At 36.1% G+C, this 55610-nt stretch overlaps 2 protein-coding genes across 4 annotated transcripts; one reads left to right on the top strand and one right to left on the bottom strand.

Annotated features, from left to right (window-relative positions):
• The first annotated feature begins 25326 nt into the window (after positions 1–25326).
• On the top strand, positions 25327–43131 carry LOC121247500. 3 transcript variants are annotated; one of them, XM_041145834.1, is made up of 13 exons: positions 25327–25474; positions 25561–25672; positions 25782–25845; positions 26316–26417; positions 26501–26565; positions 29239–29337; positions 29686–29765; positions 29856–30069; positions 40127–40182; positions 41179–41274; positions 41425–41605; positions 42327–42486; positions 42974–43131. In XM_041145834.1, the coding sequence occupies exons 1-12, from the start codon at positions 25413–25415 to the stop codon at positions 42450–42452; spliced, it is 1257 nt and encodes a 418-aa protein (XP_041001768.1). In that variant the 5' UTR covers positions 25327–25412; the 3' UTR covers positions 42453–42486; positions 42974–43131. The 3 variants fall into 3 exon arrangements, with proteins under 3 accessions (XP_041001768.1, XP_041001770.1, XP_041001767.1); XM_041145836.1 differs by lacking the exon at positions 42974–43131 and having other exon boundaries at positions 29239–29319; positions 42327–42639; XM_041145833.1 differs by lacking the exon at positions 42974–43131 and having other exon boundaries at positions 42327–42639.
• A 2415-nt stretch (positions 43132–45546) lies between these two features.
• Positions 45547–52447, bottom strand: LOC121245777 (probable magnesium transporter NIPA2). The gene is made up of 9 exons (XM_041143635.1): positions 52071–52447; positions 51670–51871; positions 51345–51401; positions 50947–51037; positions 50614–50774; positions 50095–50222; positions 49864–50001; positions 48100–48192; positions 45547–45883 (listed from the first exon to the last, which is right to left on the bottom strand). The coding sequence occupies exons 2-9, from the start codon at positions 51794–51796 to the stop codon at positions 45713–45715; spliced, it is 966 nt and encodes a 321-aa protein (XP_040999569.1). The 5' UTR covers positions 51797–51871; positions 52071–52447; the 3' UTR covers positions 45547–45712.
• Positions 52448–55610: the final 3163 nt, after the last annotated feature.

Below are 55610 nucleotides of genomic sequence, written 5' to 3'. Positions count from 1 at the left end.
ACAATCATCTATTTAAAACAATGCAAATTCTGATGTCATAGTGGCTGCCCAGCTACTAATGCTGGAAATTTTTTGCTTGACTACCAACAGTTACACATCTCCATGAGGTGGGGATGGAAATGTGTCGAATGTACTTTCAGAATTATTCAAAGAGTCCTCATAAATCTTCTTCTAAATATTAAGGAAATAGTCTCGTTGCATGACAGTCATGTTAGAAAGATCCTTACTCATCATCTCCGCCTCAAACTTTCTCTTATCAAGTTCTAGTTATGCAACTCTAACTTCATCAGCCTTCATCACCCATGCTCTCCTCTATGCCATGAACTGTCGTCTATCATCGGTCATTTTGGCTAACGCATCGTTGAACTCAACATCACATGATTCCTGGGCCTTCCGCTTCCTCAAGTTATCTTCCTCAACTTTTTTGCCTGGAGGCCTCTCAACATTCTCCTCAACAACGTCGTCGGCAACTTCACTTGACTACTCATTGGCTGGACGTTTATCGTGTGGTTTTCTCTTTGTATTCAGATTGCTCATGTGTTGCTGCCATTTGGGTTGAATTGACACCAACAATGCTCCAGTGTGAAATTCCCCTTCTCTATCTCTTTGTACATTATTTTTACTTTTTCAATCTGAAAAATTGAAAGAATATTGTCAAAAAATAAATAATAGTTAAATAAATACATTATTAAAACGAAATGGTACATACCTTATCTTGCTCGGTTGCACCATTTGGGTGCAATGATTCTACTTGTTTGTGCATTTCTAGATCATGGACCAACGATTGATCAATGACCTTATCGAACGATTTGCAGTATTTGGTTTTTTATGCTCATAAAAAATTCAGAAATTATGTCCCACATTTGAGTGGATTTTTGATCGGTACCCCGTATGGCATCAATGCTAATGTTGAGCCAACCGGAGACAAGTAAGTTATCCTCCTCAACAGTGAAAGATGCACCTCTTTGAACTTTTTTTGCCGGAGGTCTCTTTTCACCGTGAAGGGGAGTTGTTTGGATCATAACATTAGAATATTGCTCATACGTTGGAGTGCAACATTCTCCTCCACTTTGTAAGAAAGTGGTGAAGAAGGGGTCCTCCTCAGATGGAGTGCCCATCCTTTAAGAATCAGACAGTAGATAAAAGGCAGCACAATAAGCACAAGAAAATAGATACAAGACAGTAAACTCGGAAATAGATACCAAGCAGCACAAGGCAGCACATTTTAAAAAAATATCAAACCACGCTGCATGTTGGTTTCCCAAAGTTCATTTTGATTAAATTATTAAGTGCTACTAGTAACACAGCAAGTTCAATCACACAGCATTACAATTAGCAGTACCAAAAAAAAAAAATCAGCATTGAATAGAGCACTATACATTAATTCAGATTCCAGCAAAATCAGAGTTCATCAATTCCAGCATTGAATAGAGCAGTATACATTATCAAAAAAAATGTCCAAAGCAACTTCATGACAATAGGATAATACTTTGAATATGTTTCAACCACAACAGCCCACAAAAAGTCAGAATTAATATTACATTATCAGACTCAGAGCACATCAGAGTCTGATTATCAGCGCATCAGCTCACAATTCTTGCCATTTCCAGTCACAATCATGGTTTTAGGCAACTACACTCTCTAATGTAAGGGGAAACTAAAATTAAACACTCCAAACAACAAGGCTTATATACATTTGTCTGCATGTATAAGCCTTCCAAAGCCAAAACTTCAGAAATTTACCTTGGAGAGAATATTGTACTGATTTCAACACCTGGAATTATCTTGATTCCAAATTTTCGAGCAACTTCTAGAGACTTGGCGATGCCCGAGATTGTGTCATGATCTGTCAGAGCAAGAACATTTACTTGTTATAAGCAAATTTATTAATTAAATTTCAAACATCTTATGATTATTCAAGGCAAATATAATAACAGTTCACCAAAACAGTTTGGACTTCAATCACACAACGCAAGGGCCCCATAACATTAACAGTTCTTGTGTGGCATCTCCAAATTGATTCAAGTCTCAAATTTTGTTATAAAGAAATTGAATTAAATCTTCCTTTAATATTATTGTTGTTATTCGTAGCTGTAAACTAGTGGTATTCAAAATCATTTTGCTGACTATAAGCAAGTAGACAATCATATAAATGTAGTTCAATACCATTGATTCGATGGTATTATAAAGAACTAAAAATAAAAAAGGCCTACAAAACAAAATATCTAAGAAGTTCAAATTAAACCAGACCTATATGATTGGAATTCAACTAAAATCGAAGCTATTTCAGGTTTCATCAAACCGAAAATGAAATTTAAATTTGTGTCATATTAATAGCTCTGTTAATCATTATTTTCATAAATATTTTTTTATATTGATTTTGTTATGATATTCTAGGCTTGATAGAATGAATCAAAACTTCATGTAATTTGATTTCCTAAAGACTAATAAAACTTGAGGTTTATCCCAAAAATCATTAAAGTTGCTTTCAAATTTGTTCATAACCTTCTCCAATACACAATGGATGACGGAGAGAGAGAGAGAGAAAGAGAGAGAGAGAGATGGGGGATCAAGAGGAAAAAAGATAGGAAAAAATTCAAAAATTTTTAACAAATAACTATACAAGGCTCATATATAGTGGTAGGTGACCTTGGCTTCGTGCAAGTTTGGGCTATGTCCTTTATCATTGATGGTGTGAAGTTTAACATAGTTTTGACCATGAGTGTTTCTTCAAATTAGAGCTTTCCCATGTCAAAGTAATTATAACACTACTACTAATAATGATAACAACAGCAGCAGCAGGCTAATAATAAATAGATTATTAGCGAGCATAAAGGCACTACCCAAGTATACAGGGAGTATAAACTTAAAACACCAAACCAAAAGATCAAGAAAATCACGAAAACTGAAGCCGAGAAACATGTGTTTGCAGCCATTCAATGATACTGAGATCTGGTGAGGTGAATTTACTCTCTTCGTAATCATGCCTTTGTGAGTTTATTCTATCATCAGTGTTAGTATTCATCTCTAAAACTAAATTCATAGATAATTATAATGACTAAAACACAAGAAAAGACCAAGGATATGATAGAATTCACCTCAATAGTTAGTGAATCTTCGAAGGTATCAACAATTTTTGCCCTGAAGACGTCTATCAACCACATGATCTGGAGATTACAGCACAAAGAAGAGATCAGGTACTTCAATGCACTAAATAAAATGAAAGCCAACAAAAAGCCATTGCTCCCTTATCTTCAAATAAGAGAGCCACTCCAATTATCTTAAAACAAAATTAAACTCCATACACAAAGAAGAATATAGTAGACCTTACTGGTTAATTCCTGCTTGAACCAAATGAAATTCATGACAACACTATATAGTACAAAGACGCATGGCATACATGTAGGGCATGAACTCATTTTTAGTAGAGACTTCGTTCTCATTCCCCCCTCTATGAAAAAAACACTTACGTAAGTCTCCAAAGAGATGGTACTTTAAAACTATCATCAGCAGTACTAGTACCAAACGGTAAAATACAGAGAGCTTTATATCCAGCATATATCATGAATACTTAGGCATGGACGGCAGGTTCATCACAGCCCTTTTATCAGTAGTTCTGGGCAAGTAGAGAACATTGATAGCCCCCAAGAAAATGGGGCCGAATCCCCTCCCACCATCTTTGATGATTTGAAGATCATATAAAATCATTTCGTCCCCAAGAAAAAGGTCATATAAAATCATATAAATATAGTGTAAAATTTTTCATACATGCATATATGATTAATATATATATGAGAGAGTGAACTCACGGAGATGGAGAACGTTCGGAGCAAAGGGAGAAAGGATCGGCAACGGTGCACCTATGGAGGTGATGGAGGTCCTCTTTCACCTGAAACACCTCGTACGAACTTCAACATCTGCTTCACGAAGATGAACGGGTCACTTTCTCGGCAAAGTTTATGAGACAAGCTTTGGGAAAAACAGGAGGAAACGGAGGGAAGAAATGGAGGGAAGAAACGAAGAGGAAGAAAGGGAGCGGAAGAAAGAAAGGGAGAGGAAGAATCGAAACGGGAAGTCGGGATTTGGGGGTTTCGGGGTGGAGAAGAAAGTAGAGAAGAGAGGGAAGAAAGAATGAAATCCCAGATTCGGGAAGAAAGAAAGGGAGAGGAAGAATCGAAAATAAATTTGAGGATTTCGGGATTTCGGGGTAGAGGAAGAAAGAAGAGAAGAGAGGGAAGAAAGAACTGGTTTGCCAGATTCGGGAAGAAAGAAAGGGAGAGGAGAGGAAGAAAGAAAGGAGAGGAATCGAAAAGGGATTGGGGATTTGGGGATTTCGAGGTAGAGGAAGAAAGCAGAATAGAGAGAGAAGAAAGCGTGCGAAAGACTTTTTTCGTAATAAAATAACCGAATAGATGTTGAATAGTAGATCATCAAGTTTGAAGATAAAGGAGCTTTTACTATAGCTGAAAGCTTCAGATTTAAGTGAAAGATGAATCCAATGCCGTGTATTTTAAGTGAAATTCATCAAATTATAAACATTAGACTCATTTGATGAGTCCAATGCCAGTGCTCTTATTAGTAGTCTATGGTGCCATGTGAATATATACAGTAGCATCAGTTTGGGCCGTAGGAAGTCAAGTCTTCGTTTGGGCTTGAGCCCGTGGGCTTTGGTCATATCGTGTCATATTACAAGATTGGCCCCCCAGTAGCTTTTTATTTTAATTTTTGATGAAAGAGTACACGAAGAGTAGCTTTAAACTTAGAAGGTGAAGGAAAGCATAAAATTAACAGAACTGCTATGTAGAGGCAAAATTGTGCCTATATGCGCTCGACGCTGACATGTCAACCATAATTATTAAAAAAAGAAGAAGAAGAGGATGGACGCTCGAAGAAAAAAGGGACCAGTGGTTTTGTTTCGAGTGATCTCTCCCGATCTTTCATCTCTCTTAGAATAGTTTCGTTGGTTGGTTGTCTCTCTTAGTTGGTTAATCTCTGTTTCAAATCGGTGTCTCCGTCGTCATTGAAGTTGCAACAACCCATGTCGTCTCTCTCACATTTGGGCATCGAATCAGGTAAGACTGGTTCTTTTCTTTGATTTTGGGATTGTGAGAGTTTTTAAATTCATCAAATTAAGGGGTGGGGAACCATGGGTAGAGATTTAAGACTCATCTCGTACTTTTTGTATTTTTGATATATTTGTTCTTCTGCAAATGATTATACCCCATCTTTATATATTTGTTCGATTTTTATTTCATTTATAATTTGAAGTTTTTGGGAAACTATAGATTTTAAATGAAAAAGGAAAAGAAAAGCTGGGAGCATTGGTATTTTGTTTAGAATAGAAAAAGCATTGTGGGTACATATCAAGTATTGAAATACTAATTGTTGCATGTATTAGATCAAGGAGATGCTCAAACTATGCGTTCTTGAATTTAAACGCAAGCCCTAGGTCCGCATCATTCTTGAAAGTGAAAGGGTGAGACCTTTTTGCATCAGATAAAGTATCATCTCTTTTAAATGATAATATGATGCATCGACATGCCATTCAAATGATAAAAAGGCAGGGAAAAAAATGAGGGCAAGATCATAGTGAGTTTCTCTTTAGTTTCACAAACCCAAAATCTGTTATTAGTAGTTGAGCTTCATTTATTGTGTTGTAAAATACAGGTGGAAATCGATTAGGCGTAGAAGTTGGTTGTATTGATTCTAGTTTAGACCAAACCTAACATGATGATAAGATTTGATATACTCAAAAATTAAAATCATATTGAGTCCATTATTATAAAAATAAATTTGTGACTGACGTACTCCAAGCACTTGATCGTGTGTGCCTACTGCTTGCCCACATTAACTACGAATTACATTCACAATTTTGCAAATCACTATTTTCGTTCTTGTTGTGTGTTACCACTTCCTTTCATTTTTGAGTCTTCAAATATGTGTATTTGTTTGCTGAGATAGTCCTATTTGGAATTGTCTAGATGAGGAAAGAGTAAGACGATGCATCTCGCATAATACCTTCTGTTACAAATCCATCAACCCAGGTATTGTAATATTCTTTCAACAGTGTTGTGTGTTTATTCTATGTGTAGTCACTGCCAACTTGGATTGATTAACATTATTGTGCTATATGTTAGGACATATTAAGACCACCATATCCAGGCTTTTCAAACTACATGCAAGGTTACTACAGTTCATGCTTCCTTATGCTTGGTTACCACCTTTTGTGCCTCCTCGAAGAGCCAACTCATATCCATAGAGTAACCAGGTGATGCATTAGATGGTAAAATAGTCTGTATGCTTTAATTTTATGAGCTTGAACATTTGTTTTAATTATTTCTGTTTTTGTCATTTTTTGTGGTAAAATTGCAGCAACACCCATGGAACTCTACTTTTGTTGCCTTGTCAAGTTCCGATGCTTTGAGTAGTTTCGCTGTCTTGTATAGTTCCACCGTACCAATGATGGGACCTCCTCCAATTGCCCGCCCATATCTATGGAGCAAACAGGTGATGCTTTCGAGTTTTATTGTGCTTTAACGATACAGAACTTGAACATTTGTTTGAATTATTTCTGTTTTTATTATTTTTGTGGTGAAATTGCAGCAATACCCATAGAACTCTACTTCTGCTGCCACCTCAAGTTCCGCTGCTTTGAGTAGTTCCACTACCTTGTATAATTTTGCTACAACAGTGATAGGACCTCCTCTAACTGCCTACCCATATCCATGGAGCAACCAGGTGATGATTTGGAGTTTTCATGTACTTAGTGTTGTTCAACATTTTTATCTTTTTTTGGTAAATTGCAACAACATCCATGGAACTCTACTTCTCCTGCAATGGATACTTTCGTTGTCATGTCTACTTCCGCTCCAATGTCAAGTTCCAACTCCCATGCAGTGCCAGCTGTAGTGTAGCTGCTAGCTCTTGTTATGCTTTACTGATTGAGTAGAGTTATTGTATATTTTATACATTTCAAACTAATATATTTTATTTATTTTATTACATTATTATTGGTTTCAGATAGAAAGATGGTTAAGATGAATAAATCTGAGTTGTGATTTAAATTGGTTAATAGCATAATTTATACTTAATTTTATAACTTGTAATTTAATTGGACAATATTCATTCACACATACAACATATTTTTGATGTTCTATTATTCTTTTTTTATTTTATTTCTAATTTGTATTGTTTTTATAGGTCAAGAAATGAAAAGCATAAAAAAAAAAGAGAGAGAAAAGTCACATTTGCACATGGGACCTATTATTTTTATTTTTGGACGGAAGTTGGTTTCTCTCAACTCACACACATGGCTCCTTAAGGAAAAGGCATGCCCTAAAGACCAAAAACACATGGACGTGAGAGGCTTGGGAGCCTTTTGGGAGTTTTGACGGAAGGGCATTCTGGGACGTTAGGGTCTAATGCGCACGAGGAATTCACATTAATTTTTGATGGGGGGTTTTCATTCATGCGACAAAGGAATTCAGGCTGCATGGGATAGAAAGGAAAGGAAAGAACGCTCCAGCGTCGCGCATTGAAGAACTCTTTTGTGGTCCAACTGCCGCTCCAGCCTTCTCCTCAACTGCTTGCCACCTTCATCTCCATTCATTTGGCTTGCTATTTTTATTTCCTACTTTTTATTTAATTTCATTTTAAAGTTTATGGAGTATTTGTGAGATTTTTTGCTTAGAAGCTTGGGCAATTTATTTGCTATTTATTTTAATTAATGTCGTTATCTTTTTTAAGCTTTCATTTAACAGTGATTACAATTGCTATGGATTGATTTTGAGAATTTGTGATTTGAATACAAAGATGAACCCTAGAATCTTAATTTTGGGACTTTTTAATTTTCAGCTCGTATTTTGTCAATTATTTTCTAATCTAATTTAATTCTTAGCTTAGTTTTATTAATCTCTTAGTTCCATTGCATATTAGATTAATTAAAGCTTAATTAAGACTTAAATAATCAATTTTATTATTTAATTTTCAGATTAATTAAAATTGTTTAGTTTAGTTGATTTATTGATTGTTAATTTCAATTTGTTAGTCTTTTACATTTCATTTTGACACTCAAAAATCTAAAAATATGAATATAATTCATGACTAATAGCCTTTTCATTTCCGTTGCACTCTACCACTCATTGTACATATCACCATTTTTAGTTTCTCTTTGTGAATATTTTTACTTTTTACATGAGTTTGATTTTAAACAACTTTTTCAGAGGAGACGATATAGGAATTTTGTTCCTAATTATTACACGACATCTTCCTGCACTTGGGATAGCCTTTGTGCTACTCATTGTTCAGTGAGTCAAATTTTTGGTGTCGCTGCCTGGGAATAGTTGCTTAACGTAAATTTAAACTCGTTTTTTTTTTATCATTATTTTTATCTCAAATGTTTCTTTGAGTATTTATTTTTTATTACACATTTCACTTGTCACCTACTACATAGTCGCTTGAACCATATTTATGCTATTTGGAATAATGTTTCATGTCATGGGTGAGAGACAATTCAAATAGGCTGCTTAGAGTTACATCAAACACTAAGAGTGGTACACACAGCTCAGAGATAGATTGCTCTTCTGTTTTTTCTAAAGACGAGGATATTGAAATTGAACAAACCATGGTTGCACCTGCATCACATACTCTTAGGAATTATTTGCAGCTCACTTGCACCACTACACCATCATGCATTGTTTTACCTGATGATACACCTGATTTTTCTATTAAGCATGGCATGATGTCAGTGATACCTCAGTTCCCAGGATGGATTCTGAGAGTCCTTATCAGCACCTAACAGATTTTGAGTTGGCCTGCACTACTTTTATTAATAAATCTACTATTGATGAATTTATTAGACTTCATTTATTTCCTTTCTCTTTAAAGGATAAAGCGAAAATTTGGTTTAATTCTTTGAGACCTAATTCTATCTCTAATTGGTCTGATATGCAGCGTGAATTCTTTCAAAAAAAATTTCCTTTTCAGAGAACTCAGTTTTTGCAAGAGCAAATCAGCCAGTTCAATTAGAGATCTGATGAGACTTTTTAGGCCACTTGGGAAAAATTTAAAGATTTGGTGAACATTTGTCCACATCACGGTTTTGAATCCTGGAGGCTGGTGGGCTATTTTTACACCGGTTTCACTCCAGGATGCAAGCAGTTCGTTCAGACGATGTGCAATGGAGCATTTTTTAGCAATGAACTTGATGAAGTACTATCATTATTTGACTATCTTGCCGAGAGCGCACAACAATGGAACACTCAGACTAATCGAGTTTCTTTGACAGCATAGCCACTGAGGGTTATTTCTGGTGGGGGCAGATATGAGCTTAAGAATGACATTTACATTAAAGCTCGAATAGCTGCATTAACTAGAAGACTGGAGGTTATGGAGATGGAAAATGTGAAGGTTGTGAAAACAGTAGAGGCATGCTCTATATGCACTAATTCAAACTACAAGACCCAAGATTGTTAGATTATGCCAGTATTTCAGGAGAATAGCTCTGAGCAGATGCAATCAACGAATTAAGTTAACAGAGCACAAACTCAGCCTTTCTCCAATACATATAATCCGAGGTGGAGGAATCACTCAAATTTCTCATGGAGGAATGATTAGCCTGGCCGGTCTCCGCCACCTTCTCAGTAGCCATTTCATCAAGCTGCTCCTCAGCACCAGTATCAGTCATATCAGAGTTCTCAGAGTTATCCTTTTGTAGCACCTCTAAGATTTCAGCCTCATGTAGCTACACAGAGTTCTCTACCTCAATCATCTGCGAATAAGTCTCTAAATGACAGTATGACACATATGGCCAATACACTTCAGCAAATCATGCAGATTCAGGCCACCACAAACAATCAGAACACTCAGGTCATAAATGACTTGCGAGACACCATCAATATGCCGACAACAATAACAACAAGTACATAATTTCTCAGGGGAGGTTATTGAGATAGCGAAGATCGTTCTTACTTTGAGAAGTGGAAAAGAAGTTCCTTAACCAGAGATGACTATGGACAGACAGGTAGTTACTCCTACACCTGAACATGTAATAGAGGCTGATGAAGCTGAAAAAGAACCAGAGGTAATGAGACTAAAGTCGAAGAAGCCTGTAAGTGCAGAGTCTGAAACTAGTAAGGGGTACCAACCTGTGGTTCCCTATCCTCAAAGATTGGCAGCTGGTCAAAAGAATAAATACCACACTGAGATTCAATAGATCTTCAAGCAAGTAAAGATTAATATTCCACTCTTGGATGCCATACAACAAGTTTCTTCATATGCAAAATTTCTGAAGGACTTGTCACAGTGAAGAGGAAGTTGAATGTAAAGAAGAAATTTTTCCTAACGGAGCAAGTCAGTGCATTGATATTGAGCGAGACTCCTTACAAGTTTGGAGATCCTGACTCTCCCAACATTTCCATTATGATCGGTGAGTCATGCATTAGGAGAGTTTTACTTGATTGGGGGAGTAGTGTGAACTTGCTACCGTTCTCAGTGTATGAGCAGTTGGGATTGAGTGAGCTGAAAAAGACCTTCATCATGTTACAGTTGGCTGATAGATCAGTTAAGGTGCCGCGGGGTACTGTTGAGGATGTGCTGGTCTAGGTGGACAAATTCTACTACCCAGTGGATTTTGTAGTTCTTGATATGCAACAACCAGCCTCCACTATTTATCAAGCTCCTGTCATCCTTGGAAGACCATTTCTAGCTACATCAAATGCTTTGATTAATTGCAAAAGTGGAGTTTTGAAGCTTTCTTTTGGGAACATGGCACTTGAGTTGAACGTTTTCAATACTTGCAAGATGCCAGCACATTTTGATGACATAAGTTATTTGAATGTTGTAGAGAGTTTGACACCAACAGAATTTATATGCTCGACTTTTCCTTTCTCTGATGATGATTCCATTTTTCAGACACCTAAATTTTTACTTGATGAAAAAACTGACCATGTTGATAAAAATGTCCTTAAAGTTTTGGACTATTTTGCATATTCTTCTTTACTACTTGAAGTACAATTTGCAAACGCAAGAGGGAAACCCCAGTTTGAAACTCTACCACCACCAGACATATTTAAATCTTTAGAGGAAGAAGTTCCACAGTTGGAACTGAAACCACTTCCTCAATATTTAAAGTATGTTTTTTCTTGGTTCTAAAGAAGGCACTTTTCCTATGGTGATTTCCTCAAAATTAAATCAGAAAGATGAAGTCCAGTTGATTGATATCCTAAGAAAGCATTGAGGCGGTTGGACAATAGCTGACATCAAAGGTATTGATGCTGCTATTTGTACCCACAGAATCCATCTTGAAGATGATGCTAGATCGGTTTGTGATGCTCAACGTAGGCTCAATCCTACCATGAAGGAAGTTGTCAAAGAGGAAGTGCTCAAGCTGCTCGCAGGGAATATCATTTATCCCATTTCAGACAATAAGTGGGTAAGCCCAACTCAACTGGTATAAGAAAAAAAAAATTGGTTTAACTGTTGTTCAAAATGATAAAAATGAGTTGATTCCAATTAGAATGATTACTGGCTGGAGAATGTGCATTAATTATAGAAAATTTAATTCAGTCAGTAGGAATGATCATTTTCCTTTACCATTCTTGGATCAAATTTCAGAAAGAGTGGCTGATAATGCATTTTATTGCTTCCTGAATGGATACTTTGGTTATTATCATATTGTTATAGTGCCTGAGGACTAGGAGAAAACCACATTCACCTGTCCTTTTGGCATTTTTGCTTATACCAGAGTGCCTTTTGGTTTATATAATGCCCCAGCCTCCTTTCAGAGGTGCATGATGAGTATTTTTTCTGACATGATTGAAGATATTTGTGAAATATTCATAGATGACTTCTCTGTTTTTGGAAAATATTTTGATAGTTGTTTGCATAATTTAGCACATATTCTTCAGAGATATGAGGAAAAAAATCTTTTACTTAATTGGGAGAAATGCCAATTTATGATTACTCAGGCCATTGCCTTGGGACATATTGTTTATTCTAAAGATATAAAGGTCGACAAGGCAAAAATTGAATTAATATCTAAACTTCCTATCCCTAGGACGATTAAAGATATTCACTCTTTTTTTTTACCATGCTGACTTTTATAGGCAATTTATTCAAGGGTTCAGTTCTATTGCAAAACCTTTGTACACTCTTTTACAAAATGATATTGAATTTGTTTGGACTGATGAGTGCCAAAAAGCTTTTGATACCCTTAAAGAATCGCTTACCACCGCCCCCATTATGCAATCCCCACGGTGGGACATTCCCTTTGAAATTATGACTGATGCAAGTGATTATGCGTTGGGTGCTGTTTTAGGGCAACGTGTGGATAATAGACCTTTTGTGATTTATTATGCCAATAAAATCTTGAATGATGTCCAGAAAAATTACACCACTACTGAAAAAGAATTGATTGTAGTGATTTTTACACTTAATAAATTTCGAGCTTACATTGTTGGTTCTCCTGTTACCATTTTCATTGACCACACTGCTTTGAAGTATTTGTTGACTAAGAAAGATGCCAAACCACGTTTAATCCGCTAGATTTTATTATTTTAAGAGTTCAACATCAACATAAAGACAAGAAAAGAGTTAAAAACGTAGTAGTTGACCACCTCTCTAGATTGTCATCATCATTCTATTCAAATGTCAACCTTATCTTGATTATAGTTTCCTAGATGAGCAGCTCTTTGTGATTCATAGAGCTCCTTGGTATGCTGACATAGTTAACTATCTGGAGACTGAGCGAATACCTTCTGAATGGTCCACCCAAGATAAGCGTAAGCGTTGATTTCTCTCTGAGATCAAGGAATTGGATGAAGCTCGTCGGGATGCATATGACAGCGCTCAGCTGGTAAAGGAACGTATGAAAATTCTACATGATCAGGAAATTCATCCCAAGCATTTCACACTTGGCCAGGAAGTTTTTCTTTACAACTTTCACTTACATATTTTTCCTAGTAAATTGAAATTCCAATAGAGTGAGTCGTACATTGTAAAGAACGTTCATTCTCACGGGATGGTAAACATTGTTAATCCGAAGAATGACAATAGCTTCACTATCAATGGACAACATTTAAAGCCTTTTATGACTACTATTGATCCAAACGAAGAGATCTTGCTTGTGCAATACCCTAGGGAAGTATCTTAATTTTGATTTTGATTTTGATTTTTTTTCTTCCCTTCACAGCTTTCTTTAATTGTTTTGCTTGATTTTATATCACATGCTAGGTTGTCTATTTTGCTTATTTATTCCTTGCACTTTGGTTTCTTTCGTTCGATTCGTTGAGGACCATGTCTCTTACTAGTTGAGGGTAGCGTGTGTGCACCGGTTGCATTAATGTGATATGCATTGATACACAAATGATTGACACACACTATTTCTAGCATTTTATGAAATTTGAGCATCTTGGTGGAGTAGTTGAGCGGAATTATTTTGTAAAGATTTATTTTTAAGTTTGAGTACAAAGCATATTTTTGATGCATCATATTTTGCTGATGTGTAGCTTGAAACACTGGGATTCTATACTCATTGAGATGAGACTTGGTGAGATTTTTGTAGAACGAATGCCAAGTTTTGAAGGACATTTTGCACATACTTACACTAGTAGTATTCCTTATTTACTGTTCATTGATTTAACATAGGAGAAGTAAACTGCATGACTATCGAGCCATGTTTAAAAAAAAAAAAGGAAAAAAAAAAGATTTGAAAATAATAGAAAAAAAATGGATAAAGGCGGCCTAGTGAGTTTTACTAAACAAAAGGCTAGAAACAGTTACCCAAGACTCTAGGGATTGAGTGTTCAACCTTTAAAAATAGAGCTGATGTGAAAACTACTAGTCCCTTGAGCTTTGAGGTAGTTAGAATCAGCAATGATTAATCTTATAGTTGAAAAATCCTATGACAAATCATGGCTAGTAATGAGGAACACGCAGCCAGTTTAACTCCACACACACATTTGAGTTCTGAGATATTTGCCTCAATTTTATATGAAAGATTGTTAAGATAGTCTTGGTGGTTATAGCTCATGGGGGTTCAGTAGTAACGTGTTACTTTTGTGAGAATTCAGAATTGTGTTTGATTGTTTCTGTTTGGATTTCTATCTTTATGCAATATTCATCTTAATTAATTTTCATTATTTTGCTCAAGGATTAGCAAAACGCTAGTTAGGGGTGTGATTGAGCTGAGTTGTTGCATATTTTATACAGATTTAAATTGGTTAATAGCATGATTTATGCTTAATTTGTTAACTTGTGATTTAATTGGACAATGTTCATTCACATGCACAACATATTTTTGATATTCTATTATTTTATTTTATTTTATTTTATTTCTAATTTCTATTGTTTTTATAGGTCAAGAAATGAAAAGCATAACAAAAAGAGAAAAGTCACATTTGCACGTGGGACCCATTACTTTTGATTTTTGGATAGAAGTTGGTTTCTCTGAACTCACACACATGGCTCCTTAAGGAAAAGACATGCCCTAAAGACCAAAAACACATGGATGTGAGAGTCTTGGGGGCCTTTTGGGAGTTTTGATAGAAGGCCATTCTGGGACGTTAGGGTTTAATGCGCACGGAGAATTCACATTAATTTCTGTTGGGGGTCTTCATTCATACGACGAAGGAATTCACGCCGCACGGGATAGAAAGGAAAGGAAAGAACGCTCCAGCGCCCCAGTAATTTACCGGATAAATTGATAAGCCGGGCATTCCCGGCCCACCAAGCGAAACCGGTGGTTTCTTGGTCACGACCGGATAAGGCTAAAGTTCCATTAAAGAGCGTTTCCACGGAGGTAGGATGGGCAGTTGGTCAGATCTAGTATGGATCGTACATGGACGGTAGTTGGAGTCGGTGGCTCTCCTAGGGATCCCTCATCTGGGATCCCTGGGGAAGAGGATCAAGTTGGCCCTTGCGAACAGCTTGATTAGAAGTTTGGGCAATTTATTAGCTATTTATTTTGTTTAATATCGTTATTTTTCTTACTCTTTTAAGTTTTCATTTAATAGTGATTACAATTGTTATGGATTGATTTTGAGAATTTGTTATTTGAATACAATGATGAATCATAGAATCTTAATTTGGAGGCTTTTCAATTTTCAGCTCGTATTTTGTCAATTATTTTCTAATCTAATTTAATTCTTAATTTAGTTTTATTAATATCTTAGTTTTATTGCATATTAGATTAATTAAAGCTTAATTAGGACTTAAATAATCAGTTTTATTATTTAATTTTTAGATTAATTAATATTATTTAGTTTAGTTGATTCCTTGATTGTTAATTTCAATTTGATAGTCTTTTACATTTCATTTCGACACTCAAAAATCCAAAAATATGAATATAGTCCATGACTAGTACCCTTTTCATTTCCGTTGCACTCTACCACTCATTGCACATATCACCACTTTTATTTTCTCTTTGTGAATATTTTTACTTTTTACATGTGTTTGATTTTAAACAACTTTTCTCGATGAGACGATTTAGGAATTTTGTTCCTAATTATTACATGACATCCTTCTGCACTTGGGATAGCTTTTGTGCTACTCATTGTTGAGTGAGTCAAGTTTTTGACGCTGTTGCCAAGAAATAGTTGCTTGAAGTAAATTTAAACTCGTTTTTTTTTTTTATCTTTATTTTTATCTCAAATGTTTCTTTTAATATTTTATCTTTGATTACACATTTCACTTGTCATCTACTACACAGTCACTTGAACCATATTTATGCTATTTGGACTAACGTTTCATGTCATGGGTGAGAGACAATTCAAATAGGTTGCTTAGAGTTACATCGAGCACTGAGAGTAGTACACACAACTCAGAGATAGATAACTCTTCTGTTTTTTCTAAAGACGAGGATATTGAAATTGAACAAACTATGGCTGCACCTGCACCACGCACTCTTAAGGATTATTTGCAGCTCACTCACACAATTATACCATCATGCATTATTTTATCTGATAATGGACTTGATTTTTCTATTAAGCATAACATGATGTCAGTGATACCTCAGTTCCACGAGATGGATTTTGAGAGTCTTTATTAGCACCTAACAGATTTTGAGTTGGCTTGCACTACTTTTATTAATAGAGCCACTACTGATGAACTTATTAGACTTCGTTTATTTCCTTTCTCTTTAAAGGATAAAGCGAAGATTTAGTTTAATTCTTTGAGACCTAATTCTATCTCTAGTTGGTCTGATATGTAACGTGAATTCTTACAAAAAAAAATTTCCTTTTCAGATAAGTCAGTTTTTGTAAGAGCAAATCAGCCAGTTTAATCAGAGACCTGATGAGACTTTTCAGGCCAGTTGGAAAAAATTTAAAAGATTTGATAAACATTTGTCCACATCATAGTTTTGAATCTTGGAGGCTGGTGAGCTATTTTTACACTGGTCTCACTCCAAAATGCAGTTCGTTCAAACGATGTGCAATGGAGAATTTTTTAGCAAGGAACCTGATGAAGCGCTATCATTCTTTGACTATCTTGTTGAGAGTGCACAACAATGAAACACTTGGACTAATCGAGTTTCTTTGACAACACAACTACTGAGGGTTATTTCTGGTAGAGCTTAAGGAGGACATTAACATTCAAGCCCTAATAGTTGCATTAACTAGAAGACTGAAGGCTATGGAGACGGAAAAGGTGAAGGTTGTGAAAACAGTAAACGCATGCTCTATATGCGTTTATTCGAACTAGAAGACTCAAGATTGTCCGACTATGCCAGTATGAGGGTGATATCACTGAGGAGTCAAAGGCAGAGATGCGTTTTGAATTAGAGCTAGAGTTGATGTCTTACTATAAACAGTATGGAAAAACGATATGGTTTTGGGATAATGAAATAGAGTAGTAGAAGGAAGAAGGATGAAACTGTCTAATATGTCACTCTGGGATGTGCTCGTGGTGGCAAGGCATGGAATCAGACGTCAACTGTTTCTGAACCTCGGCCAACAATCAAGACAGACTGCAAGACAATGATGAATGTGATGTTGAAGGAGGGAAAGTTGTGTGTCACATTGGTCTTTAACACACAATCATGTGCTAAGTCCAAGAAAATCCAAGTTCTTCAGATGCAATAGAGAAGTTAATGAGTCCGCTACGAAGGTGCTGGATACTCATGATCAAGTTGGCATACGAATGAATAAGAGTTTCCAAGCTCTTGTGACTGATGCAAGTGGGTTTGAAAATGTACAATTTGGAGAAAAAGATTGTCATAACTATATTGATAAGGCATGACACCTACGCCTTTATAAAGGTGGTGCTCATGCGCTACCTGAGTATTTTAGAAGACTGAGGAGCAGGAATGATGACTTTTTCACCCTCATGAATTTGGACGATGATGATAGGATGAGGAATGTGTTTTGGGCAGACGCCCGTAGTAGAGGGACATACAACTACTTTGGAGATGTGGTAACATTCGATACCACATATTTGATGAATATATATGGAATGTCATTTGCACATTTCGTGAGTGTAAACCACCATGGACAATCAATCATTTTGGGTCCAGGCCTTATTTCAAGCGAGGATATAGAATCTTTTGTATGGTTATTTAAAACTTAGGTTGAACGTATGGATGGAAAAACGCCAAATACTATTATTACAGACTAAGATCGCACAATGAAAATGCGTCATCGTGTTCCCTAACATGCATCATAAATATTACTTATGACACGTACTGCGAAGGGTCATTGAGAAACTTGGTGCCCCATAGTCAATACAAAAGTGGCCCGAAGAGTAAGTTACTATTTTCTGTCTATGACTCCCTTACTATCAAGGAGTTTGAGAATTCTTGGAACGTTCTCATTTTAATGTTCAACTTGCATGAAAATGCATGGTTGCAAAACTTATATGCAGAGCGAGAGTTTTGGGTGCTGGTATATTTGAAGAACTTGTTTTCGGCTAGAATGAGTACAACTCAGCGTAGTGAGAGCATGAACGCTTTCTTCGACGGCTATATTCATGCTAGGATAAGCCTAAAAGAATTTGTTGATCAGTTCAACAATGCATTGAAGAAAAAATTAATAATGAAAACCAAACAAACTTTCATTCCTTTAACTTCACCATTCTTGCTCTTGTTGAACCTCCCTAAATTTGGCGTTTGTGTACACCTCTTGTCATTGTCATTTCTAGAAACAAGATGGAGTAATCGCAATTTATTCTGTCGATGATGAAGTTACCACTAAAGATTTTATCAAAGAGGTTACTTATATTGTATACTTTAATGAGCCTGAGTGCGAGGTGAAGTGTGTATGTAGGTTGTTTGAGATGCGAGGGATAATGTGTAGACATATCCTTGCCAACTTTTCAGCTAGAAAATTTTGTGGGTAGGGGTATAAATTTAAACCGGGAAACCGAAAAATTGGACCGGACCGGACCTGTTGGTCCGGTTTTGAACTGGTCTGGTCCGGAACCGGTTCCTATATTATGAAAACCGGCCAGAACCAGTCCGGTTTCGGTTCTGTAGTTTCCGGAACCGGACCGGACCGGTTGGAAAATATATATATATATATAAATCAATTTTATATATTATACAAAATATTTATATATATATATAAGTTTTATATATAATATATAATTACATATTAAATTTTTATATATAATATATAATAATATATCATATATGAAATAATTTCATATTATAATTTATAAATTATAACATAAAATGTTAATCTTAAATATGAATATTTGTAATTTTTTTGATCATATGTTATTAGTATAATTATATATAAGATAATTTTATTATAATTTATAAAATAAAAGTTTAATCTTAAAAATGAAAATTTAATTGATCATATGCTTTAAACATAATATATATATTAAATTATTAATAACATTTTATTATATATTTTTTACATCTTAAAAAAATCAGAAAACCGGACCTGATCGGACCGGAAACTGATAAAACCGGATGTACCGGTTTAGGAGGGTAACTAGGGCGTAATCGGTTTTGAAAAATGAAAAACCGGTACATACCGGTTCGGTCCTAGATTTTGTCCAAAATCGGACCGGACCGGACCGGACCGGTTACACCCCTATTTGTAGATTACCAAAAAAGTACATATTAGACCGATGGAGGAAGGACATAAACGTAAGTATACTATTATTTCAAACATTTATGACGTTGTTGATCAGAGGCCTGAAACTATTAGATATAAACGTCTGTTGAAAATTTATTATGAGGTAATAATAAATGCAACGTCGTGCGATGGGTATACTGAGGATATGGTTGAAAAGTTGTATGCGATAAACGAGGTATACCGCACCTCGAAGCCTTACCCCATAGTTTTTAATGTTGGAGTAAGTAATGTGAATGCAATCATGGAAGGAAGTTATGAAAAAGTACTAAGTTTTCATATTGTTAGAGGCAAGGGAAGACCCTTGTTTAAGACGATGATGTCGACGATGGAGGAACAAGTGAAGAAAGTAAAAACTAAGGCTGCTAAAAAGGGCAATGATAAGGGAAAAAACAGACTACTGAGAGTATCTGATAATATACTATATATGAGTATTTGATAATATACTATATTTCCACTTATTTGTGAACAAATTTTTTTGAATTGTCAGCGGCATGGATCGAACACTAAACTATTGGAAAGCAATGGAAACCAATTCGGCTCATCTATAATGGGGACATAAGAAAATATACAAGCTATGTGATGGGCAACTAAAGAAAGTGTACAACAACCAATAATCGAGACACAAGACAGTGTGCAAATCTCGGTAATGGGCACACAAGAAAGTATACAATTACCATATTTAAGTTTTATTGTACTTGTATGTTTTTATGCTGCAAATCTTACTTTTTTTGCTGTTACATTCATAAATCTAACTATGAATGAATGGAACATAGCTAGAGACGGCAGATGGAACACAACCAGATAGATTTTTGTAGCAAGAGTTTAAGCTGAAGATATTGGAGTATGTAGTGTGTTGGTGGTGGTTTTAAATGTTGTGTGTTGTTGGTAGTTTGAGATGCGTGTTGGTGGTTTGGGATTGAGAATTTGTGTTTGGTGGTTTTGGATGTTGTGTGTTGGTGGTGGTTTTAAATGTTATGTGTTAGTGATGCTTTAGATGTGTGTTGGTGGTTTGGGATTGAGAATTTGTGTTAGGTGGTTTGGATATTGTGTGTTGGTGGTTTGGGATTGAGAATTTGTGTTTATTGGTTTTGGATGTTGTGTTGATAGTTTTGAATGTTGTGTGTTGATGATGATTTGAGATGTGTGTTGGTGGTGATTTGGGATATTTCTTTTTCTTTACTTTTCTAATTTACTTTTTTTTATTAATCTCGTAAATTAATGTTATACAAAATGTTCACAAAGGCTGTGTAATCAATACAATAAAAATTATTAATCAAGGTTTAACACTTGAGATGCTAATTTAAAACCCAACTAAAGTACTCTGGCAAATAGGGTTTTTCTAGTGTTAGTTTGTGTTTTGAAGACATTCCCTTCTGATCTAACTTTTGGTAAAAGGTTCTACCAGCTTAATCACTCCTGCCAGATTCAATACATGTTGTGATTGTGATTTGTACTACTTCACTACTCTTCAAGTACTATTAAATTTGGCAGAGAGAGAGTTAAGCTTTTATCATTCTTAATTGTTTCCAGTGGCTCCATCTCCATCTGGCAGAACAAGAACAAGGCCAACCAGAAAATAAAGAAGAAAGCTTTTCAAGAAGCGGCATTTTGTATAGTACTCTAATATTAATCAAGAAGAAGCTATAATAATTCTATAAACACCTAGCGAAGATATGGCAAACAAATAAAGTAGCATCGAGAAGTTTGCCTTCAAACGTTTCCACCCCAGGCTGCAATGATTTTTCAAAGATTAGTGACATAGATTTTGAGGGTGTTGAAGTCCCCTCAAGCGGCTGCTCCACTCCAAAAGTAACACATTTAGGTGATGATCTTAACCCCCCCCCCCCCTTCCCCTCCCCCCAAACTTTGATACTGTTTTAGTTGGATTTTAAATTAATTTCAATCTGGAGAGATCTCAAATTATTAATTTCAAATTAGAAGGAAAGGGGAACAAAAGAGATCTCAACACACAAACTCCATCTCAAATGTGAGTCACAACGGTAAAATCCAAACTTCATTCTCAAACCTTAGTCCTAACACCCATGGAAATATGAGATACTCTTCATCACCAACATCCCACATCCATATTTAAATTTTTAGCTTGCAATCATTTTGCAAGAGCTACAAACAATTAAAAAAAAAAAAAAAAAAAGCTCAAAACCCAGTTCATTCTTAAATCTGAGTTCTAACACATTATTGTGAGATGGTCTGAGCCTTATGGACAAGCTGGAAAAAATAAGGTGACCCTTCATACAGAGATGATGAATACTTAAAGATGACAAGAAACTACATCCTTTGTATTTCAAAATAACTTCTTCAAATTCTTATGAAAACCTAAAGGACAATACTGAGGTGAAATTATTCCAAAAGAACTATCTCTAATGCTCCATACATTTCTAAAGAAAGTTACTAAATAGACAAAAGGTTTAAGCAAAATATTGTGAAATATGAGTTATTTGGGACCCAACTAACAAAACCCTACATCTATAGAGTCTTAGCTGACCTGGGTTCTCATTTTCTTACAAAACCAAACCAAACCTACAAACATCGTAAAGGATAAAAATGACTTCTTATAATTTTGCCTGATTTATGTTCTTTTCAGCCAACCAATGCACAATAAAGATAAATAAACTAGAATATCCCGCAACAAGTCACTAATAACGAGGAAAAGCCAGAAAAAATTCTAAGGCATCACAACTAATCTATATTTAACCATAGACGTAGACAAGAATACATAGGTTCAAAAAGGGATTGAAACGAAGGGGAAAATGTTCCAAAAATGGATTGATTGGAGTAGTGAGTTACCTAGACCAAATCGAACTGAAAGCGAAATCCTCAAACACAGAGACTGGTGGGTCACGTTAGGGACATCGTTCTATAATGGGAAGGAGAAGGGGCATCTCTCTCAGTTGATGCTTTCGAGCAAACTAGGAGGAGAAGAAAAGAATTAGAAACACACCGTTTAGATTGTTGAAGGAGGGGTTCATATTCCTGCATTTGTATTCAGCTCGAAACACAATGTTTTATTTAATTCAAATGATGCATCTCAACTCCACGTAAGACGTCGTCCACGGGGCTTTCTTTCTGTACACCTGCATTTAGAGTTTTTCTAAAACTAATTTCATGATTATTAGGAGTCGACGGTACATGCCATGTGAATATATACAGTAGCAATCAGTTTGGGCATTGGGAAGTTAAGTCTTCGTTCGGCTCGAGCCCATGAGCTTTGGTCATATCATGTCGAGAAATTCTACTCCTAGACTGGTCTGATATCACACACCACACACTGATGATCTGGCAAACCCGGTCCATTACAAAATGATCTAATGTTTTTCTCCTCTCCCCCCTCCCTCTGTTGAATCCCTCTTCCTATCCTTTAGCCGAATCCCTCTCCCCCGTCGACACTCCTTGAGAAAAGCCCTAAGAGTGAGAAATCCCCCTCGAAATCCATCCCTCCCTACTCTACCGAATCCATCTCCCCCCTATTTGTGCTGAATCCCTCTCCCCCGTCAACACTCCTCGAGAAAAGTCCTAAGAGATCTGAGAAATCCCCCTCGAGATCCATCCCTCCCTCCCTCTGCCCAATCCCTCTCCCCCGCCGACACCATCCCTCCCTACCTCCCTTTGTCGAAATCCACTTCACGAAGTAGCCCTAACACTGGAGAAATTCTTGTGGGTGGTCGCGCATCCATCTGCAAAATCCCTCTCCCCCCGTGATGTTTGTTTGATCCAATAAGATTTGAGAGGTATGCTTTTTGAGTTGAGTTTTGATTTCTGATTATGATTTCTAAGATATGCATTATTTAGGAAGTAGTTAATTAGTTATGGATAATTACTAATTGCTTCTTATGATTGCTCTCCTATATTTTAGGTATTATTTTCTCAAAATATCTTTATTATTATACATTCATCATGAATTGGCTTTGTTACTGTAAGCTGACCACCTATATGGGTCTTAATGCTTCATTACTCGATAGACATATGAACTGCTCACTCATTGTTGGTGTATGATGTTTGTTTCACTATATTGGGAGAAGAGAGCCTTGTTAGGAAAACAGAGTTTTGGAATTTCTAATGTATCTTTCATTGAGCATTTTGCATGTATTTATGCACAGTAAGAATGAATAAAAGAATCTTGTTTCTGTTACAATACTTGAGAGAAAGTAATAACTAATTTCTCTAATGTGAGCTTCTAGAATACATTGTGTCTGCTGTTTGTACATTGTGATTTCCTTGCTGTTGATTGCCTTTGACTGGTGTAATGCTGTGCATGCCCTCCTTGTGTTTGTGAAAATGCACCATAGGTTCACTTATACTTGAGCATTGCTTTGTTCCGTTGTTTGGTTCTTTTCAGCTAGATATATCAATTTATCTGCGGCACTTTAGCTAGATAGAAAGTCTAGCCATGTCAAAATAGTGTCATTTTTTCTCCTAGCACTGTAATGGTAATACTGATTTTGAAACATATGCATGTAAAAGCACTTGAGCATGTGGATCTTGATTGGCTTAGTTTTTGGGTTGCAAAGAATGAATTAGTCAATTGCATATATTCTCACAATTCATTTACATTTCCCAACCTTACAGTTGGAGGAACGTATAAGATACTGACCTAGTCCTCCAATATATGCCACTAATAATGTTGATGCCTGCATATAGACAAACCTTGTAATGAGTCGCACTATATCTGTATATCAATGCCCCAGGCTTTGTCAGCATCAACACCACAGTAATATGGTCCCTGTTGAGCAACAACTAAAACTTCATATCACACGGTTATGATTAGTTTAAAAAAATAATCATTTATTTAATAATGGGGCAGAAAAGGAGACCAAATTACTAGTTACCTTGGAAGTCTGTATTTCCTCTCTACTTCTAGTTACTTGTGGTCTAATTTAGAGCTTGAGTGATATGAACATTTTTGTATGAGGACCCCATTGATTGATCATTATGATATCTATGGCATCAAATCAATCATCATATATAGTTGATGCGTTTTAAATGGAATCACCAACCTGTTGGTGTGGCCTGAAAGCATATCTTTTTGTCATATTTTTGTATTACTTTTTAACTTGTCATATTTAACGTTTGAAGTTTTGAAATTATATGCATGGAGAAGCCAGATGCCAATTCTAGATAGGAAAATCCAAACATGTCCACCTTCAGAAAAAAAACCCAATCATTCTATATCATACAACTCAGCTTTGTACAGACAAATAAATTACATTACTTTGTATTTAAAGAAAAACAAACATGTCCAGCTTCTAGATTCCAAAAAAAATAACTCAATCCTTCTGTATAGAGCTACGATTCAGCCATATACAAATAAATAAATTACATTACTTGAGACTACTTGAGAAAAACCCAAACAAAGAGAATAAAGTTGAGCCATATAAAATCTGTCATGTTCAATAAGAACTCAGCCATATATAAAGAAACACAATTCAGAGCGAGTGTGAGTTTACAAGGTTTGAACCAATGTTTTGAATACCGTACCGGACAGCGTATCGGTCAAGGCACTGGAACGAAATATTTCGATACCGGTACCGTTTCGGGATAGCGTTTCGGGATAACGTTTCGGGATAGTCGATCTATAAATAAATTATATATATAAATATATATAAAAATTATATTCTAAAATAATAATCTATATATAAATAAATTATATACAAATACATATATATATAAATTATAAATAGTCTAGTCTGAATTGAGGGTTAAAAAATAAGTTTGTAGTTTGAAAAAACGAAAAAAAAAAAAAAAAAACACAGGCCGAAATATCGTCCGGTACCGGCCGAAATATAGGCCGGTACAGGCCGAAATTGAGGTACCGGCCGGTATTTTGGCCGGTACGGAACAGGTATAGTACCGGTACCGGCCGGACGGCCGAAACGAAAAATTTCGGCCGTACCGGCCGGTACGGTACGAAATTTAAATCTTTGGTTTGAACTCAAAAAGCAAGTAACTAACATTCATTTTATTGAAATGTTTTAGAGAGAGGGATTTCCATATAGAGAGAACTTGGGTGTACTTTTTTTCGTCGATCAGAGTCCTCCGCAGCGCCGGACTGTGCAAGGAGGGCGGAGGGGCGAAGTCCCATTGGAAATCTCTCCCGGTGTGGGGGTAAACGTAAAATCGTGTGTTTTACTGAGGTAAAAAATAAAAAAAAAAAAAGCCACATCATTCGGTGTGTGGTGTTGAACCAATGTCATATTACGAGATTAGGTCGGCCCGCCGCCACCCCCCCCCCCTCCCCCCCGCCATTCCAATTTGAAATCCGTCTTCTCGAAATAAAACGCTGCGAATGCATGTACGATTAGGGCGGGAGCGAGCAAAATGGAAACAATGGAAACAATTCCCTCTTCAGAAGAAACCCTCGACCTCCTCACCATACGCAGGTCCTTCCCTCTCCTCTCTCTCTTTGTATTTCGTATTAATTTCCCTGCATTTTCAAAGATTTATCTATATTTGCTTTGCGTTTTAGTCGGATAAGAGAGCTCGCAGACCTTCGCCTCAGTAGTGGCGGCGAAGATGCTACGGAACTAACCCCTTCAGATTCAGAAGAATTACTCAAAGATTGTGCTCTCCATCTCGAGGTACTGCCGAAAGTACTCGTACAGTTTCGTCCGTTCCTAAGCAAAAAAGAAAATCCTTGAGTTGTTATTTATTTATTTATTTATTTTGAAAATGACGGATATTCTTCAGAGCAGAGTGAAGCAAATTGTGTCAGAGTGCTCAGCCGTTGGTTCCTTAGACGTTGCAGATTTGGGTAAGTCTTTCTATACAATGTTTAAGTATAAGAGATTACCGCGCAATGTAAAGACTAAAACACTTAAGAAAGAATGGTTCTGTAGTTTATATGTTTTTATGTTCTTCTTTTTTTAAAGTTATTGCCTAGTGGTATTTGACGTTTAATTATCTTTATCATTCACTAATTAAAAAAAAACTAATATATGGAATTCATTAGGTTGATATGTCCTGAATAAAGAGGATGTAGATACTATGTTTTATAAGGTTTTACTTCAGCCCACAAAAGTGAATGATTTAGGTTAATCCAAGATTGCAAGCTTAAAGAGCAGTTGAATCGGATTGAGTGTATGGCTTGGTTGATGTCTCTATAAAAATAGGAAAAAAGATATAGAATCTCGCTTCATATATACATATATTCCTCTCAAATACAACCTGTGGTGGATCCCAGTGGATAAAGTCAAAGAAGTTGATTTTTTTTTTTGTGTATAGATGCATACTTGGAACATCTGAAGGAGGAGCTTAACATGGTGGAGGCCGAAAGTGCCAAGATCTCCAATGAGATTGATGGTCTTGCTAGAACCAATTTGGAAAGTAAGAGCAGAATTGAATCTTTTACACACAGGTGGGGTACACTACCCTGTATCCTTATTAAATTTTTTTTCTTCTGGTTTCAGATTCTAGTCGATTGGAGACAGATCTTCAAAGTTTGGAATGCGCTTTAGATTTTATCTCCTCACAGGTCAGTACTTTATTATAAGAAATTTTTTAAAAATTTTAATTTAGACATTTTTGGTGGTAAGAAACAGTCATGCTTGGTCCATGATGTTAACATAAGGTATGTTCCTGGATGAGTGACATTTGAACAAGAACCAACCAACATTGTTTGGGGTTAAGGCTTTGTTAAGCTGATTCAAGTTGAATTTGTTGGGAATTCTTAAAATTGTTGATGATCACAGACACATAGCTTCTGCTCCTTTTATAAACTGCATTTTATCTTATCAAGAAATTCTTTACTGATATTAACTATAAAAAAAAAGTAGAAAAGAAAGTGCTCACCGATGTTGATTTCAAATAGTGGGCCAAACTTCATCAACTAACACTTACCGATGTCATTGCATATGATTATTATCATAAATGTCTGGGGAATATATGCATATTGAAAAACCGGTTAAATCCAGACAATATGATTATTTGTTTTTGTTGATGGGCATATATTTGCTGGAGCAATGTTATTGGATTTTTAGTAGGATTGTTAAATATCCCCTTTTTAGTACTAACATTGACAATGTGATGAATCAATATCAATGGATATGCCGAAAATGCTAACTCTAGCCAGCCTATAATACTTGTATTAAGCTCTGCTATTTGAATTATGAGCTATAACGCTCCAATAGAAAACCCAAACCACATGGCTTATACTCTAATAGGACTAGTCAATGATATAATTAGAGCCCCATTGGAACCTTATAAAGAGCAAGAACTTTTCATTCCTAAGCAATATGGGATCTTATTCACCACCTACCCTTATCATTATCATATGGGGTATCACAATCTTCTCCCCCCTTAAATTCCCAACGTCCTCGTCATCGGGTCTATTTGTTGTAGGTGGCACGACTCAAGTTCTATATTTCTGATTGGGTTAGGCTCTAATACCATTTATAATGCCACAATAGAAGACCCAAACCACATGATCTATATTCCAAAAGGGCTAGTTAATGATACAATTGGAGTCCCATTAGAACCTTATAAAGAGCAAAAACTTCTCATTCCCAAGCAATGTTAGATCTTATTCACCACCTACCCTTATCCTTATTATATGAGGTATCACATGAGCATCTTAAAAGCTTTATACATCTAAACAAGGCTCCTTCGTGGGTGCCAATTTTTGTATGGGCGGTTGTAGAGAATATTTTAACTTTGGATGATTTTAGAAAGCGCAATAGTGATGAATTGGTGTTGTTTGTGTAAGAAGAGCGGGGAAACTACTAATCATTATTGGTTTTCTGCAACATGGCTCTAGAGTATTACAAGCCTCGATTTATGCTTTTTTAGAATCTATTACTCCAATCTCCTTTGGTAGGTTGGGTATTAGAAATCAAAGACTTTTTAATTGAGCGTTACTTGGAAAATGGTTATGGAGATATAATCTGGAACCGGACGCCCTATGGAAGGTGGTGATTGAGTGCAAATATGGAGGCTTGTTGGGGGGTAGGTGTACTAGAGAGGTGAGTGGGGCTTACGAAGTGGGAGTCTGGAAGCATATTAGACGAGGTTGGGGGTTTTTACTCGAAACACAAGATTAGTTCTGGGTGAGGGCTCTAGGATTAAATTCTGGAGCAACTTATGGTGTGGAAATGGTGCTCTAAAGGACCTATTCACTTTAGTTTTCTGGGTTGCATGTGAAAAAGCAGCTTCAGTTGCTGGTCTCATGGTGATATTGGGGGAGCAAGTTCAATGGAACATAATTTTAGTAGGGCGGCCCAAGATTGGGAAGTGGGTAGCTTTGAGGACTTTTATAGTCTATTGTATTCCACAAAACAGAGCAACCAGCTGATATGTTGTGGTGGATACCCGCATGCAAAGGTACATTCTTGGTTTGCTCTTTCTATAAGTCCGTTACACACTTGCTGAATAATCAGTTTCCGCGGAGAAGGATTTGGCGACATAAGATGCCTTTCAAAGCGGCATTTTTCACGTGGACAACTTCCTTGGGTAAGAACCTGACAATAGATAACTTGAGGAAACTCAGGGTGATCATAGTGGATTGGTGCTGCATGTGTAAGAAATCCGGTGAGACAGTGGATCATCTCTTACTAAACTACGAGATGGCTAGAGTATTATGGAATGAAATGTTCAGCAGGTTAGACTTGGCTTGGGTCATGCCCACTATGGTGGATGCACTTTTGGCCAGTTGGACAGACTTACGAGGCATTCGACAAGTCAAAATTGTGTGGAAAATGGTCCCTGTCTGTATTCTATGGTGTCTGTGGCAGGAATGCAATGAACGGACGTTTGAAGACAATGAGCACTCAATAGAGGAATTAAGAGCTTTTTTTTTGTTAGAACTTTATGTACATGGGCCATAGCTATTGACTTTCATGGCCTCAATTTGCATGACTTCCTTGTCTCTATAGATTCCACATAGATAGAGCGTACCTTTGTATATCTTCTTGTATACTTGGGCTATGCCTATCATTATTTAATAAAATCGTTTACTTATAAAAAAAAGAATTTATGAATTTTTGTTATTCTACTCTTGTTATTCTAGTTTTTTAGAATTTATGACTGTTTGTTTCTCATCTTCCTGCTAAGCGGGTTCTTTCTCTAATATACTTCTTGTGTACTTAGGTTGCATCCCTTTGGGTGCATTCAATAAATTGACTAACTTATAAATTTTTTTGCCATTTGGTAGGGTCTGAAGAATGCTAAAGCAGGTGCACCTGTTCCTTGCTCTACATATGGAGAAGATCGATCAAATTTGATGAATAAGCATGTAGACAACAAATTGGAGGTTTTACTTATTATATAATTTTTTTATACAGCTTGCTTTCTAGGAATTTTATTGATTTAGATTTGTCTCTTTTAGTTGAGAGTATGCGATCCAATTTACAAGAATTTCAAACTTCGTGGTTTCTATATGATGTGTAATGCCATTTCAATTTGATGTATCTTTTGTTAATCTTTGTGTATGCAATACAGTCAAAGTGTTTATGTTCATACACTAAATAATGGAGCATATGCTTATCCTATATTATATTCACTAATTATAATGCTTTGTACTTACAAATGCATTTAAATTTAAGCTACTGACCTTGTGATCGTTTATATTTTATAAAGAAAATTTCCATTTACCTTGTAGCTTTTGGAACTTGAAGATCAGATTGAAAGGAAGAAAACAGATTTGAAGTCTTTGCAGGATCTTGATCATATGTACAGATGGTAATTCAGCCACTGTGATTTACATTTTACTCATTTGTGTTTTGTCTTGCGCTTATGCCTGGTATATGTTTGTTCTGTCAATTGTTTTAGGTTTGATGCCACAGAACAGATTGAGGATTTGATGACATGTCTAAAAGTCATTGCATTCACTGAAAACTGCATTAGAATTTCATTGCGGACATACATCCCAAAATTGGAAGGCTTGTACCAACAGAAGATTGAAGACTGCATTGAACCATCTGAAGTGAATCACGAGTTATTAGTAGAGGTTATGGAGGGGACTATGGAGCTAAAGAGTGTTGAGGTATTGAGATATGAATTAATTCCATGATTTCTTCATGAGTATATTTGCCTATTAGAATAAAGAATTAGATAATATACTATAGTGTTTAATGCTTTGCATCAATTACAATGATTTAGCAAATGGTATGTGATGAGCCAAGAATTTGTTACTAAGATCTAGGTGAAGCAACCAGCATTCCCAACAAGAAGCCCCAAGCATGAATTACAAAAAAAAAAAAAAAAAAAAAGAGAAGAAGAAGAAGTCCGATAACCATGAAAAAAATCTTGATGTTAATATTTTTAATAATAAAAACCTAAATATGGGGTGTTACCATAAATGGCTTAAGTTGTTAGGGAAATTTTTGCTTCAAATACTTAAATATACAAATGGTAAAAATTCACCTATATTAATAATAATTGACGTGTCTTGAAAATAAAATTCACATATTGGCAACCTTACAGCTGAATAGATTAAACTCATAAACTCAAAGCAAATACCATTTGATCATAAATGGGTAAAGGTTTAGACATGCTAAAATATCAAAAATTAGAATGACTTTTTTATTTTTTTGAAATAATTAAAGCGTATAAAACAAAAAACAAGAAGTAATCTAAAATTAAAAAATGAACTAAATTTGATAAAGCCTTAACAATAGGCTGTGTGCTGCCACCCGGCAGTGGGCTGCAGATTAGACTGCAGCCACCCTTTGGTTGGTGGTGCGGTAGTCTGCGACCCTCCTTGTGGAGGTTGATGGGAACCGGGATCCATCAAGGAGGTTGTTGTGCATTTTTAGAAGTTAAAACAATTATTAAGCGCAAGAAGTGGAACCGTGGCACACAAGAACTATACAAGAAACAGCGTGCAATCATGATCAAGATATCTTAAAAGAGTACCCAAGTCTTCAAAATTATTAAACACCAATGATGACATTGACGGAACACCTCTAGAATAGTAACTTAAGAAAATGTTGTTTTAAGTCAATAGTGACTTAAGAAAATGTTGTTTTAAAGTCAAACTCATTTTCTTGCAACCCTTTTAACTCCAAGCATTTTGTTCCCTCAAAATGCATTACACTAAACAAGAAAGGATCACGTTCCAAACAGGATCAAGATCGTCGGACAAAACCTTCTTTTGCACACACCAGAAGCTCCACTCTTTGTCTTAAGGATGATTGTTTATTTTTAGTTTTTAAATGCTGATTGTGCATTATTGACGTGTGTCATCACACTAAGTGACTCATCATCAATTTTCCGCTAATAATAGCAAAGGTGGACAAAGGGACCAATTTGTTATGGGATGATTAGCCCAAGGATTAGTTAAGATTTGTCTTCCTTTTAATTTGCTCTTCTGGTACTATTCTATGCATCATTAGTCTAATCCTTTGTAGGAACTTCACATAATAATGAATTTACAAAATGAATTGAATTGATTCAATTCAGAATGGGCTGGCTGGCCGGGGGAACTAGGTAAATAGGCCTGTTTCTGGCTGGCTCCATACCGAAATGACCCAATGGAGTAATCCCTTATCTCAGATTGGAGAACTTGCTAGTAGTCTAGTAGATAACTATTTTGTTGTATTAGAAATTCTTGTCAGTTCACATGCCTACAAGCATGCACAATCTAAATGCTTGAATATGTAATTTTGTTTATATGGTTACATCGAATTGGGCTTAAGTTTTTCAACTGGGACAGATTTGTAATTAGGCCCCAATGACATGAATTTACCCATTTTTAAACCACTTGTTGGCCAAGCAAACTTGACCAAAACAACAAATGGTTAAAGTATAATTAACCCCTTTTTTGTTATTAAGAGAAAAACATGTCACTAGCTCTTATGGTCTCCTTTGGGAGCTAGTTCATGTTTGGTCCATATCTTTTTAGAACAAGAGACGGTTCACCTGCTTTTAGTAAAAGAATTTAGTTTGCACTCTGTCTTGAAATCTTGTTTCATTCAGTCCCATGGAGTTCAATTATGCTGTTTGAAATACTACAATGTTTGCCGAGAAAAAATAAATACTAGTGTTATCTTGAGTTTTTGATGGCGCAACATCACTAGGTTTTGTGTTGAGTGAGATCATGGTGAATATATAGAGATTTATTATTTGTTACTTGCTGATGATATCATCATCTTTTGCAATGTTATTCTGAAGTAACATTGGAATCATTATAAAGGCCAAGACCTTCACCCTCTATGGTGATGGAGGATTTCATTTCTCACTCAGATGTGGGGTGGTTACATATTGTGTGCAAGGTGGAGAATGAGTTGTCATCTTTTAGTTCTTTGTTTAGTGGTAAGAAAGCTTAGGTCACTAGCCTTTTCTTCTTTTAAGTTTATATGGGTAAAACTAATGGGTTAGATGGGTAATACTAATGATGGTTATGGATCAGAATTTTGAGGGGATTGAACCTACATTGATTTAGCTTAAATCTATATTTGAGAAACTTGGATCATTGGATTTGTTCATCCATTTCTTTCATAGACATTGGCTAATTCTTTGGATTAGTATACTTCATGGATACTCGAGCATTCTTCTCTTCTTTAAATGATAATTACCCAGATGTGTTATGAACTGCTTCTGCATGTAAAAATTTTGTAATCCAAGACATTAGAATTTGTGTTGAGTTGACAAAAAACTCGGTTTTCTTTGGGATTCTAATAGCCATTAAACATTGTATTTACACGGTCATTTGTTACTTTTGGTTTTATATTCCTCTCTATTTGGTTACATATGAGACCAATCTGTTAAACATTGGTGTTTGTCTAATCACTATATACATATATTATATAATATGATATAATATAAAATTTTGGAATTTGAATTAAGTATTTTGGAATTTGAATTAAGTTTGAGTGCCTCTTATGCTTCAAAGTATACAGACTGTCTTGTGTTGCAGAGATTAAAATCCGAAATGATCAGTTTTACCTTACACCAAATTTGTCTACTACCCTTTGAAGTGTGTAATTCTAGATTGCTACCTAACTTGCACGTGTATCAAGTGCCGTAGTAGATTACCAAGCTCATTGTGTTATAAGTCTAATGAGCCATCAGGTTTAGGAATGAAAGCAGTGTTAACGTATGCATTGTTTTTTAAATATTCTGCTGTCTTAATGGTTGCTGTGCAATATTGACTTGATTTGTAGAATCTCATCGGCGGGAGGATATTGAGGTTGGGGAATTGCTAGATGACCTCGACGCTGGTTTTGTTTTTGATGGGGAGATCAGGGAGCCCTCAATGCAGCCTAGCTTCCTTCCCGACGGCGAAGGTACCCACGATGGAGCTTGTCCCATGGTTGGGTGACCAGCTCCTTTCGGGTGGATAGGTCGTGGGTGGCTTGGGGAGCACAATAGAGGTGCTGTCTGGGGAGTTGCAGTCGGCCTGCTCGTCAGGGGATGTGATGTCAGTTGGCTTGCAGAAGGGTGTTCTTGTAGGTGACGGAGATACAGGGGTTGTGCAGTCAGATGGTTTTTCAGATGGCTTTTAGATGGTGGTTTGTGAGAAAGGAGGCGATAAAAATGAGCTGGGTAGTCCTACCCCACTAAGTACTATTCACCAGTTCCCAAATTTTCGGATTGGGTGTTGAAAAAGGTGGCGGAGTTATAGGTATGTGGAGATTTTCTGTGAAGGCTTTGAAGAGCAATTTAGGGCCCTTTTAGTTGCTATAGAAGCAGGTAGACCAACAATGCTGAAGTCAGCAGCCAAAAAAGATAGAGAGTTGAAAAGATTAATTTGTTCTATTAATTATGATAACAAGGAGAGTAGTATGGGGAGGGAAAGGTTGAAGGGGCGGGGGAGTTGTTTATCTTATGAAGCCTAGAATCTTATAGTGGAATGTTAGGGGGATCAATGATGTTAACAAGCGACTTTGCATTAGATCCCTCCTCCGTAGTTGGAAAGCTGATATTGTTTGTCCTCAAGAGACTAAGTTGTGCTATGTTGACAAAAATATTATTCGAAGCCTATGGGGATGTTCTTGTGTGGGGTGGAGTTATTAGCTTCTTTGGGCGCTTCAGGAGGGGTGTTGTTGATGTGGGATATGAGAGTGGTGGAGTTAGTAGAGGACTGTATTGGGAATTATTTGGTGGTTGGGTCTTTCAAGAATGTTGAGGATGGCTGGAGGTGGGCTCTTGCAGGTGTGTATGGTCCTAATGCAGTTCGAGAAATGAGCTCTTTGTGGGAGGAACTGGCGGCTATGCATTATTTATGGGATTTACCTTGGGTTGTGTGCGGGGACTTTAATGTTGTACGTTTCCGTTTCTCATGCGAGAGGGAGGGGCTACTTATTTGACAAGGTCAATGGAAGACTTCTCAGAGTTGATTTTTGATCTTAACTTGATTGACCTTCCTTTGATGAGGGGGTTTTTCACGTGGTCGAATAGTAGAGGGGGGGGGTCAAGGTTGGACATATTTCTAGTTTCTACTTCTTGGGAGACATTATCCGGACTTTTTTTTTGATAAGTAATAATATTATATATATCAGTAGGAGTAACCAAGTATACTAGACGTATACAAGAAAAACACCTAGCCCATACAAGAAAGCCCATAATGACCCAAAAGCCCATGGAAACCTACCCAAAATACACCAAACCAAATTGGAAAACTATCATTACACCTCCCTGACCCTATCCCTTAGATTCCGTAAAACTATCATTACACCTCAACCCGAACATCACAAAGCCCTCTATTTAGCCTTCCCTCGACTTGAGCTACCTCTCTTAGCATCGTAGTTAATTACTCATGAAAGATTCTTTAACTCCCTGCTTTTTTTAAACTTAGATTTGGTTTCAAGCGCGTGGCCACCTCAATTGCAGTTAGTAGTGTTTTAAATTGGTCTTCATATTCTCCCTGTTCTCCATATGAAAGTCTCAGGGTTTGTAGAAACCTGTTATCTTTATTCATAATTTATTCCGATGTTGAACCAGCTATATCGTTAATTGGAGGAAGAGAAACCAGGGGAACGACATTATCCCTAGCCACAGTACCCAACTGCACTCTCGACTCTAAACCTTCCTCCACACGAGGCACCAATGACAAATAGATAATTTCCTTCCCGTCAAATGGTTGCTTGACATCTAAATGGTTCTTGCCCCCTCCATCTGTTACCATTACAGATTCCTCCCCTCCATTAACATTGTGTGTATTTGCTCCACCCCTCGACGATCTTTGCAGTGCCACTTTGTCTGACCCTACTGATTCCTCAAGAGGGGAAGCACAACCTTTTGTTGCCCCGTTTGCATCTTCTAAAAGAGGCTTGACTGTTTCTTCCAAAATACTCGAGACCTTGGAGGGACCCCCGTCTTCAACTACAAATGAACCCTGGACAAAAGGACCAACTTCATCTGCAACTGGTGCCTGAGACCCTATAGCTCCCTCAGAAGGCATAGTGACATTGGCATGAACAAAGATGCCGACGTCCAACGACCCTATCGTTGACACACCCTTTGCCTGCACACTATTCAGCACACTTGCTAGCACACTTGTACCCACGACTAGGTCCAGCCCCTTATCCACTTTAATCATTAGATCTCTTACATAATCCATAACTCCCTTCAATTGAGATTTGATATCCCACAAGACTCCCTCCAACTCTCTCAATGTCACCTTAGGTCTTTTGTATCCTACAAGTGCATTGCCCTTTCTTTCTACCACTGAGCTAATCTCAGCTTGACTACCTGCCAGTGACCTCAACACTACTACGTACGAAGCACCTTTGATTGAGGAAGACCTTCCCACTGTTTTTCCATCAACAGACTCCCCATTTCTAGTGGTGGCTTTGGATTCAGTGACACTTAGAATGGACTGCAGAAAGCTTTCCATCCAATGCCATTTGCGCCCTCTGCAATCACCAACAAACCTTTCCTCCTTCCATTTCAAAATTTTGAGTTGGAGAAAACTGTCCCTTGCATTAACATGATGTTGAATTCTAAAGACTCTATTACCCATCCTTAGCTCTCTGAAGAAACCTTCATGGAATTTAAGTTCTAAACAATCATCAATCCCCTTAGCCACCCGCGAAGCTGTCATCCCCCCTAGATATATAAACTTAGCTATCCTTTTGCTACGTTTAGAAATACGAAAGATATTTCCTCCCTCTTTCGTAAAAATGAAAGTTTTTTATTCAACTTTCAACCACCTCTCACCTTCCAACTGGGATGAAACCGTATCGTGCTTCGTCTTCATTGTCAAAAACCCATTGCAAATCTGTTCCCACTGCTCCCTACTGTTCCTGCTTCATCCTCTGAAGGTAAAAAAATGCAGATTTGAAGGAGGCCCTGAGTTAACGGATTTCTTGCAAAAAATCCCTGAGTTAATGGAGAAAACTACCAGTCGCGGAGGAACCGACGTTGGAGGCTCACAAAGTGTTCACTGGAGTCTGTCGTAGTAGTCTATAGCTGTGGCTAGTGGAAAGGCTCAATTCACAGTTTGTCGGAGGAGGTAACGGAAGAGTAGCCGAAAAATCCTAGTCGCCGGAGAAGGACTGACGTCGAAGACCCCACAACGGAGTTGTCTGGGTCAGTTGATCAAATCTGTGACGGATTCAAAGTGCACGGTGACCGACGCCGGCAAAGAACACAGAAAGAGTTTGCCGGCGAGGAAACCGACGCCAATGGCCCTCAGCGAGGTTGTTGGGGGCCCGTTAGCCTTGTCTGTGACTGCGGAGTCCCTCTCTGATTGATGGTAGGTGGGGGGTGGCGGCGGGAAAGGAGGGTTAGGGTTTCTTTCAACTCACTGTACACACACGGGTTAGGGCTTCGTACGGAGAGGAAAATAGATCATTGTTCACATAGGTTTTACCAAAGTCAATTTTGTAATAGATTTTGACATTATTCGGACCTAAACCAGAAGAGATTACCGCAGGTATGCTCTGATGACTTTCCCATCTTATTAGATTGTGGGGGCATTCATGGAGGTAGGCGTTACTTCAAATTTGAGAATATGTGGTTAAAAACGGTTAGTTTTGTGGAGAGGGTGAGGGATTGGTGGGCTTCCTATTCCTTTCACGGTACCCCCAGTTTTATTGTGGCTAGTAAACTCAAAGCCCTTAAGCTGGACCTAAAGAAGTGGAACATTGAGGTTTTTAGACAAATGGATGAGCAAAAAAGTCTTCTTTGGAATGAGCTGCATTCTCTAGAAGTTGGGGAGGTCATCAAGGAGTCCTCGTTGAGAAAGATTGAGGTGGTGTCTGAGTTAGAAAATGTTTTGTTGATGGAAGAAATTTCTTGGAGACAAAAATCAAGGATGACATGGTAGAAGGATGGCGACAAATGTATTAAGTTCTTCCACAAAATGACAAATTCCCATAGGCGCAATAATGTGATTGAGGTGATCCAATCAGGTGACACGGTGCACCAATCCCTGGAGGTTCTACAAGACCATATCGTGAATTATTATGAAGATCTTCTCAAAGAGACTGCGGTGTGTCGTCCTAAATTGGATGGGCTATTTTTTGATCAGTTGGATGTTAGTGCAGCAAGTTGGCTGGAGAGACCATTTGAGGAAGCCGAAGTGTAGCAGGTGGTGAGTGGTACGTGTAAAAATAAGGCCCCGGGCCATGATGAATTTTCTTTGGCCTTCTTTCAAGAGTGCTGGGACATAGTGAATGATGACGTGATGCGGGTTTTTCATGAGTTTCATCTTTGTCACAAGTTCGAGAAGTCCCCAATGCTACTTTCATTGCCTTTATCCCGAAGATAGCGGGGGCCATTGAGTTGAAAGATTTCCGTCCTATTAGTTTGGTAGGTGGGATTTATAAAATCATTTCAAAGGTGTTAGCAAATCATATGAGCTTGGTGATGGAAAGAATTATCTCCAAATCTCAAAACGCTTTTGTAAGGGGTAGGCAAATTTTGGATTCAGTTTTAATAGCAAATGAGTGTTTGGACAGCCGGTTGAGGGATGGCATTCCGGGAGTTCTTTGCAAGTTGGATATGGAAAAGGCCTATGACCACGTGTGCTGGGATTTTTTGCTATATATGTTGAGAAGATGTGGCTTGAAGGATAGGTGGTGTGGATGGATCAAATATTGTGTTTCAACCGCTCGGTTTTTTGTTTTAGTTAATGGCCAACCTTGTGGATTTTTTCAGAATTCGAGGGGTTTGAGACAAGGAGACCCGTTATCTCCTTTCCTCTTTGTTGTAGTAATGGAGGCCCTCAGTCGCATGGTGGAGGCTTTTGTTGGGGGGGTTTTCTTGTTGGTTTTTCAGTGGGTAACGTTAATGAGGCTTTATCCATCTCATCCCATTTATTATTTGCGGATAATTCTCTAATTTTCTGTGATGCTGAAAGCGGACAGATTCAAGCTTTAAGGGCTGTTCTATTGTGTTTTGAAGCTGTTTCGAGACTTAGGGTGAACTTGGACAAGTCGGAATTGGTCCCGGTAGGGGAGGTGGCGAATATCAACCTTTTAGCCGAGTTGTTGGGATGCAAAGTGGCTGCTCTTCCTATGAAAAACCTTGGACTCCCTTTGGGAGCCTCTTTTAAAGCGAACAATATTTGGGATGGTGTCGTGGAGAAGGTAGAGAAAAGGTTGTCGGGATGGAAGCAACTCTTATCTTTCAAAAGGAGGGAGAGTACCTCTCATCAAAAGTACTCTTTTTAATCTTTACACGTACTTTCTTTCCTTATTTCCTTTACTGGTGGGGGTGGCTAATCGGATTGAAAAATTATTTAGAGCCTTTTTGTGTGGGGTGGCATGGGTGAGGAAAATAAATTTCATCTTGTGAATTGGCAAAAAGTGTGCAGTCCGAAGGAATTGGGAGGTTTGGGGGTGTGTAACTTGATCACTTTTAATAAAGCTCTATTAGGAAAGTGGTTGTGGAGATTCCAATTGGAAGAGACTTTGTTGTGGAGAATGGTTGAGGGTCGGAAGTTTGGTTGTGATTGGGGGGTTGGTGTTCCAAGGAGGGTAGGGGGTCTTATGGTGCGAGTCTTTGGAAATTTATTAGAAAGGGGTGGAAGGTGTTTGCAACACACATCAATTTTGACGTTGGAGAGGGCACACGAATTAGGGTTTGGTTTGATGAATGGTTTGGTGAGAGAGCTCTATTTTCTGTTTTTCTAGGTGTTTTCAGATTGGCTGGAAATCAGCAGGCCGCTGTCTCAGATGTGCTATGTCAAGCCAATGGTACAGTGCAGTGGAATATGATCTTTTCTAGAAATGCACAGGATTGGGAAGTTGAGGAAATTGTAGGTTTTTTCAGTTTGCTTTATTCCAAGAGGATACGAGGTAACGGGAGCAATAGAATGTTGTGGAAACCTTCGGGGAGTAAAAAATTTCTGTTAAATCTTTCTATAAGGCGCTGGCAAAGTAGCAGCCCATTGTGTTTCCATGGAAGGGTATTTGGAGAGTTCCTGTGCCTCCCAAAGTTGTATTTTTTTACTTGGACAACAGCTTTAGGAAAGATTTTGACGGCTGACAATTTAAGGAAATGGGGGATGATCGTAATGGAGTGGTGTTATATGTGTAAGAACAATGGTCAATCGATTGACCACCTTTTTCTATATTGTGAGCTGGCAAGGGAGTTATGGGATGATATATTTAGTAGAGCCGGGTTGACATGGGTTATGCCCAAGAGTGTGGTGGAGCTCCTAGCATGTTGGAATAAGCATCATCATATCCCTCAACTAGCTGCGACATGGAGGATGGCTCCTTTGTGCTTATTGTGGTGTATATGGATGGAAAGAAATAAGAGGTGCTTCAACAAGGAGAGAGCTATGGGGGAATTATGGAATTTTTTTGTATTTTCTTTGGTTCAATGGCTTTCTGCTACAGTCTTAAAGGGAGAGAATATTCATGAGTTTTTGCTATCTTTTCAGCTCTCTAGAATGTAACTAGGTGTCTCTTTTGTATACTTCCTGTGTATATGGGCTTTGCCTAACTTTGTTCGATCAATGAAATTTCTTACTAATAAAAATATTAACTTGATTTGTTTGTTATAAGAGTTCCCCTCAGTGGGCCGTGATTTCAAGTGTGGGTTCTCAAAATTTGTTTATGTTATACCTATTATTGTTGGAAATAAGTTGTTGCCTCATCAAGTTCTTTGGGTGGTGAATTAATGCTCTTATTTTTGTTATCCAGATATTTCCGAACGATGTATATATAACTGACATTCTTGATGCCGCAAAGTCTCTCAGGTCTGTATTTCCCTTTTAAGTTTTATATATAACTGATATTTCCCTTTTAAGTTTTAAACTTTTATTGTCTCAGGCTAACATTTCTTTTTACTGATTTTTTTTCCTTTTTTTCCTAATTTTGGGAGAACTAGGAATAACTTGAATGCATTTATCACAGGGAAGTACCATTAGTTACCTCTTTTCTTGAAAGTTATATAGAATATCGAATTATAATCCTTGTTAGGCTGAATGTAAACATTACAGTAAATGCCAAGGACAATTTGTTGAATAGCTAGACCTTAAGTTGAACTTAATGTAATGCATTATTGGTGAATTCTATCAAGCTGGTACACCGATAACTGAGGGTGGTGACACTTAATGCAGCAAAGGTAAAATACCCCTCATGTATAGGTCAGAACTTTATATGGAGTGCTCCAAGTGAAGAACCCCTACTCCTGATCCTATGTGACTGGCTAAGGCCCCAAAATATTTTAGAAAGTCTGCATTGGAGCTCGTCATTCACTAGAAACTATGTCACCAAATTTCCATGGAAAAACCTATTGAGTTATATGTGAAATGTAGAGTTTGGTTCATTAGAGTAGGGTTTTGAGGAGTGAGACATTATAACTTCTTGTGTACAGCCTACATTCATAAATGGCCTTCTGTTTTTTTCCTTTTTTTGGAAATCTGAAGTGAATGCACAACTTACTACAGATCTAATTAAGTTCTACAAATACAGAATTAGCCAAATATCATTTCTTTGATGCATACGTATTTTGTGGAGAAGATGAGAACCTCCTTCCAAGAGTTTGAATGTATAATTAAGGATTCTTTTTTACTTCTGCAGAAATGTCATTAAGAATATTTAAAGCCATATTGAATGGCATAGTACGTGTAATGGAGATATTCTGTCTCTCCCTCTATCTAGGCTATAACATGTTCGGTACATTGGAAATACATGTAATGAAAAACCAATTAGCATATTACCTGATTTGATTCATGAAAGATACTGTGCAGTAAGTCTTCATTGCAGTGGTTTATAACAAAAATACAAGATAGAATTGTCCTCTGCAATCTGAGGCGACTTGTGGTAGAGACCGCAAACAAATCAAGGTAAGTTTTTTACCTTTCACAAGTCCTTGTTTTGATGTTCTGACATATTGTCATTAGCGGAAAAAAAAACTAAATTTATTTGATCAATTTTCAATATGCTATATGACCTTGTCATTTATAATTTTTACAATAGCATAGTTTCTATTGCAGACACTCGTTTGATTACTTGGATAAAGATGAGATTATAGTAGCTCATATGATTGGGGGAGTTGATGCGTTGATAAAGATTGCTCAAGGCTGGCCAGCATTGAGTTCTCCATTGAAGCTGATATCTCTCAAGGGCTCAGAAAATTCGAAGGACATTTCTTTAACTTTTCTTTGCAAAGTTGAGGTGAGTATTATTTCTTCTTTGTCTTGTATTTGTTTTCCGCATTGTTTTTTCTTGGTTCACTTCATAGTTTTTGTAGTAAAGGGTCTCATCGTTTCAAATTTACACATCTTAAAAGAAATATTCCCTTGACTACTTTTCTCATCGTTTTTTCTGTCCATTTATTATTATTATTTTAAAGAAAGGAAGGACGGCACCACCACATATTATTAAAAAACCCTCACTTAGGCAGAGGAATCACCATAAATACATCAATAAAAGTCCCCCAAAAAATTTCCAACAAACATCCAAAGATGCCTAACGTCTAACATAAGGTAAACCCACTCTATCTGTACGTATAAGACCCTTCAGTCTACCCAGACCAATCTCCTCTCCTATAAAATCCCAAGTCGCACCACTCGCCCCATGTCCCCCAAAAGATTCCTACAAATTATTTGCATTCAAAATTTTGAATGATTTTGAAGGGTTGTTGAGGCTTTTCTTATATTGACCAGGAAGGGAATCTGGTTTTCTTCACGTTTTATGTTAAAATAAGGCTACTTTCACAAGGTTTATTTCACATTGTGATGTGACAAGAACTGTGGAGATGATACATTTGTAAATGGTGAAAGAAACCTTCCCCAGATTGCATTATCCAGTCTGTTTTACCCATGAATCTGATTGATTATTTCCACTTAATTGATTATTTCTTAACTGTTTTATTGGATGCATAATTTCATCTTAGGAAGTGGTGAACTCCTTGGATATACATATACGGCAGAATTTATTGAGCTTTTACGATGCTGTTGAAAAAGTGCTGGTGGAACAAATGAGATTAGCTCTCCATTCCGATGACGCTTCAAAGAAATGACTGGCTATGACTCCTGAATATCAATTTGCTATTTGCTATTGTTAAAATAATACCCATCTCAAGTTTTATGATGTGCGTATCACTATTAATTCTCTTTCTTGTTATTTGATGTGATTTTTATCATCATGAAGGTTAGACAAGGATATTTTTTAACGAATTGTATGAGTTTCGCAACTGTTATTTCCAATCCTTATTTTATGAAAAATTTTATACATAAATCTCACACTCCCGCACACCACTTAAAAATATGTGAATTTATTGTTTTATTACTAGTCCAATCAATCCTTATTTTGGATACGATGCTGTGACCTATTTAATCTTTAGGATTCAAAAACAATATGATACATAATGGAAGGGACGTGTCTATGATCTTTGCGTCAAGCCCAAAAATCAGAATTCAAGCAATAGATTCTATACTAATTACTGTAGACTCCATATTTTTTTAATAGGCAAGATAAGAAATATATTGATAATAACATGAGTATACAAAATAAAAGGGACGTCGTTAATTGACTGAGGCAGGTGAATCAAGATCTCTATCTGGTAATCTTGTTTATAAGGTGAAGAATATGATGAAGATATTCCCGAAATGTTCTATTCAACAAAAGGGACGGATGGCTAATGAAGCAGCTGCTCACACTTTGGCAAAGTATGCCATACATCTAGATGACTTGGTAATTTGGTGGGGTTCATTCTCAGAGTGTATTTCACAAATTATTTTGTCTCAAACTTTGAAGCAATTGTTTCTGTTCATGAATAAAAGTTTTATCTTCCTATCCAAAAAAAAAAAAAAAAAAAAAAAACCTATAAAGGTTTTGGAAGGAGACCATCAAGATCTGAATTAGGGAGGTTTTGATTCAAAATTTATCTTAATTTATCTCATTTTATCTTATCTAATCATTATAATTTTTATAAATTTTTATATAAAATAAAATAAACAATTCAACTTTTATAAATCTTAAAATAAGAATAATATTAAAAAATAATATTTTATTTATCTTTTATTTTTTCTTATTTCACTATTCAAATCTCTTTAATAATCTCTTGATTCAAGATCTAAGGGAAGTAATTATTACGTATGCTTGGAGTATGAAAAAGAGGTATTCTCATTTTATCTTAAAATGTTATGTCAATTTAAATCAGTACTTAATAAATAATTTTAATTACATGAAATCTTATGATAAAATGACCACATCATCTGGATTTTGGAGTATCTAATATATATATATTTTTTTTCAAGAAAATGGCTATTATGAGTATGGTCCTCTGCACAACCTGTCAATCATGATAAGACGTAAGGAAGATAATCCATTAGCATTTGGGGTCCTCTGCACAATCTTGATAAGTGAATTGTGGATATGAATCAAGTCGGCTGCAAATTACTGATTCTCCACAAATTTACCACAAAGCTAAGGGGCTATTAAGGGAAGGTTTGTATTCATAATTTATTTTAATTTATCTTAATTTATCTCACTATTATTTATTATTATTTATTAATTTTAACTCATAAATTTTATTACTATTTACAACTCATTTTATTATTATTTACAATCTATTTCAGCTCATCTCAACTCATCTTCGAATCCAAACGACATAAATCAAACCATTTGGAAACCCTTCCAATGTATTAAAAAACTATTTTATTGTTGTAAGAATCTAAGAATATTAAATTATTTCATTATATTTCTCTTAAATTAAACCATCCATACAAGTTTTTTTTCTTTCTCATTTTCCTCAAGGGAAAATTCAGTTGGAATTTGACCTTATTTTAAGGAAGAATCTATCACCATATTAGAATTTTGATTTGTGTATGAAGTAGTTTGTTGTGAATTATTAATGCCACAAAGAGAGAATTTATTGTTAAAAAAATCAACCATATGTGCAAACTTTCCTGTTTCCTTGAACATTTCTGTATAAAACGAATGGGAAAAATGGAAAGATCAATAAGGTCGGTCTATAAGTAGTTTGCTTGAAGCAAATAAATAAATAAATAAATAAGAAACCCTAAAAGAGACTGGTTACTATATCATTATATTAACACTGAAGTTATTTTCAGTTCAAAGTACTAGAGCGTTTTGGATGGTTTATCTAAATCTTTGTATAAATAACTACCAAAAAGTCACTTTTATCTATTTTGACAAATGATTTTGAAATCGAGAAATACTTTAACTATAAAGGGATTACACAAAAAATAAATCTATAAACTGACGTGACTTGATACAGTGCGTTAGATTATAAAGTTAATTTTATTGTAAAATAGATCTAACGGATGACGTAAAGCCACATCAGTTTAGAAGTTTACTTTTGTTTAATCTCTTTGTACCTACAGCAGTTCTCTTTGAAATATAATTTGAACCTATATATGATTTGAAAGTAGAAAAGACTAAATATATTGAATTTGACCCATTTAATTAAACGGGTCTAATTAAGGTTAACTTGTACATATCCGAGCTTGACACTATTCAAACTTGGCATGTGACATTTAAAGCTAACAATTTCTGTCCCAATCCACAACCCCAACATGAAATTTACTAATTAAGGTTGAAGAATCTGACTCGTTTATATCAATGGGTAAAATTAGAGTTGACTCATGTAGGGGATCTGTCCTGTCCTGATACAATTTGAAGCCAATGTTGCAAAAAGAATTGCCACAGCCTTGCTCAAAGTAGATAATTCCAACTGAAAATAAGCTTTACCGAAAGAGAACACGAATGGCTAGCACAATATGCATTGCCAAAACTCATGAGATTTCATAAGATGGTAGAGGGCGGACAGAAATGGTTTAAAACTCAGAAGTTGTTCCTTGCACTGTTACATCAGAATTGGTTTAAGAATTCAGATGTAAAAATGAATGAAGAAGGTGAGAACAAAATGTGGAAAATGTGGTCAATGCGAAGCACAATTTGCATTCAATTCTTCAATGATCTCCCTGTATACCTTTGTAGAACAGAAAAACAAATAAGAAAGTGCAACTTTAGTCTGCCAAGACTCCTACAAATCTCAAGAGATATTCCTACAAATCTCAAGAAATATTCCTACAAATTTCAAGATATATCCCTACAAATTTCATCTCCAAGTCCCCCCCCCCCCCCCCCACCACCTGTCACAAGCTTTACAAAGTATGATATGCTAAAAACAATATTCCTCAATCTCTGTGCCATGGCATCAAGCTTCTTTCAATTTCAAAAGTATTTTGTTCTCCTGGGGCATATGGCTAAAATATCACCAGCGTGCTTTTTAAGCTTCAATATATGTTTCTGTCAAGAATTGGAGTTTGAATTGTTGTGGCTTGGGCTTCCATGAACAGGGGGCTGCATTGGTGTACTATTTCCCATATCCTTAGTTTTGTGAAGGAGAAATGTCCCTGATAATATTGTGACAAAGCCACACAACTCAGTTGCAATCTGTGATGCATCTTGTGAGTCCCAATCCTGCAATTGTAGCAGAAAAAATAGATGAGAAACCAGATTATTATTTTTTATTATAAGATGAGAAACCAGATTATGAGCAGTTAAAGCTTACAAATCCCATTGAGTAGTATAGTGTGTGTAATAGTGTGTACAAATCCTTATCTAAAAGACTGCTAACCCCAACACACAGGACGTAATAGTGTGTACCGGCCAAAGGAAAAGTAAAAAGAATGAATGAATGCATGTATGCTTTAGTTTCTTTATGATTGAAAGTATAAGGCGTGGGAAATGTTTTACAAAAGAAAAACCTTTTTAAAGAAAAACCCTGCCTTGTAATATTTTAAATGAAATGAATACTTATGTAAGTATGTAGATGAATGTGAATGCATGACTGAATGCCTATGTTAGTATATTTTGACTGTATGAAGTAATACTTACTGAGTATTCGACTCACTTTAATTTTTATGCATGTCCCTTCCCATCTCAAGGACAAAATGAGGACGAAGCGTCAGGATAGACATGGCCCAAGGGAAGAGCGACTGAAGCCTAGGCAGGCTTTTTGTAACGTATGAAAGGGTAATTTTGTAAAGGACTTTTACTTTAATTTAAAGATTTCTGCTGCAAACTCTCTTTTAACTTATAGGGTAGGTTTTTATATTACACTTAGAACCTTTCATATCCTGGGAAGGAAAGAGAAAAAGTTTTAAAAAGGGTTAGTACGACAAGGACGGGTGTTACACTATTGGTTACCTACATGCTCAAAATTGAAAACAGTAGTTTCATTCCTGTACATGATCACATCATCCATGAATTTGGCATGGAACAAAGCAAAATAGTGGTATGCGCTTCTTCATTTCTTGACAGGTTGTACAGGTTTCTTCTAAGATGGATCTGGTTTGATATCTCCTATCATAAATATCAAGCAACTGATACAAGATGCTTTTAGCTACTTTTACACATCCAAGCTGAATACAACAGAATCTTCTAGTGCTAGAAGCAAATCAATCATAGTCAACTCGCTCCTTTACCCTAAAATTTCATCAATAGTGTTTTTAAGCCTTTTCTCCTTTTCTTCAATTGCAAATGTGCACATTCCTTTGACAAAAATTATCTGTATCTTCAACTTCCTCAGGGCATAATTGGAACCATTTAAGATAGGCATATGTTCTAGAAATCGAACTAGCCATGGAAACTGCACTAATACTAGATCTAGATGTGAATATTGTGCGAACAGAAACAGCATAATCGTGTAATCTGATACCATTGTCAACAGCGCATACACAAAAAAGGTGATAGCAAAGAACAAAGAAATCATGAAGCACGATGCAGAGAATTTAACAAGGATCAACAAAATTGCCCATGGCCATGAGACAACAAGAACAACATTCTTCTTCACTAATGCGCGTGTGTAAACACTGATATTTAACCTTCATCTATCTGTTTCTTCTTAATTTTAATAAAAAAAAATTCTATGAACATAGATTCGTCTTGTGGGAAACAAAAAAAGATCTAGCCTTAACAAGGCAGAGAAGGATCTAGCGTTCAAAATCCTAGAAGAATTTCTGATTCTATAAAGAAAAGGCTAGGAGTTCCACATCCTAGAAGTAGTACTTGACGTTAATAATAGTTTCTAACATGCATCTGTAATATTTGAAGTTGTTAAATAGTTTAAATTTCAATTGATTTATTCATAGTCCTAAATTAGTTTATTAACGTCAAGTTGTGACTTATAAAATTATTCCTAAATTCCAAAGTCTTTTCTACTTCGAGATCCAAAATTTTGGAAGCTGTTCCCAAGCATTAACTCTTTACCATCCAAGTTTCTGATTAAGACAAAAACTGAAGAACTTGCATGACAACAGTTGGTCATGATGGTTTGGCAGATTTTAATGGTTCCCTGTGTTTGTATATACGTGTGAACATAATGGTTTTGTATTCTTTTTATCTCTAAAAAAATACCAATCGTATTTATTTTCATGAATGGAAGTCAGAAATCATCTAAACAGCATGATTTAAATAAATCTCAAATGACTTCAATATCAGTCACAATTATGGTTATAAATAATGACAGCCATATTCTGGATGACATATTTTTACCTTCATGTGCAATGACATACTAAAATTACCAGATGACATAGTAATAGCCCTACAACATCCAAGTATAGTTTTATATATACATCTGAGGTGAAGAAACATCAAGCATTCAGAAGATGAACAAATAGCATGTATTAAATCACCTTAAACATGATCATGCTGGCAAAAATGGTGAGTGATGTAAACATGACATAGTAAACTGGAGATACGACAGCTGTGTTGAAAGTATCCAGGGCCTGCAAAGGTGGATCCAGATTATAGATTAAGCACTTTCTAAACTGCATAATAAGAGGATGTTGAAGTACTTAAGAGGTTGACATCTAACACAAAGTAATTAGTGTAAAATTTCATTCAGAATGGAAAATGGAAAACAACGTCAGAAGGGGGAAAAATGTAAACGGCAGTATGACTTCTTCCTGATTTTGCTATGCAGGCTATGGTCACTGGAACATTTTGGTCCAGAGGTATAGAAAGGAGAGTGACAGTGAAGTCCTTTATAGTGTGATATCCTTTGAGGGTTATTGAGTTTTTATGTCTAAATATACTTTAAATAATTTATTTGGGAAGAATATAACCATATAAATCCAGGCACATAGTTATTGAAGAAAGAAGTATACACTGAGAATTTTGTTGAATATATTCTTTAATCAAAGAGCATTGACATCTCTTCAGAAAAGCTAGGAAAAATTACATTGCCTCCCCCCAAACTACCACCTATTTTGTAATGTAACCTCCAAACTACCAATTTTGGCATTTGGTACAGTTTCAAATTTCAAAAGGAATTTGTGCTCTAAAGGGCGTGAAATGTCTAAAGTGTCCATTACACACAGAAGGGGGGGGGGGGGGGGGGGGGGGTGTTCAGTTGACCCATTTTTGCAATGTGACCTCAAAAAGCCACTAACTTTTGGCATTTAGCACCCCAATTTGAAACTTCAGTAGCAATCTACTCTCCTTGGGTTCAAAAATATTGAAACTGTTGTCAACTAGAACTGAAAATATCCAAGATCCAAGGTGCACTTTCCTGCATTCTCTCTCTCTCTCTCTCTCTCTCTCTCTCTCTCTCCCCCCTCCCCCGGGCGCGGTCCCCTCCTTTTTATAATGTAGGATGCGACTTAGACAAAGGCTGGACAAAGTAACCTCATTTAATGTGATCTAAAATCTCAATTACAATGGCTTAGAAATGTAGCTGGATCGACAGGAGCATATTCTTGTCAGATGTTATATCCCATAGAGACGCAGATTATCATAACCTGATCTCAGGACATCCTAGTCAAGTATGCAAATGGTAACAGAACTCAGCCACTATATACTCGTTTCAGGCTCCTTGCCTTTACAACGAACATTAAAGCAAAGGATAGAAAGGTTTTTGTACAGCCATGCCTTCTGCATATTAAGTACCAGTGGTTCATAGCTTAAATACCAAACAAACAAAGAACTTTTAGCTGACTTGCATCTATCATCTTTTAGTATAACTCAAACTTGTTACAAGTCATCTTGGAAAGGAAACTTGGAGGAGTTTATGGATAACAGATAATTTTAGGTTTTAACGAATTTAGATCCATAGAGTTCGAGCACAAACTCTAAGGCCTAAAGTTGGTTCCAACCCTCAGAATTTATAGCTGCCAGAATGAATTTTGCAGGCAAAATTAAAGGCTCAATAACTATTGAGGGACCCACTTTGTGTGTTTATCTCTTTTCTGCTCTAAGCCCAAGAATATGTCAAAAACTCTAGGGGATCCAAATCCAGTTTTAACTATTGGGCATTCCTGATAATAGCTAATATCAGGTATGTTTTGAGAATCAGGCATTCCTGATGTCCTTGGCATTATCACGATGATTTATATTATATAGAGGATCCAATATATCTGGATTGTATATGCCTTGAAAATTAAGGTTCGAAAGTTTACCATGTTTAAGTAGTTGATCTGCAGAAGACAACAAGCTATCACAACCACCGTGAAAAACCATGTCTGGAAGTATATAAATTGATTCATTCCAGAAAATGTAAGTTTCAGAGCAATACCCACTGCTTTCACACTCATAACCTAAAGACAAATAAGGAAGAACTTCAGAAATACAGGGTGGAGAATCAGAATTATAATGTGTACCGAGCTTCAAAAGAAGATAGACAGACAGACCGTAAGAGAGCCCATGAGAGAACAAATTCCAATGTAAACCACCAAATGGGTTTGCCCATAGAGTGGTACGAACCGGACAATGAGGACAGCAACCAGAACCAAAACTATGCAAGAGTAGACAAGAAATCCTGTTGATTACAACAAATCGTTGTAAGTTAAGATTAGATTATTATGTTTATAATATATCTTTAACATTTTTCTCAGCTTGGATCAAACTTTCTCTTAATAAATAAGTCTAATTCGTTGGAATATTTTAATTGAAATAAAACCTAAAATTAGGATTCGAATTCTAAATTTTTATTCTAATATCATATTAAATCATCACTTATTTAAAAAATTTAAACCTGTAGAAAGATGCAGAACATTATACAAAAGCTGGTGAAGACAAGGTAGTTAGTTATAAACCAACAACTTGGTATATCTAACCACTGTTTGTTCAAAAACATCATGCATGTTGGTCCTATTATTTATTTCGGAAAAATCAGAAACTAAACAACTAAAGTATAACTTCTCAAATACCTGGCTCTGTAGCAAGATGCCACACTTCCTTAACCGAATGAATACTTTTCTCCTGAGGAGCATGCAAAACAATACTTACAGAGCCAACCATACAGAGAACACACCCAAGAACGCCAAAGATATGCAATTTCTCTTCCAAAATAAAATGAGCTAGCACTGCACTGAATAGTGGCATTTTCTTAGTACTATTTACAGCTATGCTAATGCACAGACCCATACCAGGATCAATGCATGCACATTAATTAAACACACATAGTAGAAGCCAAAAAGAAATTTGAAGAAAATTAGAAGTTTGTCCTGAATCCACTAAATGCAATCAAACTTAAGGCATACCTGAAAATAATACTTAAAGCTCCCAAGGGAGTTACAAGAATTGCAGGAGCATATGCATAAGCAGCAAAATTTGCCATCTCCCCAACAATCACTGTAACAGAGTTTGAACTCATATTAAAACGTAGCAATACTAATGATATAATCTCCTCGAGTAGCCCAAAAAACTAAATGCAAGAGAATCATGATTGGCCCTTTAGCAGTCACCTTATGAAGATTAATAGCAATATCCCCATGTTAAAAACTATGAAAATGGGATATGTAAAATCCCATATGTAATTACCACTCAGAATTCAAAGCATTAACAAAATATTGAAAGAAAAACAAATGAAGAAAATGGCAAACAGAAAATTACGAGGTTCTTTTTCTTTTTCTTTTTTCTTGGTGAGTGAATTACTTACTAGCTATCATTCCAGTCCACCACAAAGGTTGATACAAGTAGGCATACCCTCCCGACCCTGATCATATTAGCACTTATTCAATGGTCAATGTGAATAAAAAATATAAGCTACATAAAATAGCAAATATGAACTAACAAAATGATATCTTACTTCTCCACATTTCAGTTATTGATACGTTGAAAATCATAAAATTTGAAATTCAAAAGAAAACTAACAAAATGAATTTTATAAGTAAAAGTATAAATAAAACTGAAAGTACATGTAGCACTATTCTAAACCTTAAAAGTATTAAATAAAATAGTCAAAATATAAATTAAATAAGAACCTGCCCGGGTTCCTGTATCCCCAGCTTTTTTAAGACCTTTCTTCTTGATAATAAAGCTACACCCAATAAAAACGCTTGATGAGACGGCCAGAACAAGTCCATGAAGATTGTCAGATGATATCCCCATTGATCAGTAAAAATTATAGTGGAAAAGAATATACTTTTCCCAATCATGAAGGGCAAAGAAATCCAGTCCAAATTCCTACATCCATCAAATGTGGCATACGCCAATCACAAACAGCATCACAAAAGACACAGATAAACACGCATATGCACCCCAGAGGTTCTTATTTAAACCTCTAAGATCCCAGTACATATAATGAATAGAGACCCAAAAAGGAAAAGAAAAATATGAAAAAGAGAGAAAAATAGCGATGAAAGATATGAATCCAGAACTACACCTTCTTGGCCCAATGATTAATGGGAATGGGGTTAAAATCTCACGTTCTTCATTTCAAGAAATGACTATAAATTGGTGCAACAAAAACGAACCAAACGACCGCCTTTTGTTGGTTAGAGGTTGAATTCTGGTATAATGGTGCTGCCGACGAGGATGTTTGATATTGATGGGCTTTAGGTTTTTGTTCAAAGAGAGGGACAGACAGAAGACGGTAAGTTTGTTACAATATTAGCGTCTCAGAAACGAATGGAAAACAAAAACAGAGTTTGAATGTGGTCTCCGCATCCCGCGCGCTCTTCAAGTCCTTATAATATTGCAGCTGGCCTTTCTCTCCATTTTTACCCTTTTATCTTTTTACTTATTTTCAGCATATGCCCATCATATAGGTCCATTTGAGTTTCATCTTATCTCATCTCGTCTTATCTAATTTTAATTAATAATCTCATTACTATTTATAAATCATTTTAATCTATCTCATCTCATCTTACTATCTAAACGAGTCATAATTTGTTTAAATCCAGCATAAATATGTATTATCAACTAGAATAACATATTACATTCTTGTTCCACTTTCCTTTATTATGTGAAGGGTAATTATTAGGTAATCCCAGAGTACAGACATATGATACTTTCATCATATTCTAAGAGATCATGTCAATTAAAATTAGTACTTACATAACTAATTTTTTATTTAAATGGCATATTTTGATAGGATGAGAATAACATGTTATTCGTATTTTGTGATTACCTAATATATAATTTTTCCTATATATATAAATACAACACTTTTATAACCTTTGTTTCATTCTTGATTTTTTTTTTCAAAAGAAAATTCAAAAGTTGATGATCAATATCACTTGATCATAGTGGACAAAAATTAGGATGAAAGTGTGATATATGTACAATTTTCCTATCAACAAATATGATTGGAGAGGATAATATCTATATTTAAAAGTAACCATTCTCTTTTCAACATCAAGAGATTTGAAGTCTTTTCAAATGGATCTCTAGCCGGTTTCTAGTAGTTCTTGTGGTTGAAAGAGTTTTATAACCAAGAGAAGTCGTCCTACTTGCACACATTGTGGTCTTCAAAGCACATTGAAGAAAAGTGCTATAAGCTCCACAACCATCTCCCTAGTTTTTAGTTTCATCATGCAAAGGGAGCTCCAAATTCGACTGTGAATCACTTAATTCTAAGACAATATCCATTTATCATATTCCTCATCTTCCAATTATTTCAGAACCACTTGATAAAGTTTCTTTCGCTTGTTCCATTTTTTGTTAGATTCACAAGATGTGATAATTTCTTTTCTTAATCAAAGCATGTGTTTAATAAAATTGAGAGTTCATACCTCCAATAACTTGTGATGGATTTTTCAAAGAGTTTTAAGATTCCTGCAAAAGATGAAATTTTTCAGCTATGGAGAGAATTACTCTCTACCCCTCTTTGTCTGATTTTTGGTTCTTATCCTAAGAGAGAGAAGAGCAAGAGCAAAAAACTCTGAATAGAACTCAATGGGCTATATCTATTTTTAAAGTGGGGTGAGAGTAGGAGCCTCCATATGTGTCTATTAAAATGGCTCATCCCATTTTGAGCTTAATAACTAAATGTTAATGCTAGTCCACTATTTATAAAAGTAAATACAATAATCTCCCACTTGGATAACATTACATTTAATCACGATATAAACACAAACAAGCATCCCAAAATCAAAGGCCTTGTTCAAACCTTCAAGTACAAGTTAGTGAACAATACACCGACAGGGTATACGACACATGACCAATACTTGCAATCATGTAATTCAGGATGATGAGATGCAAGTGTAGTATGAAAATAATCAAAAGAGTAACAAACACCCGTTTCCACAAGAAGCCTTAGAGACAAATCTGAATGTCTTTAAAGCAATAGGTCTTGTCCAAAATACAGTTGTAGCACCTAATCTAGTGACTATACCGACAGGATATATGACACCAAACTTATACTCACAACCACCTGACTTAGGCATAGACTAAAACATATTGTCTCTTATAAGTAAAACGCCTTGTCCATAATGCGCGTGACTCAAGCACAAGACTAATTAATATGTCTCAATACATAAAGTACGCTCTGTCCAAATTGCGCGCGACTTAGGCATGAGACTAAACATAATGTCTCATTACATAAACAATCGCTTTGTCCAAAATAAGCGTGACCTACGCACGAGACTAGTCAATATGTCTCAATATATAAAGTACTCTCTGTCCAAAATGCGCGTGACTCAGGCATTCATTAACATTGCTATATTTAAAACAGAATATGAGTATAAACAATATAGTCAAACAGTCAATGACCACAGAACTCCCATTAACTAAATACAATAGAAGACTTTAACAATTCCAAATGAGTCACATGCTCCTGAAACAGTTTTGGAGCTAAACCTTTAGTTATTGGGTCAGCTAAAATATGCTCTGTGGAAATATGCTCAATACAAATATAAGACTAGGCTATTTTCTCTCTATCAAACAAATACTTAATATCAATATGCTTGGAGCGATAAGAGCTCCTAGTGTTTCGAGAGAAAGCGACTGCTGCAGAATTGTCACAAAATATTTTCAACAGCCTCGAAATGGTGTTCACAACACCTAATCCCAAGATAAAGTTCCACAACCATATCACCTGACATGTAGCCTCATAACAAGCTACATACTTTGCCTCCATTGTAGAGGAAGCTGTAAGTGTCTGTTTGACACTTTTCCAAGAAACAGCTCCTCCTGCCGTCATAAAAATGTAATCAGAAGTGGATCTCCTGTCATCTGAATAACCCACACAACATCAGAATATCCAACTAAATCAAGAATGTCAGATCGCCGATATGTAAGTACTAGATCTTTAGTGTCTTGCAAATACCTAAATACTTTTTTTGTTGTTTTCCAGTGAGCCAAACCAGGATCACTCAAGTGTCTCCCAAGTACACCAACAACATAAGCAATATTAGGTCGTGTACATACTTGAACATACATCAAACTACCCACAATCGACGAATAGGGAACCGTTTGCATTTGGGTCCTCTCACTATCATCTTGAGGGCATTGAGATTTAAAAAATTTATCACCTTTTACAATAGGTGCTTTTCTAAGAGAACAAGAATGCATATTAAACCTATTTAAAACTCGATCGATGGATCTCTCAATTCTTTGATACATCTCGGTAGTATTCGACTATCTAATACCTTAACTTTGGACAATGCTCTATGTGTTCCTGATTTTGTTGTCAATTTGATTTCAATCAGCAAATTAGATCATTCTCTACACTGTTGTTTGATCTTTTTGTATAAGGACCTTTTAAAAATTAAGATAATTGAAGTGGGTAAAGAACGAGATGGACTTTATTGCTTGCTACTACAAGTTCCAAGTACCTCAATTTCATTTCCTGTTGTTACTAATAATTCTATTAATACTTGTTACTAATAATTCTATTAATACTCTTGTTTAAGATCTCATTTCTTTTGTTGTTAATAGACAATGTTAACAATATTTCTTCCAATTCCTTCGACATTCGGCA

Source organism: Juglans microcarpa x Juglans regia, chromosome 1S (assembly GCF_004785595.1).
Source record: "Juglans microcarpa x Juglans regia isolate MS1-56 chromosome 1S, Jm3101_v1.0, whole genome shotgun sequence".
NCBI lineage: Eukaryota > Viridiplantae > Streptophyta > Magnoliopsida > Fagales > Juglandaceae > Juglans > Juglans microcarpa x Juglans regia.
Note: the sequence above shows the minus strand (reverse complement) of the source record. Positions and strands in the feature narration are given on the sequence as shown.

What these genes read in the sequence shown, in the direction of transcription:
- LOC121247500 (XM_041145834.1), top strand. Translation starts at nt 25,413, where the DNA reads ATGGAAACAATGGAAACAATTCCCTCTTCAGAAGAAACCCTCGACCTC. An exon ending in ATTGTGCTCTCCATCTCGAG is followed by an intron (nt 25,673 to 25,781) that starts GTACTGCCGAAA and finishes GATATTCTTCAG; the next exon opens with AGCAGAGTGAAGCAAATTGT. An exon ending in TAGATTTTATCTCCTCACAG is followed by an intron (nt 26,566 to 29,238) that starts GTCAGTACTTTA and finishes GCCATTTGGTAG; the next exon opens with GGTCTGAAGAATGCTAAAGC.
- LOC121245777 (XM_041143635.1), bottom strand. Translation starts at nt 51,796, where the DNA reads ATGGGGATATCATCTGACAATCTTCATGGACTTGTTCTGGCCGTCTCA. An exon ending in GCTTTAAGTATTATTTTCAG is followed by an intron (nt 50,775 to 50,946) that starts GTATGCCTTAAG and finishes GCCACTATTCAG; the next exon opens with TGCAGTGCTAGCTCATTTTA. An exon ending in AGATCAACTACTTAAACATG is followed by an intron (nt 48,193 to 49,863) that starts GTAAACTTTCGA and finishes CCACCTTTGCAG; the next exon opens with GCCCTGGATACTTTCAACAC.